The following is a 72089-nucleotide window of genomic DNA, read 5'->3' as shown; positions in this document are numbered from 1 at the left end:
GTCGATAGTAGACTTAGCTGCCTGTGTCCAGGAGGAAGGAGAATCGATGACTCATTGGGTGCGCCGGGTCTCACAAGTGTTGCATTCATCAGACCGCATCAACGCTGACACCGCGGTCTTAACCCTAGAAGGCAACAGCCAGTTTGGGCCCCTAAAGCTGAAGTTGGGACGGATGAAGCGCCATTGCACTGACATGGGGACCCTCATGGCTGCTTTGGTAAAGTATGCTGATTCTGATAGTACCAAGGATACCGACTCTGATGATGAAAAGGCAGGGAAGGGAAAGAGGAACAGCAACTCCAAAGGTCAGCAGCATCACTTGGCAGGCAACGGTGGTGGAGGCAAGCGTAAAGCGGATGGTAACATGGACTTTTTGGCTAATACCAACGCGCAGGACAAGGGCCAGCGACGCAAGGGTAAACCGCCAAACCGCAGTGGGGCACCCAACCCTAACCCGGACCGCCTAAATTATCTACTGAGCCAGCCCTGTCCAAGACATGGGACGAAGGAGGTGCCAGCAAACCACCTTTGGAAGGATTGCTTCATTATGCAGGAGTTCAAGAATTCTAATGCTTTCCAGTATGATCACGGCTCCGGCGGTGGCTCAGGATCCGGGCCGGGTTACGGTGGAGGAAATTCCGGTTCAGGATTTAATGGTAATCCGAGCGAACATAACAATCAAAATAATCAGAACAACCAGGGTGGTTACAACCAGCAGCAGCAACAATCTGGTTACCAGAGCAACCCAAAGCAGTTGAATAGTGGGCAGTACCATGTCTTCACCACTAGCTTGGACAAGCGAGACCGGAAGGTTCAGAGGCGGGCAGTCAACTCTGTTGAACCGGCCGTGCCCCGTTATCTACGCTGGTCTGAACAGCCAATCATATGGAGCAGAGAGGATCACCCCCCAGGTTGATAATCCGGGTCAGTTGGCTCTGGTGGTGGCGCCTCAGGTGGGAGGTTACAAGTTCACCAAAGTGCTCATGGATGGAGGGAGCAGCATTAATATCTTGTACTATGAGACCTTCCGTCGTATGGGACTAACAGATAAAAATCTCAAACCGTCTAATACGGTGTTCCACAGTGTGGTACCTGGCAAGTCAGCATATCCTATTAGTAAGATAGCTCTGGAAGTGGCCTTTGGAGATGATCATGATTTCAGGTCGGAAACACTGACGTTTGAAGTAGTGAAAATCCAAAGTCCATATCACGCCTGTTTGGGCGACCGGCCTACGCCAAGTTTACGGCATAGCCCTGTTATGTGTATTTGCAGCTCAAGATGACGGATCACAAGGGGACAATAACGGTTCACGGAAGCCGTAAAATCTCTTTGGATTGCGAGGAAGGAGATGCGGCCTACGCAGAGTCGGTTTGTGCCACCGAGGAGCTAAAGTATTATAAGGACAATGTTGATCCGGTGGACATGACTCCATTAAAGAAGCCAACTACGGAGCATGATCCGGCCCTGAAGTTCAAATCGGCAGCAGAAACTAAGCTTGTTGACTTCGTACCTGGCAATTCGTCCAAGCAGTTCAGCATCAGTGCCAACTTGGATCCGAAATAGGAAAGTGCGCTCATCGAGTTCATCCGTGAGAATCGGGACATTTTTGCATGGAAGCCCTCTGACATGCCAGGTGTACCGAGGCAACTCGCTGAGCACACCCTTAATGTGGATCCTAAATATAAACCGGTGAAACAGTTCCTCCGCCGGTTTAACAAAGAAAGACGCAAGGCGATTGGAGAAGAGGTAGCCAGGCTCTTAGCATCTGGCTTTATTGTTGAAGTTTTTCACCCTGAGTGGCTTGCCAATCCGGTGCTGGTCCTTAAGAAAAACAGCACCTGGCGCATGTGTGTGGAATATACAGATCTTAGTAAGGCTTGTCCAACAGATCCTTTTGCCCTCCCCCGTATTGATCAAATTATTGATGCTACGGCGGGTTGCGAGCGTTTAAGTTTTTTGGATGCATATTCTGGCTATCATCAGATCAAATAGGCAGTTAAGGACCAGGAGAAGACGACATTCATAACTCCCTTTAGAGCCTTCTGCTATGTGTCTATGCCCTTTGGGCTCAAGAGTGCCCAGGCAACTTATCAACGATGTGTACAAAATTGTCTTCACAAGCAAATTGGCCGTAATGTACATGCTTACGTGGATGATATTGTGGTTAAGTCCAGGGAGAAGGAGACTTTGGTTGACGACTTAAAGGAAACCTTTGATAACCTGAGGACGTACAAGATGATGCTTAATCCGGCCAAGTGTGTCTTTGGTGTACCGGCACGCAAGTTATTGGGTTTTCTAATGTCCAACAGGGGAATTGAGGCTAATCCGGAGAAGATCACAGCCATCACCTCACTGGCTAAACCGAAGTGTATTAATGATGTTCAACGCCTGGCAGGCCGGATTGCCGCAGTAAGCCGGTTTATCAGCCGCCTTGGTGAGAAGGCAATCCCTTTGTATCAGATGTTGAAGAAGACAGATCAATTCGTCCGGAGTTCCGCTGCTGATGAAGCATTTGAGGACTTAAAGCGACAATTGGTCAATCCGCCTGTGCTCGCCGCTCCCGCTGACAAGGAGCCGTTACTGCTATATGTTGCTGCTAATGCTCGTGCGGTCAGCGTGGCTATTGTGGTGGAGCGAAAGGAGGCAGGTAAGGAGCATCCGATTCAACGTCCGGTCTATTATATCAGCGAGGTACTCATTGAGTCCAAGCAAAGGTATCCGCATTGGCAGAAGCTGGTGTACGTAGTTTTTATGGCAAGCCAGAAGCTTAAGCAATACTTCCAAGGGCACCCAATTACGGTGGTCAGTTCTGCTCCTTTGGGGGATATCATCCAGAACTGGGAAGCGACTGCTGGATTGCCAAGTGGGCTATAGAGCTTGGGCCGCACGGATTGAAGTATGTGCCTCGGACCGCGGTTAAGTCTCAAGCACTTGTTGATTTCATCAATGATTGGACGGAACTGCAAGCACCTGAAGAAAAGTCGGATCACACATATTGGACCATCCATTTTGACGGATCCAGGCAATTGGAAGGCTCGGGGGCTGGAGTCGTATTAACTTCCCCACGAGGTGATAAGTTTTGTTACGTTCTCCGCTTAATGTTCCCTTGTACTAACAATGCAGCTGAGTATGAAGCCTTGCTCCATGGTCTCCGGATGGCTAAGGAGATGAATCTAAGTCGAGTTAAGTGCTTCGGTGACTCGGACCTCATGGCTCAACAAGTATCTGGCACTTGGGATTCCAAGGACCCACTCATGGCAGCGTATCATCGTGAGGTGGATATTGTTGCAGGTCACTTTAAAGACTATCAGGTGGACCACGTGGACCGACGGAAGAATGAAGCGGCGGACGCTTTAAGCCGACTGGGCTCTCAGCGCAAACCGGTCCCGCCCAATGTTTTTCTGGATGTGTTGCACAACCCGTCGGTCAAGCTCCCTGGTGAAGCGGATTTGGCTATTCCTGATCTGGAGGCTCAATTGGTGGCAACTCTTCATGTCATTCCGGATTGGACGCTTCCTTACCTGGCGTACATGAACCAGGGTGAGTTACCAGAGGATGAGACTCTGGCCCGACAGATAATCTGGCGGTCCAAGTCCATGACTATTGTCAATGGCGAGTTGCATCATTGCAGTGTATCAGGGGTGTTTCAACGCTGTGTGTCTCCTGAAGAAGGTTGTGAAATTTTGTGTGAGATCCACATAGGAGATTGTGGTCACCACGCCGGTTCAAAATCTTTGGTAGCTAAAGCGTTTCACCATGGCTTTTATTGGTTAACTGCTCATGTTGATGCGGAGGATCTGGTCAGACGATGTGACGGTTGCCAAAAGTTTTCAGGACGTGCTCATGTGCTGGCTCAAGAATTGAGAATGATTCCAATTACTTGGCCGTTTGCGACATGGGGGCTGGATATGGTTGGGCCTTTCAAAAGGTCCAAAGATAAGAAGACCCACCTCATGGTGGCCGTTGACAAGTCTACAAAGTGGGTGGAAGCAGAACCTGTTAGCAAGTGTGATGCGGCCACGGCAGTTCAGTTCATCAAAAAAGTGATTTTTCCGGTTTGGCTTTCCACACAGTATCATCACAGATAATGGTACCAATTTGTCCAAGGGTGCCATGAAGGAGTTCTACGAACGGGAGCACATCCGGCTTGACGTTTCATCAGTGGCACACCCACAGTCCAATGGTCAAGCAGAAAGGGCTAATCAAGAGATCTTGAGAGGCATCAAGCCCCGGCTTATGGTTCCTTTGCAGAGAACGCCGGGTTGTTGGGTAGAAGAGTTACTATCTGTGTTATGGAGCATCAATACTACACCCAACAGATCAACAAGATACACGCCGTTCTTCATGGTCTACGGAGCGGAGCCAGTTCTCCCAAGTGATATCCGTCATCACTCACCTCGTGTGGCGGCTTATGTTGAAGCGGAAAATGAGACAGCATGGCAAGACGCTTTGGACCTGTTGGATGAAGAACGTGACATAGTAGCCGCCCGCTCGACGATTTACCAACAGGATCTTCATCATTATCACAGTCGTTGAGTCAGAACCAGAGCCTTTCAGGAAGGAGATTTGGTCCTTTGGCTCATCCAAGACCATACTGATATGCATAAGCTATCCCCACCTTGGGAGGGACCTTTCGTGGTCAACAAGAATCTACACAATGGGTCATACTATCTGATCGATATTCGAGAGCATAAAGACTCACGTACATCAGAGGAAGAGACCAACAGGCCGTGGAACATAGCTCATCTCCGGCCTTACTATACCTGAGCCATTGGCTCTACTTATGTACATATTACGACGATGTATATAGTATGATTAAATACAGTAAACCGGAACCTCAGCTAAAGCGGGGTATCTGTACTTTTACATCATGTGTGGTTACACGGAGTTGTTCTAAAGCGGCCTCCGGTTTACCCCTTGAGTTAGCTTTTCAAAAGCATCATGTTATATCACTTGGGGGCTTGGCCGTGTCCGAACCAATGCAACACCTCTTGATAGGTGAGAGCCGCCAGATCACTTGGGGACTTGGTCACGTCTGAACCAGTCACGCCTCTTGATCGGCCTAAGGCCACAGAATCACTTGGGGGCTTGGTCGAACCCGAACCATTGCCACGCCTCTTGATCGGCATAAATGCCACGGTTTCATTTGGGGACCTGGCTGATTTGAACCATAGCTACACCTATCGGGAGCTTGGTCGTGTCCGACCATGGTAACGCCATCTGATCGGCTCAAATAAGCCTCTTTTTGCAAACGGTTTTATCATTGCCTTTGCTTCACGATTTTCTTTGATAGATTTTTCTTTCTTTTTGTTGCATTTTTTAAACCGACAAAATTTTAAACCGGCTCACACTGTCAATTGACGGAACACGGTCCATTTTTAGTCCGGAGACTATTTGCTCGGTTTGTTTTTTTGTTAACATCCTATTACGGAGTAACACGGTGTTTTATTAGAACCTGGCACGGTTTACATGGTAAACCGGCATTATATATATACAGGAGCTGCTATGTCCTCCAACAGTGTGGGTTTATGAAACCTCCGCTTCAAGATTGGCTAAGCCAACTTCATGCCCAACGATGGCAGGTATTATGTATCTCAAAGATTTGATCATATGCTTAAATTTCAGATATTTTGATTTTATATATGCAGACATCATACTCCGCCTGACGGTACAACCGCGGTGGCACTTTAAGATTTTTTATGTTGCAGAAAATACTTTGGAAAGTTCATCACCCAAAGGAAGCACAAGTTGCAGTGGTTATGCATGAAGGCATATTAAGATCAAGAGTATCAGCTAGCCTATTACAAGGCAACACGGTGCCCAAAACAAGATCATTGTTTTTTTTCAAAGGAGAAGCAGTTTAAACCGGCTTCCGGTTCAAGCTTGGTCATCAGCCTGGCCTGATGGTTGTGGGTCATCCCGTGCCACTTCAACTTTAGTTTCTCTACCCAGCGGCTGGAAATCAACAGTTGTCCAGTCGATTCCCATTAATGCTCGAAAGACAGCTTCATCATGGATCAGCAACGACGGTTCAATATCGGGAGCGTAAGTATGCTTACGGATTGGAGTGATAAGATTTTCCGCATCATGAATTGGTGCAGCTACTCGCTTGTTTTCATTGTCATATTGGGCTTGATAATGAGACAAGTCTGCTTCTTCAACCAATTGACAAGCTAGCGGACGCACCTCCCGGATTATTGCTCGCAGATCCGCTTCACTAAACTCTGACCCGTCTTCCTTCAAGCTGGGATAGCCTTGAGCCGCTTCAATAGGATCAAAATCCGGCACCCAAGCTTTTGCCCGGATTAAGGCATTGATCGCACCGATTCGAGTTGCAGATTTCTTCAGCTCTTCAACCCGGGCAGGAAGCACCGAAAGTTTCTTCAGAGTGTCTTGAATCAAAGTGGGCGCCGGATTGTTGTGGGATGCAGTACAGATGATCCGCTGTGCACCAGTGTACAGTTGTTCCATCAACGTGTAGGCGGCTTTCAATTTCTTCCGCACATCTGACCCCAAGTGACCAATGCGTGTCCCTGGAATATCAGAAAGGGTTAACAAACCGGCAGCTCTGTAAGACGGCAGAATCAATTCAAAAATCAAACCGGCTTACCAAAGATAGGAGCGGTCATGGCATGCACGTGCCGCTTTATGCTGGTCAGTTCGTCCACCACCGGTTTTAGTGCAGCCTCGGCGTCTTCTGCTCGTTTGGTTAAAGCAGATTTTTCAGTAGCCCAATCCGCCCGTTCCTTCTTGAAATCCTTCTTAAGCTGTTCCATGACGCTTAAGGCGCTGGTCAACTCCTCTTTTGCTTTTGAGGTTTCAGTCTGTTGGGACTTCAGATTTTCTTGGAGATCGGCGATTTGGGTCTCATTTGTCTTCAGCTCAGCCTGCATATAGACAGTTATATGATTCAGCAAGCAGTGCAAGAATTGAAGCACCAACCACATAACAAGTTATGCACTTGGCGCTTGGGGGCTAATGCCTATTTGATATTCATATTTCAGTTGATTATAAAGTCCCAAGATCAATACAAGTATTCAACTTGGCACTTGGGGGCTAATGGCTATTTGCTCGAATATATTCTGATGCGGCGATCTCAATTACTTAAAGTCCCGGTTTAACTACACTAAGTTGAACCGGCCCTTGGGGGCTACATCAGCGAGTTCCGAAGCATTGGGATTTATATTAGCAAGTCCCGGTTTGGATGCAGATTCTAAACCGGCCCTTGGGGGCTAGGAGAGTTAACAAGATGGAAAATATCCAAACAGGAAAAAGTACATGGAAGTTACCTCAAATTTCTCTTTCATCATATTAACCATACCAGCTTCATAGTCACGGCTGGTGTATAGCCGGTTCAGATAGCCGGAATGTAGATCTTGGGCATTCAAAGCGGCATAAGTTGTCAGATCGGCATTCCATTTTCCCTTGCCAATGGTAGCAAATTCTTCCTTGCCAGAGTGTCTGGATAAAGCAACGGGATTGCCTGGCTCTGTGTGACCAATGCCAGTAATGACAACCTCATCATCCTTGGCATCGCTGGTTTGCACTGGGGCTGTTGGCTTATCAGTAGGCTTTGTTGGATTGGTGGATTTCTCAATCTGGATGGGGCTTGTGGGCTGGTTGACAGGACTTGAGGTATCAATAGGCCTCTCTTCAGCAATAAGATCATCATCTCGCTGCGGTGGATCATTGGGTATATCTTCAGGAATAGCCGCTTCAAGATCTGGTGTTTTGCCCTGTTCAGGGATGGCATCCTCCTCGGCCGCTTTATCCAGGTGAGCCTTCTTGCGTGGCCTAGGCTTGGCCCTAAAAGGAATAACAAACTCAAATACAGCATATGTTCCAAGGTGATGTACCGGAAATATTATGATAAGTATAGCTTACCCAAGCACCGTTTTGAGCGGTGGCAGATGAGTAGCCGATGACTTGCCAGAGGATGAGTGGGAAGTAACCTGATAATCGGAGTCAGATGGATTAAGAGGTTGACGAAAACAGCCCGCTTTAGGACAAGCACTGACAAGCAAATTAGAGACCTCTGAACGGCGTTTCCGAACCGAACTGTTCGGTAAACCGGCGGAGGTAACTACCTGGCCGCTGTGTCGGGTTGTGCGGCGAGCTTCGTGCTGTTGGATCTTCATAAGAAATTTGGGATCCAAGTAAGCAAGAGGATGAGAAAATTTAACCTTCCGGTTTGCCCGACAGATTTTTAGTGAAGGCAAAGGGTCTGAATCGGAAGAGAGAATAATTACCTCTGCAGCATCAGCATGGCTGGCTTCGGCATCATCCTGACAAATATCATCATCAATAAGACGCATGAAAAATAAGCCAAGTGAGTCAAGCTCTACCTCGAGGTCCGGATTATCCACATCATCATCAGGGGCCGGATCAGAAGATGCAGTGGTTTTCTTCTTGTGAGCAGGCCGATTCACGAGTTTAGTCTTTGGCCGGGTTGGTCGTTTCGGTTTGTCTGGTTTTTCTGGCTTCTCTTGTGGAAGTTTCTTGCTCCAAAACGGATCATTACCCTGTTTAAACAGACATTGATATTAAACAATGACCAGATACATCAATAACAGGTTCAGTAAAAAGAAAAAAATCAAATTCTTACAGCTGGCGGTTTGTTGATGGCATAGAAGGGAAGCAGGCCGGTTCGAGCACAGACGTGTTCCGATTCATTCAACATTTTATTCACAACCTCTGTGACTTCTTCGTCGGTGAGCTAGATGTTAGCATGTCGCAGTGGGTCGTCAACACTGCCAGTATACTCGCACATTAAACCGGAGCGCTGACTAAGGGGCAGTATGCTCCACGATATCCAACAGCGAGCAAGATCAACTCCTGTTAAACCATTGGCCATGAAGGCTCTGAGCTTGGACAGTTGAGGAGCGTATTTGCTTCTCTCCTTGGCAGTCAACCTTTGCGGAAAGGGGTGTGTATTGCTAAGCCGCTCCGGACGAAAGCCAGGCAAAGGATTTTCACCAGCAGGGGAGGTGTCTTTGCAATAAAACCATGTTTGATTCCACTCTTTGGGGTGGCTGTGCAGTTTGGCGTGAGGGTATGTGACCTCTTTCCTTTTCTGAATCGCCACACCGCCCAATTCCGTATTGGAACCGTCAGAAAACTCAGTACGGCGGTTTAGATGGAAACAGTCTCTGAACACTTCCACTGTGGGCTCCTCTTGAAAGAACACCTCACAGAGCACTTGGAAGTGACACATGTTTGTAACAGAGTTGGGGCCAGTGTCTTGTGGATGGAGTTGAAAATCGGCTAAAACGTCCCGGTAAAATTTAGAACCGGGCGGCTTAAAGCCCCGGGCTAAGTGATCTACGAAAACGATGACCTCTCCTTCTTGAGGTGTGGGAGGACATTCTTTGCCAGGGGCTCTCCAATGGATGGTGTTTTTGCTGCCTAAAGCACCGATCAGGACTAAATTGTTCAGTTGAGTCTCTGTGACGCGAGAAGGAACCCAGTTGCACTCATATACTTGCTTGGCCATGATGAAATCTACAAGATAGGTGATTCCGGTTCAAGAATGAATTGATTAAAGTGCACTGGTATGTACAATGTTAAACCGGAGAAAGTTCTATCTAAACCGGAGTTTTATGAAGCAACAGCATCTGGCGGCTCAACAAGGGGACTAATGGTATATACCGGTTTGGCAATTTTTCTACAAAGTTAAACCGCCGGATCTAAGCATTGAAACAGTTGAGATTGCGGATGGATAAGTGTATAGAAATAGATTTCACAAGATTTCTCTACAGCGATGGATCTGAAGCAAGTTCAAAAAACAAGGAAAATATTCAAGGTTCAAAAAAGAACAGTACCGAATCAATGGGCAGAGATATAGGTAGATCTATGGTCTTGAAGCATATAAGTAAAGGCGGATGCTAAGTACTACCGCTACACAGAGCAAAGGTTCACAGGTTCATCTAAGATCTATCATATGAGTACGAAGCAAACGATGAACACAGAAGAACTTGGAAACCCTAGAACGGATCTACGGGGGAAAAGGTGAAGAACTCATCGGAGCCGAGGAAGAAACAGAAGGTCACCGCGATGCTCTGGTACAATCAGGGTGATGCAGTGGCCAAGGTTGGAGCAGAGGTCGTCGACGGTGGCGGAGCTCCGAAGCTGGACGACGCGGGGAAGACGAAGCAGAAGGGCACGAAGGGGAAAAAGAAATGACCCTTCAGTCCTATTTATAAGGCAAGGGACATGTGTCAGGTGCGAAAATCAAGGGACCGTGGGTTTCGAAACGAAGTTGTCGCCTTAATTGTCGCAGACCTATTAAACAAAAAAAGGGGGTATCATGGTTAAGCTTCTTTATAACAGGTGACGTCACGCCGGTTTACAACGACCAGAGAAGATGACATCACGGCGGTTCAACAAACTACAAGAAGATGGTGAAGATGAAGATTATTGCTAAGGATTGACATGAGCCTGTTCAAATCAATCTGGGGCCTAATATTGGGGATATCACTACTGGGCGTAAACCGGCCTATCTGGGCCGAGTTAACTTCGTCAGTAGTTAAGTATGTTAAAGCCCAAGAAGGCAGATGAGGGCTCAAGGCCCATAGTCGGTTCAAGGCCTGTAGCTGTAAACCGGCGTTGGTATTTAACTTGTATTGTAAGTTAGTAATAAGTAGAGACCAAACCGGACACATCTATGAGCCGGTATTGGGACTCTGTGAACCAATGGGCGTCACCCGTGTATATAAGGGGACGACCCGGCGGCGGTTCAAGGACAACAGACAACAACTCGAGACTTAGGCGAAGCTTGTTTGCTCCCTAGTCATCGAAACCCCATCAATTCCATCACAACTAGACGTAGGCTTTTACCTTCATCGAAGGGGCCGAACTAGTATAAACTCTCTTGCGTCCCTGTGTCCGCTTTAACCCCTTCAAGCTAACCCGTCACGATGGCTCCACGACTAAGTCCTTTCTCTAGGACATCTGCCGTGACAAAATCACGACAATCGGGGTAGTCTACCATGCAGTTGGGCATTCTACTATGAAGTAATTTAGTGCATGGTTGGTGGACCTTGATGATGGCTGTCCCACATGTCGGTGAAAGTGAGTAGCAAAGTTCCCGGCGACCGTCGAGGAGGATCCGCACGGTAGAGCGAGTCCACTGTTTTTTCTGAAGAAAAAAATGATTACAGTAAGCGTTTCCACTCTTACGACGGAGGAGTGTGAAACACGGTAGCCACTTGAACATACACAGTGCTCCTACTACTAGGCATGTGCAGTGGTTCATACGTCAGTACTACATAATCTTGTTGCTAGAGTAGTAAGATATGACGATAACAAATGATGTTGTGCGCATGTCAACTATATGAAGAGTAATGTAACATAGTACCACATTTTTGACTGTCCGGCCGAGAATGAATGGTGAGATCAATGTCAACAGAACTAGGTCTACAACGCATGGAGAGTACGGTGCTACAGTACTCCACGAAACATGAACCATATGAAGCACGACGACTCAGTGTTAGGCAGGGTGTATGAAGGGTGAACGGGATGGGAGCAAAAGTCCCCTTCTCGACCCACTTTTGGGTGTTTGGTAGAGTGCATGAAGGCTGCATGAGTCCACACTAGTAGGTTAACACAAATACACAAAGAGGGAACAACTATATTGAGATGAGAATGCAACCAAACAAACCCACACGCTTTGTGCTACAGTGACTGATCTGCACTGTCTGAGTTTGATCCAACGGTCATGTTGCGCCGAGACGTGGACATGCCCATGTAGAGGACGCCTAAACACCACCGAAGTCCCTCTTCTTCTCAAGGCCCACGACGTTGGTGATGCAGGGTGCAACGGCCCGCAGAGCCCGCTCCCGTTCGATGAGAGCCAGCTCGTCAAAGACGGTGTCCAATGGCATGAACGGATTCCGATGACGGAGCCCTGAGAGGATTCGCCCGGCAATGGCGACGGCAGCCCGCAACCCCTCCTTGTCCAGCACCGCCCCCACCATCGTGCGGAGACGGATCAACTCCTCAGAGATATAGGTGAAGAAGGAGACCAGGTCAGGAAGTTGCAGCTCATTGAAGTCGACGGGGTGGTCGAATGGGTTTAGCCCGACGGCCGGTATGGTCGCGCTGGCACGACGGTAGGCATCGCGCAGTCGCAACACGTGTGTGGCAACTTGATCCACCACGTGGCTGAGGCGATCCTGGACCTCGTCACGATCGGCCCGCTCGCGCTCCAGCCGGCTCCCCTGGCGACCTACCATATCTCCCGCTTTCTGCAGCAACGTTGCCGATGCCTCGAGCATCTTTGTGGTGGACGCCTGCTGCTTTTGAAGCTCCGTGAACTCCCGCACATAATAGAGGAGCACGGCACTCCTCTCCTCCTTGAGCTCACGGAGCTCCACGTCCTTGGCCATGAGCTCTGCATCCTTGGCCTCGAGCTCCTATGTTAGGCGCCTCACCTCAGACTCCATGATCTGCTACGCCGCCATGGCACCAGGTAGAAGCAATGGGGAGAGGAAGCAAAAAATTAAAAATCCTGATGCGCCTGCTCCCGTCAATCAAAAAATTAAAAATCCTGCCGCGCCTGCCGCACCCAAAGACTAGAGCAACGCTGCGGTGGACATTTCAATTTACCTGCCAGCAAGGAGATAAAAAAGGTGAAAAACAAATGTGGCGACGGCCTAGCTAATCGGTCGCACTAGCCCAACTAGCTAGCCACCGTGCTTCACTGATGTACTCGGCGGGAAAGGTGGTCTTTCGTGATTTGACGACTCATTTACTTGCTTCGGCGCTACGACCGAGAAGGACCTAGAAAACGCACGGTAGGGCGTCCCGCGTCTTGGCAAGGAAGAATATATGCGTGCACCACCTGGGAGGACCCCGAAACCACGCGGTAGGGTGTTCCACATCTCCGCATGGAGGAAAAATGTGTGTCTAAAAATATACTGTATCAGACGTAGAAGTACATATGGTTCGACCTCGGGACCCAGCCAGTCGGTCGAAAACACCACATAAGCCATACAGCTTCATCATGCTAACGTGGCACGGAGAATAGGTGTGGTTAGCTCCGTCTCGACCAGCCACAACGTCTCTTGTTCTAGGCGATTCTTCTATTTTTCAAGCTTTTTTAGTTATAATAACACCACGGCAAGCTAGCACTGCTCTTCGTGTGCGCCCGTGCGTCTAAAGGTTAGACGATGGAGAGGAGAGAGAGAGATCGCAGACCTGGGACCCACCAGTAAGTGAGTCAACGGTGATGCACGTGTTGTCGAGGCACTCCCTCTACTCTACTCAACGTAATACTATATAAAATCAAGTTATGAGACAAAGCCAACAACCGTTGTTGTTTCAGGCTATCGACTTACTCTTTGTAGTCCATGTTGCCAGTTCGAATCTCGTCTTTCAGATTCGTTAGTTTTAGGTCCAAATTTGATCAATGACAACTGGGACCCCCGTGTGTTGTTCCGATATTTCAGTGTAGGATGGTTTTTTTGAACAAACATTTTCCGTGGTTAGACAAGTAATGGCACGAGTTACACGTATTTTGCAAGTTTATGAACAAAAATGATAGCGGCATAGAATATCACATCCACCCCGCAGCTCAGATGCTATGGTGATACGAGTTTTTACTTTGTTGGAACTGAGATTCAATGGCTTGGGAGTAGTCTTTGTAATTATGCGCAATTTCCAAACTCTCCAAGGGTTTTTTGCAAATAAAACATTTAGGCCTCGTGTGTGCTGCTGCATCTTGGATCCAACGGCTACCCGTTGCTCATATTAGGTGCTCCCATAGCTTAATTAGCTGATACCGTGATACAAGCATCTAGGTTGTATGATCTGTGATCAGATGTGTCGGATCACGGGTTCCGACAAACCCTTGAGGTTCGAACACTGGGGTGCACGTGAAGGTTTTCTCCCTATCGATCCACGCCCTAGCTCTCTAAGATCTCGCAGATGAACTCAACGAACTCACATCACAGAAAGACACAAGATTTATACTGGTTCGGGCCACCGTTGTGGTGTAGTACCCTACTCTAGTGTGGTGGTAGATCGCCTCTTGGGCTGATGAAGAACAGTTACAAGGGGAAGAATAGCCTCCTAAGGTTGAGGTGTTCTTGTGCTTGGTGAACTTGTGTGGGTGAGATGATCTTGGATCTGCTTTCGACTTGTGATGAGGTCGGTCCTCTCTCCTCTCACCTCACCGTGGTGGCTATTTCTACTTATATAGGCCCTGGTCCTCTCCCCAAATATCGAGCAGGAATGGAGCCAACAACGGCCAATTCGAAAGGGGACAGCCAGTATAAGTTATCCTGACAAAAGGTGATCTTCGCCTACCAAAGGCTGTGGTGATGACGCCGTCTTGGGCTCCATGGTGACCTCCATCCTGCCATCCTTCTGTTCTTGGTCTCGTTGCACCAATACGGAAACATTTGCTTGATGCCTCGGTACTCCGCGCCTGCGCTTGCCCCCTTGGCACCAAAGGGGAAACAAGGACACTGCACGCTCGTGCCCGCCTGCCGCCCGCCTGGCCCCCGCCTGGTCTCGATTGTCATGGATCACGTCACGAGGACCTCACGAGGTTTGCCTTGCCTTGATCCCTCCGCCCCTCGTGAGCCTACCGGGCGAGGCCGCTCCTGAGGAGGTCTTGCGTCATTCGCCTTGCGAGGCTTGGCCCCTCGCGAGGGTCTTGAATGCCTTGTCGATGAAGATGGGTCGTACAGACATGCCAGCCAAGCCATGCCATGGGCCGCAGGCAGGAAAGTCTAGGGACCCCAGTTCCTAGGACACCGACAATAGCCCCGGGACCAAGGCACGCACGGGCTTGGCTTCGAGGCGAACCAAAGGGTCAAGCACGGAGCGCCGCGGGCCCCCAAATCCTACGGCCTCGGTTGACACGTGGTGGTTGATTGGACGTGGGCGCCTCCGCTTCCCCACACCGCCTCGGCAAATGCCCGACTTGACAAGTCCCTGCAACATGCAAGGAAAGCCATCATTACTTGTGATCGTGGGGGTGCTGGTTGGCCTTCTCCTGCTATAAATGGGGAGGGGGGCAGAGCCCCCGTCGCCCATCTCTTCCCATTACGCTCGCTTCTTCTTCCTCTGGTACACCAGCGACTCAAATGGCGCCGTCGAAGAGGTTCTCTTCCGCGGAGAAAGGAAATGCCCCTCGCGAAGGGCCCGACTCCCTGGCGCCTAAACGGGGACGTGGCCGCCCCCGCAAGCACTCCACAACTCTCGCTGTGGCCCCCTGCTCCCGGGGTGGCGCCGCTGCGCGCGGCGGGGGTCGATCTAGTCATGGTAGCCCCGTCAATGAGGGGAGACGTATCGTGGTTGCACGGCCTCCCCGGCCAGGCTTCCACTCGGCGGAGGTGCTGCCGGAGTTCGTTGTCTGGTCGGTGGATCCGGCCGGCAACTAGCTCTAGCTTCCGCGCTTCTTCGCCAACGAGTTGTCGGCCCCTGGTCCAGGCGGGCTCTGGCTTCAGGCGGACCGTTGCTACAGCAGGGCCTCCTAGGTCGCGGTTGAAGTCTCTATCGCGGGCAACATAGCTCTGGCTCACGGTTGGCGGATGTTCGCCCGCGCGCGCGGCCTGGGCAAGCAGTGCACCCTCCACTTCAAGTATGACGGTGATGCGACCCTCTACGTGAGGGTGTTTGGGGAAGATGGTCACCGCACCGGGTGCTGCCCCAAGACGCATGACGACGAGGAGGTGCTCGGTCTCGGCGATGGCCGCGACGAGGCTGAGCCCACCGGCCGCACCTCGTACAGCTACAGTGGCTCTTCTCTTGGCGAAAGCTCCAGCATTGGTGGCTACGACCAGCCGCCCCGCCGCCGCGCCCGCTTCGAAGGTGGTAGCGAGTCGTCTCGTCGCCGCGCTTTCATGAAGCGCGAGTGTCAGGGGTTGTGTGCGACATATGCCAAAGGATGGCTTATCATGGTGGGGGCGAGTAGAACGTCGCCGGTGCCTGGAAACGGGATAAGGTGAAGGCATGCACGCCGGTGAATCTTACCCAGCTTCGGAGCTCTCCGTGGAGATAACACCCCTACTGCTACTCTGTGGGGTCTCCGCATGATTACTATGGCAAAAGTGTGTACACGGATGCTCCTTGAGCTGTTTCCTAGAGGTAGGAGAAGGCTTGGCTAGCTCTCTCCTTCCTCTATGATTTGGTCTAGTGCTAATGGATTCCAACCCTTTGCATGGGTGCCCAAGGGGGTTTATATAGGCCTACCCCCCAGGGGTACAATGGTAATCCGGTTGGATGCGGGCTCAGCGCCAGTCTCTCTGGCCGCCGTCTTATCCGCCGACTCTTGGGGCCCGCCGACTGGCAGGCCCCGCCGACTGGCTTGGTATGGAGCCGACAGGCCGCGTCCGCCACGGGCGGGTCTTGCCAGCGGCGGATTACTATGGCCGTGCTTCTAATGACGCGAGCTCGGTCATGGGGCCGTGGCAACAGCTCCGGCGTCTGGCGGGCGATCACTGTTGCCACTCCCTGTCATGTCTCGTTAATGGCGCGTGGGGCCCATGGAAGGGGCCGGCCGACTCCTGGGGGCCGACTCCCAACTGGGCCGACTGGTGGCGCTCTCGCCGTCTTCCATACGCCCGTCGACTGGTGGGACCCGTCGTCCCTGGGCTGTTCCAGCAGGCCGTCATGGGCACAGGACTCCGCCCACTGGGGCTAACGTCAGGGCCGGCATGGCAACAGTGTTACGTCGGGCGGAGATCTCCGCGGGTACGGCGTACTGTGGCCACGCCTTCCCTTGGAAAAGGGTGGGACTGGACCTTACTATGGCCACTCCCCGTCCCGTCCCTCTTTATGAGGGCATGGGGGTTATTGGCGTCGCGGGCCGACTCCCCATGGTCGGCTTCTCTGGAAGTCGCTAGTAAGGAGTCGGCTCATCTTGAAGTCGTCCCTGGGACTCGGCCACGAGTGGGCAGTCAGCCGCCTCACCTCCGACTCTCAGAAGGCGGCTCTTCGTCCTGGAGTCTCGAGGGGCGCAGCCTGCCCTGATGTCTTGAAAGGTTCTGGACCTGGGTTAGCCTACCCATGGCCCATTACTCCGACAGTAGTCCCTGAAGCTGGTGAGGCACTGAGGGTGATATGTCGAGGAGCCTCAACAGTTTCTTCTTCCCGGCGGTTGGATCTGGGCCTCGCTAGCCGTCTTCTGTCAAGCCGACTAGTTGGAGTCGGACCTGCTTAAGGCCGACTTAGCCCTGAAAAAGTTTGAACGTCGCGGCGGAGTCCAGGCGGCGTGCCTGATAAGCCTCCAGGTTGCCACCCGTTGTGGACCCGTCGCGAGGTGCCAGGTGGCTGAGCCAGTCTGCCCACCCACGCGCGCGACGGGACATGCCTATAGGTGGGGCCCGCCACTACCGCACCTCGGCGTGTGAATGGATCCGTTGTGGCCGTGCGGACGGTTGGGGTTCCCGCGCAGTTACTGCACGCACTAACTTCACATGGTAAATCGTGGGGGTCGTTGGTTCCTGGGCACAGTTAATCCCATGACTGCCCCATCGGCTTCTCAGCCTACGAGCCTATAAGTAGGCGGGGGGAGGGGGCGGCGACGCACGCGCGCCCATCTTCCCTACTCCCTTTCGCTCCTTCTTGCTTCTTCTTCCTCTCACCGCTGCTGCTCTGAACCACGCCGCACCCGCAGCGATGAGCTCTTCCTCCACCGCCGCGCCTCATGATGTGCGCTCCAAAGTGTGGGACGGCTCCGAGGTCGATGACGACGACGTCGAGATCGTCCGCAAGACACGGCGGCTGCCCAGCAGGGGCTTAGTGCGGGTCTGCCTCGCGCCGGAGGGGGAAATATCGTCGGCGCCGGAGGAGGGCGAGCGGGTCATATTCCACTCGCACCTTATGCGCGGTCTGGGGCTGCCGGCGAGCGGCTTCTTCCGCTCCTTCTTGGAGTTCCACGGGCTCCAGCCGCACCACCTTACTCTGAACACAGTGGTGCTGCTGGCTGCCTTTGCCACCTTGTGCGAAGGTTTCCTCGGTGTTCTCCCCACCATCGAGCTCTGGGGTGAGTTCTTCCAGTCCAAGCTCGGCACACACGCCGCCGGCGTGCCGACCTATTGCGGTGCGTTTATCGCGATGCGGAGATCAGTGGCCGACAATCCGTTTCCCACCATCGCACTGATTATGTCGGTGAAGATGTGGCATCGGTCCTATTGTTATGTGAAGAACGTCGCCCTAGAAGGCGACTCGGTCAACCTGCTGGCTTACGAAGCCGGCGCGCCAGCTGGAAGGCTCCCCAGCTGGTCACACCAAGCCAGGACGTTGTCTCCTGCTGGTGCCACCGCCATCGCGCGACTCCAAGTGATGACGAAGTCGTAGGGCTTGACCGTGGCCGACTTGCTGGCCGCCTTCGTGGCGCGCCGAGTCCTCCCACTCCAAGGCCGACCTTACCTGATCTGCCAGATGAGCGGTCATCGGGACCCGAGTCGGATGTGCTCCAAGGACATGCCTCACGCGGAGGTGGCAGACACGGCGAACTACATCGCGAACTGTGGTCTCTCAGTGGATTGGCGGTTCGGCAAGGAGCCGTACTCACGCGCCAACACCCCGCCTATTGTAAGTCGTCTTCCTTCTTCTTTTGTTTCTTTCGTTGCCGAGTCCGACTTGTCCAGTCTAACCGTTTTTGTTTTGAATCAGAACCCTCTTGTCCCTCCTTCGGCCGGCACCACGGGGCCGGCTCGTCAGTTTGTCCCCGATTGGGCGGAGAGCGACGTCGACGATCCTGACTTGGGGGCGGCGGCCATGGAGGCCGACGCCAAGGGAGGAGGAGGAGAAGCAGGCGGCTCCAGGCCTACGACCAATTTCGCCGACTGGCCTGACAACGATGTCGAGGGAGAAGTCGCCCCGCGTCATCAGCCAAAGGTTGGCCAGCCAAGCGTGAGTTCCTCCGCCGCCATGGACGCTCAAGGTGGCGTGAAGAAGCGCCGGGCCAGGCCGAGTACACTTGGTGGACGGTCGAAGAAATTTAAGGGAGCGGCCGCCGCAACCAAGCGGGAAGAGGCGGCCGCGAAGGCCAACCACTTCCGCAAGGAAGTGAAGAAGTCGCCGCTGGTCTCAGCGTAAGCGCCTCTGTCCCTCATCTTTATTTTCTCTTTGTTGATCTTGTCTGAGTCTTTCATATGCTTCCCTCACTTCAGGGCTCCCCTCACTCTTGAGAGGGTTGCCGCCGCCTTCGTTATGGGGTCGGCGGGGACTTCAGTCTCCACTCGGCGGATTGACCCCGCCGCCGACCTCGGGGAGGCGACGGAGCGGAACACGCAGGAGAAGCGCGAGGAGGAAGAGGCCGCCTGCCTGGAGAAAGCGGAGGCTGATAAGGCGGAGACCTCCGCCCTGAAATAGTTGGAGGAGGCCGAGGCCGCCGTCACGGCAAGGCGGCAGGCTAAGGAGGTCGCGCACTGGCGATCGCCGGTGTTCGTCACCCCTCTGAACTCTGCGCCGCCGCCCCCGGAGTTCACGGGGCAGTCAGGGGAAGCCGGCGGCGAGTTCTCGATCATGGAGAGGGGCAGCGGCGACGCCTCCATGCCGGACGCGGTCATGCCGCCACCGCCTCCCCCGCCGCCGTCTAGGAGCGTGCAAGGCAAGGAGCCAGTGGACCCGCCCTTGCCACTGACTGAAGACGAGGCCGTGGAGAAGCTACTCCTTCAGGTCGGCTCGCCAATGCGCCGCTGTCTTGAGAAGGCGACTTCAGCGCCACGCCCCTTGGAGACTGGCACCGCCAGCTCGATGATCCCAGACGCCGAAGCGATGAGCGCCGCGCCCATTGGGTGGGTGCGAGGAGGCGGCACGGGTCCGCTGAACCAGGCACTTCTGGATGTCCAGACAAAGCTGCGAACTGAGGGCGACGCTATCCAAAACTGCACCAAGGCGTACCCGGCGTCGCGGGCAGCCATCCGGGTATGCTTTCTCCTTTGTCTTTGTTTCCTTGTTCCTCTCTATGGGGTCGCGCCAGCGCACCCACTGGGTGTAGTCCCTGAGTTTCGGGCCGGCTGCTGAGCAGGCGGCCCGGAACTCCAATTGGCGAGTTCCAGGTACTGACTTTTGTTTGAAATACTTGTCACAGGACTATCACAACCTCCGTGTCACCGCCTTCAACCGCAATGTTGAAGAGCTGGACAAGCGGACCGCCGACTTGTCGGAGAGCCGGAGTGAGTCCTTTTTCTTCTTTGCGGGGGCGCGCTGGCGCACCCGCAGGCTGTAGTCCCCGAGATTCGGGCCGACTGCAAAGCAGTCGGGCCGGATCTCCCCGGCGACCTTCTTTCTTGATGACTTAACGCCTTCCTTCTTCTTTCTCTTCAGAGGCCAACGCCACTCTTCAACAGCAGCGCAGCAAAGCCAACACCGCGTTGCGCGCCAAGGGGGAGGAGTGCAGCAAGCTCGCCGCAGAGCATGATCTGTTGGCCGCACAATTGGCAGAGCAGAAGGAGCTGCTTATGGAGACGCAGAAGGAGGCGGAAGAGGAGGAGGCCGCCCTCCTGGCCGAGTTCACGAGCGAGCGCTCCTCCTGGACTGACAAGGAGGAAATGCTGGCCTCCGGCTTCCACAAGATCGAGGACCTCGTCGACGGTGAGCTTCTTTGCTTTTCTTCTTCGAGCCACTGACTATAGGTCGAGCCGACTCCTATTTTTTTGACTTGTTCTTCATTCCTTCCGTCTTGGCAGACTTCTTCCCCGGCTACTCGCAGGCCGACATTCAAGCTATCGAGGCTGACCACGAGGAGCAGAGGGCAGATGGCGCGGAGATCGCCGCCGACGCCCCCTGGACCCTTGACGAGCATATTCTGAGCATTGGGGCTCGTCTGCGGCTGGCCCACTGGATGATGCGCCGTCTCCAACGTGTCGGCACCCAAGCGATTGCCGCCTTGTGGCCAGACGTGCTGGCTCCGCGCACCCCCATTCGGACTGCCGACTAGCTGGAGGTTGCGGCTGGCCGTCTTGAGGCCTTGAAGGGTTCCTCGGCCCGGGCTGGAGCGTGCCGAGCCTTGGAATTTGTCAAGGCGTGGTATCCGGGGCTGGACCTAGACCGGTTGGCCACACTCCGGTCAGAGGCCTAGCCGGAGCTGGCAGCCGCGGAAGACATCCTTGTCAAGCGCGTGGCAGCGATTGCTGAGTATACTGATACCAACATCTTTGTCCCCGAGCGGGCTGAAGACAGCGGGGAGGTACCGCCGGAGTGGTTTGGGATGAACCCAGACTACGGCGAGGACTCGGCGGAGGTGATCGGCTCCAGCGTCGAGGAGGAAGACGAGGCGGAGGATGGAAGCGAGACGGAGGCACCGGAAGATGGAGCGGACGGCCAGCCTCAGCTTGACCGCGCCTCCAGCAACAAGCCGTGCCCGCCCGAGCCGACTGCCGCCGGAGGTGATCAAGCCGAGACCGCCCAGCCGGCCGCCCCAACATCCGACATCGCCGTCACCTCCGATCCTCCAAACCCGTCTGCTGCCTCCTAGGCTGCCACCTTATCTTTGTTTTATCTGCTTTAATAGTCTTTGAAGAACTCATTAATTCGCACAATTCCACCCGTGGGGTGTATTTTGAAATTCTGCTCGAAGATTCGGCCAAGGGCCTTTGCTATGTAAATATTCATCCGACTTCTATCTTTTCTTGCTCATTGCTTCTTTGGATTTTTCCTTTGCCGCCTTCCCTCAGTTACCGTCTTTGTCAGTCGGACAGCCGCTCTATGGACTGCTGCTGGATCAAATTCTTGGTCACTTTGGGAAGGCAAGTACTTAGCCGTTTTTAGAGTTGTTTTAGCAAGTCGGATAGAAGGCGGCAAGCCGACTGCTCAAGAGTCGGTTTGCGAAAAAAGGCTGGAAGCCGGCTTTAAGCTATGTTTATGCTTTGAGTCCTTAGCCATTTTTCATGTGGACGCCCATTCTTCCTTACTCCTGCCCACCAGACAGTCGCTCTGCGAGCTGCGGCTTCTGACAGGAGACGGCTTAGGCGCCACACACTACTTGTCCGGCTGCAGGAAGCATTTCATAGCGCAAGGCGGAAAGTCCCTGGGCATGACTAAAAGTAACATACTCGTAGGCATAATCCTTATCATATAGATAAAAGAGGGCAGTCCCCGAGCTCTTCTCGGGGGGGGGGGCGAAGTCTTGGTACTTTCAATACAAAAGGTAGCATGGTACATACTGCATTTAACTGTAAAATTTTTGGAGGAGGTTTGCATTCCATGGCCGCTCTGTCTCTTTGCCGGAGTCGTCCCTCTTGCGTGCTCGTGGCTTCTGAGTGTCGATCAGGTAGTAGGAGTCGTTTCCCAGCACTTTGCTGATGATGAAGGGGCCTTCCCAAGGCGCCGACAGCTTGTGCTGGGCGGCTGGTCGCTGGATCAGTCGGAGCACAAGGTCGCCCTCTTGGAAAGATCTCGGCCTGACCTTCATGTTGTAGTATCTGTGCAGGCTCTGCTGGTAGATGCTGGACCGGCTGAGTGCCAACAGCCGGCCCTCTTCCAGCAAATCGACGCCGTCTTGACGTGCTTCTTCTGCTTCTTCCTCGGTGTTCATGGTGACTCGCGGGGAGTCGAACTCTACGTCTGTTAGGATGACGGCTTCAACACCGTAGACGAGGAAGAAAGGCGTGAAGCCAGTTGACTTGTTTGGAGTCGTGCGCAGACTCCAGAGGATGGCTGGCAACTCATCGAGCTAGCGGCCAGCCGAGCACTGCAGAGGCTCGACCAGTCGGGGCTTGATGCCGGACAGGATGAGGCCGTTTGCTCGCTCCACCTGGCCGTTTGACTGTGGATGGGCGATGGACGCTAGGTCTAGTCGGATGCCTTGTGTTGCGCAGAAACGGGCCAAGGCGCAAATTCTTGCCGTTGTCGGTGATGATGTTGTGTGGTACGCCGTACCGAATTGTGATGTTGGAGATGAAAGTCACGGCAGTCGGACCATTCAGCTTCTTGATTGGCTTCGCTTCTATCCACTTGGTGAACTTGTCCAACGCGACAAGTAAGTGAGTTAGGCCACCTCGTGCCGTCTTGAATGGTCCCACCATGTCTAGGCCCCAAAATGCAAAGGGCCAGGTAATGGGGATGGTCTTGAGTGCAGAAGCCGGCTGATGCGGCTTGGAGCAGAACTTCTGGCACCCTTTGCATTTTTTGACCAATTCCTTGGCCTCTTCTAAGGACGTTGGCCAGAAGAAACCATGTCGGAAGGCTTTGGCGACGAGTGCTCTTGAAGCCGCATGGTGGCCGCACTCGCCTTGATGGATGTCTTTGAGAATTGCCTGGCCTTGCTCTGGCTCTACGCAGCGCTGGTAGACACCAGTGATGCTGCGCCTGACCAGTTCTTTGTTGACTATGGTGTAGGCTGCCACTTGGTGTTGTACTTGCCGAGCTAAGGTCTCATCAGTCGGCAGCTCTTTGCTCACCAGGAATTTGAGGATGGGCTGGGCCCATGAGGGTGCTGCTATTTCTTCGACTGCCAGAACTGCGACTTGGACGAGGGCGACTGGGCTGGGAGGCGGCCGGCTGGAGTCAGCAACCGCTTGCTGGATTAATGAATTCCCCAGGCCGACTAGTGCAGCCCTCGGGCCGAATTCTGGAGTCTTTGGGCTGGCCGCCGTAGTCCTCGGGCCGGGTTCTGCAGTCCCTGGGCCGGCTTCGACTGTGGCGGCTTTGGAGCCATCTGCCAAAATTCTCGTACCGTCTGCCGGAGCTATGGAGTCGGATCTGACTTCTTCGGGAGGAGCCGGCACAAAGATGGAGTCTGATTCTGGTGAAGGCTTGACAGACGGCTTGAGGAGGCATTGAAGGGCGACGCCGGATGGTATTGCTTGGCGGGTGGAGCCGATTCGTGCCAGGGTATCTGCTTGGTCGTTGTCGTTTCTTGGCACATGGAGGAACTCACACCCCTCGAAATATCCACTGAGTTCCTGCACGAGGAAACGGTAACTCGCCATGTTTGCATCTTTGGCATCCCAGTCGCTAGTCGACTGCTGGACCACTAAGTCGGAGTCGCCATAACACAGGATCCGGCGAATGCCAAGTTCTTTGGCGAGCCGGAGCCCGTGAATGAGCGCCTCGTATTCGGCAACATTGTTGGAGGCAGCAAAGTGGATTGCAGTGCGTATTTGAGCTTGTCGCCCTTAGGAGAAGGGAGGACAACATCGGCTCCCAAGCCGGTGCGCATCTTGGAGCCGTCGAAATGCATCTACCAATGGGTGGAGTCGGGCGCTGGTGGTAGGTACTGGGTCTCGGCCCAAGTCGACGAGGAAGTCGGCCAGTGCTTGTGACTTGATGGCAGTGCGGGGCTGGTAGTAGATGGTGTAGGGAGCCAACTCTATGGCCCATTTGGCCACTCGGCCAGAAGCATCTCGGCTTCTGATGATGTCGGCAAGTGGGGCCGTGCAGACCACAGTGATTGGATGCTCTTGAAAGTAAGGCTTCAATTTCTTGGCAGCAAAGTGCACGCCATAGCACATCTTCTGGTAGTGGGGGTAGTTCTGCTTGGAGGTCGACAGCACTTCGCTCAGCTAATATACCAGTCTCTGGACAGGTAGTGCCTTGCCTTCCTCCTTGCGTTCCACTACAATGACTGTGCTGACTACCCGGCTGGTGGCGGCGATGTATAGGAGCATTGGCTCCTTAGGAGTCGGAGCCGCCAGAACGGGTGGAGTAGTCAACATCTTCTTCAACTGGACAAAAGCTTCGTCCGCCTTGTGGTTCCACTCGAAAAAAGTGGTCTTCTTCATGAGTTGGTATAAGGGGAGAGCTTTCTCGCCCAGCCGACTGATGAATCGGCTGATGACGCCAAGCAGCCAGTGAATTTTTGCACCTCCAGCAGTCAGCTGGGTACCTCCATCCTCTCAATGGCCTTGATCTTTACAGGGTTGCACTCTATGCCGCGTTCAGAGACCAGGAAGCCAAGGAGTTGGCCGGGTGGTACTCCGAAGACGCACTTCTCGAGGTTGAGCTTGATCTGGAATCGGCGCAGGTTCTCAAAGATCTCCTTGAGGTCTTCCAACAGTGTTCCATGCTTCTCCGTCTTCACCACCACATCGTCCACGTAAACATGGTCGTTTCTGTCAAGTTTCTTGAGGAGGCATTTCTCCATGCAATGCTGAAAGGTGGCGCCGGCATTCCTCAAGCCAAACGTCATGGTCAGGTAGCAGAAGGCTCCAAACGGTGTGATGAAGGCGGTCTTCAGTCTGTCAGCCGGGTTCATCTTGATCTGGTGATATCCTGAATATGCATCTAAGAAGCTCAATAGCTCGCATCCGGCTGTGGAGTCTATCACCTGATCAATTCTCGGCAAAGCAAACGGGTCCTTGGGGCAATCCTTGTTAAGGATTGTGTAGTCAATACACTTTCGCCACTGCTTGTTCTTCTTCAGTACCAGGACCGGGTTCACTAGCCACTCTGGAAAGAATACTTCCATAACGAAGCCGGCGGCTAGGAGTCGGGCTATCTCTTCTCCGACAACTCTTCTCTTTTCTTCTGATAGGCGGCGCAAGGGCTGCCTGACTGGCATTGCATCAGATCAGACATGTAACTTGTGCTCGGCGAATTCCGTCGGTACACCTGGCATGTCTTTCGGGGACCATGCGAAGATGTCCCAATTCTCACGGAGGAAATCGACGAGCTCGCCTTCCTATTTGCTGTCGAGGTTTGCGCCTATGACAGCGTACCTCTCTGGGTGCTCCAGGTCCAAGGGTATCTTCTTCATCTCTTTGGCCGGCTTGAACGAACCCTCAGCCTCTGACTCCTTGGGATTAGGCGGCATCTCTGGCCGCTTGCCGGCCATCGCCACAACTCGGTCAAGGAGCGGCTTCTCGGCCGCGATCATCAGGGACTCGACCAACCGACTACTTTCAGCCGCACAAGCAGACGACTTTCGGTAGTCGCCGGCTACGGTCAGAATCCCCTTGGAACTAGGCATTTTCATCTTGAGGTAGGCGTAGTGGGGGACCGCCAGGAACTTGGCCAGGGCGGGTCGGCCAAGTAATGCATGGTATGGGCTCTCGAGATCCACCACCTCAAACCAAACAGACTCTCGGCGGAAGTGATCTTTGTCTCCAAAGATGACGTCAATCAGGATCTTGTCGATTGGTGAGCAGGAAAGGCTAGGAACAATGTCGTGGAACACAGTCCGGCTGTTCTGAAGCTGTCTTTGCTTGATTCCCAACTTCTCCATGGTGTCCTTGTACAGGATGTTGATGTTGCTGCCCCCGTCTATCAGAACTCGCGAGAAACGAGCAGCTCGTCTATCCGTGGCAAAGGTGGCATCCAAGACCAAGGCATAAGAGCCCGGACTCGGCATCACCTCTAGGTGATTAGCTCTGCTCAAGCTGATAGGCTTCTTGGACCAGTGCATGAATTCTGGTGTCTCGGATGCTACTCGTTCACCTCTTGCTGCTGCAGCCGCCTGCTGCATCGATCATCAGCCATGCTGGTAAATACCACGTAGGCTCCGTGCTCTTCGGGGTACTCGTCTTGTACTGCGCCGACCGGCCTGACAGCCGGCTGCTGGGGCGGAGGCGGAGGCGGCTGCCCAGCAGGCGGGGAGGTAGGAGGCCGTCTCCTTTGGCGATCCTGATGAGCCAGTGGCACTTCCGGGTGGTGTGATTTGACGGCTTCGCGCCGCTGTGGAACTTGCAAGGACCATCCAGAGTCTGCTCGTATGAGAAAGCCGGCAACCAGTTGGGCTTGCCGCCTTTCTGTCGCTTCAATGGAGGCTGCCCATCCGGCTGCTGGTCTTCGACTATCGCCACCTGCCGGTTGCTGGAAGCCGGCTGCGGGGCCTTGCGCTTGTGGTCGCTTGGCTACTGTGGCCAACTGGCATCTCCGGCCGGAGTTCTAGGAGCCTGAGGGGCCACTTTGCCAGTCGCACTAACTTGAATCTCCGCCTTCATGGAGGAGTCGGCCGTGGCATACTTGTCTGCTATGATCAGTAGCTCGTCGAGGGTTTCTGGCTCGTCGCAGAGGAGCTTGTGCTTGAGGAGGGTGCCTTCTCTACACCCAGCGGTGAAGTACTCGATAGCCTGCACCACGTGCACGCCCTCGTAAGAGTTCTGGAGCTTGGCCCAACGCGTAAGGTAGTCGCAAGTCGACTCGTTGGGGCCTTGCATGCACAAGGAAAGCTGATGAGGTTTGGGAGGACGCTTGTACGTTCTTGTGAAGTTGCGGACGAATGCATCGGTGAAGTCGACCCAGCTGTTGATGTTGCGGGGCTTCAAGCTGTTCAGCCATGTCCGGGCCGTGCCCTGGAGCATGAGCGGAACGTATTTTACGGCAACGCGCTTGTTGCCGTTCGCTATGTTGACGGCCATGGAGTAGTCAACCAGCCAGTCCTCTGGCTTCACGGAGCCGGTGTACTTGGGCGTGTCTCTTGGGAGCGTGAACCCTTTGGGAAAGGGCTCGTCTCGAATGCGGGGCCTGAAACAAGGCGGACCTAACTCGTCTTCTTCTTCCAGCGCCAGGGATCGGTGAAGTCGGTCGATCCGGTGGCGGGCGTCGTTTTCTCCGACTCCCTCTCAGCGGCCAAGGCGGTCGCCGAGAGTCGGATGGTCAACAGGCGGCGGGGAGACTCGCCTTTCCTTGCGAGGAGGAGGCGGACAGTCGTCCCGTTGTTCCACTACTCTTGGGCGGCCATCTTGGTCGCGCTCTATGGTAAAGCGAGTCCGACTACGGCTGACAGCTGGATCCTTGTCTTTCCTTCCTCGGGCGCCGCCAGTCGGCGTCCGAGATGTCGCGCCTTGGTCTCGGCGTGGAGGTGGGTCGTCGTTTGGTCGCTGCGGTGCCTCTGTGCGGCAGCTGGCCTCGTTCTGCGTGGCAGCCGTGTCGAGGAGCCGCTGGACTCGCTCCGTCATCAGGCGGCGCTCTTCGCCCTCGAAGTTGTCCAGCTCGGCTGCCGCTGCCTGGGCGGCTCGAATGTTCTCCGCGGGCGTGGTGTATACAGGGCGATTTGCCCCGAATAGGTTGGCGATGGCCACGCCGCGCTGCTGGACCGTGCCTAAGCGGCTGGGCCTAGCTGGGGCTGGCGAGCCACCCACAGCACGATCCATCTCACGCTGGTAGGCTTCTGACAAGCGCCTCATGCTAGCCAGCATCTTCACGCCTTCGACGAGCTGGAGGCGACGCGCCTCCAGCGTCTCTGCATCAGCGTCTTCCGTAATGGGCGCGGTCAGGTCTTGCAATGCCGCGCCAAGTGGGTCATGCGCTCCTCCGCCGGGAGGCTCGTCATGACCGATGACGAGCACCTCTGTGACGGTGCTTCCGTCGCTCTCCGCGCGAGGGAGCGGCTCATCGTAGACCACCACGTTGGTGGGGAACGCGTCGAGCGACGCGGTGTGGGAGTCGACCAGCATTGGGTCGGTGGAGCCTACAGACGCCAAGTCCACGGCAGGCTCACCGGCGACGTGGACTTGGTCAAGGAGGCCCGTGAGGAGGCTCTCGGGGCCGCCCGTGCCTGCGTCGGATGCAGGCTCGTCGGAGAGGCGAACCTCGCCGACACGATCGGCGAGGCAGCTGGCTGCGCATGCGATCTCAGCACCGTGTAGCGCGTCGGTGCAAACTCCGTCTGGCGTGCCGGGCTGGCTGCGCTCGCCAGGGAGGAAAAGGGTTCCCATCCAGAGCAGGTCTCTGGACGACGGTGCACCAGGCCCCACGGTGGGCGCAAAATGTCGAGGGTTGGGTGCGACATATGCCAAAGGATGGCTTATCATGGTGGGGGCGAGTAGAACGTCGCCGGTGCCTGGAAACGGGATAAGGCGAAGGCATGCACGCCGGTGAATCTTACCCAGCTTCGGAGCTCTCTGTGGAGATAACACCCCTACTGCTGCTCTGCGGGGTCTCCGCATGATTACTATGGCAAAAGTGTGTACACAGATGCTCCTTGAGCTGTTTCCTAGAGGTAGGAGAAGGCTTGGCTAGCTCTCTCCTTCCTCTATGATTTGGTCTAGTGCTAATGGATTCCAACCCTTTGCATGAGTGCCCAGGGGGTTTATATAGGCCTACCCCCCAGGGGTACAATGGTAATCCAGCTAGATGCGGGCCCAGCCGTCAGTCTCTCTGGCCGTCGTCTTATCCGCCGACTCCTGGGGCCCACCGACTAGCGGGCCCCGCCGACTGGCTTGGTATGGAGCCAACAGGCCGCGTCCGCCGCGGGCGGGTCTTGCCGGCGGCGGATTACTGTGGCCGTGCTTCTAATGACGCGAGCTCGGTCATGGGGCCGTGGCAACAGCTCCGGCGTCTGGCGGGCGATCACTGTTGCCACTCCCTGTCGTTTCTGGTTAATGGCGCGTGGGGCCCGTGGGAGGGGCCGGCCGACTCCTGGGGGCCGACTCCCAACTGGGCCGACTGGTGGCGCTCTCGCCGTCTTCCGTACGCCCGTTAACTAGTGGGACCCGTCGTCCCTGGGCCATACCGGCAGGCCGTTGTGGGCAGAGGACTCCGCCCACTGGGGCTGACGTCAGGGCCGGCATGGCAACAGTGTTGCGTCGGGCGGAGATCACCGCGGGGTACGGTGTACTATGGCCACGCCTGCCCTTGGAAAGGGTGGGAGTGGACCTTATTAGGCCACTCCCCGTCCCATCCCTCATTATGAGGTCATGGGGTTATTGGCGTCGCGGGCCGACTCCACATGGCCGGCTTCTCTGGAAGTCGCCAGTCAGGAGTCGGCTCATCCTGAAGTCATCCGTGGGACTCAGCCGCGAGTGGGAAGTCGGCCGCCTCGCCGCCGACTCTCAGAAGGCGGCTCTTCGTCCTGGGGTCTCGAGGGGCGCAGCCTGCCCCGATGTCTTGAAAGGTTCTGGGCCTGGGTTAGCCTACCCGTGGCCCATTACTCCGACAGTGAGGAGGGGTCTGGCTAAGCTCGGGACGTGGCTGGAGGCCTGCCCCCGTGGTTCTTTGCAACGCCGCTTTTGTTTTGTTCCTCTTTTCTTTCCTGCATCAAAATGAAACCAGTATGGGCCCGGAGGGGCGTGTATCGAACTATGATTCCTTAGTCATTATGCTATGCTTGTTATTTCTATGTTGTGTCGTTATTTTAGGCAGAGATATCTTAGCTTGGCGCGTTTGGGGCAGCCTCTTCTTCACGAGGCACTTGTCTCCTCGTGCCCGTCCTGGCTTAGTGGTTGCTTAGGAACTGCAAAAAACTTGTCAGGAAGCTCACTAGGAGACTTATCATTCACCCAAGCCTTGACCCAGCGCTTCATATTGCGGTACCCAAGGGGCACGGATTAGGAGAGATGTGCTGGTGGCGGGCTCGAACAAGGGTACCTCGTGAGAAGGCAGACCGAAGGCAGAGAGAAGGACCAACGCAAGAAGAAGAAACCCTCACGAAGGCACCGTCCTAGCCCCTTCGCGAGGTATGCGAGAGAGAGAGAGAGAGAGAGAGAGAGAGAGAGAGAACAAGCGAACTAGATTCAGAAAAGGCGGCAAAAGGGCAACGAAACCAAATTAGCAAGGGTCACCAGAAGCAAACTCCGATTAAGAGAAGGCGAGCCAACTACGGAAAGCAAATGAAAAGCCGCGTCCGGCACCTAGTCTAGTCTTCGACATCTTCTCACCAGCGCAGAGCTAAGTGCTGCCACTATGCGTGGGAGGGAGCTCCCGAGGCCCGAGGGCGACTCTCCGGAGACTCCGGGGCGTGTACAACCCCACTATTATGTGAGAGTGTCACGGGCGGCGATTCTTCAAGGCACTGGGCCTTTCTTCACATGCACCGGGCCTTATTCACAGGCACTGCGCCTTTCTTCACAGGCACCGGGCCTTCTTCACAAGCACTGGGCCTTTCTTCACAGGCACCAGGCCTTGCTTCACAGGCACGGGGCCTTGCTTCACGGGTAGAACTTTCGGAGGTGCTGGATGATCCAGGCGTTCTGGACGGGCACCCCGTCCTGCGTCTCCAGGCGCGCGGCGCCAGGCCTGGAGATATGGACGACCCTGAATGGGCCCTCCGACATGGGTGAGAGCTTGTGCAGCCCCTCCCTGGAGAGGACCCGCCTTAGGACAAGGTCGCCTACCTCAAGTGTCCTAGAGCGGATGTTGCGGCAGTGGTACCTCTGCAGCGCCTGCTAGTACCTTGCCGCCCTAAGTGCAGCTTCGCGGCGTCATTCCTCCCCTAGTACGAGGTCCATCCCCCGCGTGGCGTCCTGCTACTTTTCATCAAACGCCAGGACCCGTGCGGAGCGATGCTTGACCTCGTGAGGGAGGACCACTTCGGCTCCGTAGACAAGGAAGAATGGGGTCTTGCCCGTCGGCTTCGTGGCGGTGGTGCGGATGGACCACAGCATAGACTAGAGCTCATCGTGCCAGCCCCTCCCGCACACCTCGAGCTTCTTCTTGAAGGTCCTGGTCTTGAGGCCTCTGATACGTCTCCAACGTATCTATAATTTTTGATTGCTCCATGCTATATTATCTACTGTTTTGGACATTATTGGGCTTTATTATCCACTTTTATATTATTTTTGGGACTAACCTATTAACCGAAGGCCCAGCCCAGAATTGCTGTTTTTTGCCTCTTTTAGGGTTTCGCAGAAAAGGAATATCAAACGGAGTCCAAACAGAATGAAACCTTCGGGAACGTGATTTTCTCATCGAATACAACTCAGGAGACTTGGACCCTACGTCAAGACACGTAACAGGAGGCCACAAGGTAGGGGGCACGCCTACCCCCCCCCCCAGGCGCGCCCTCCACCCTTGTGGGCCCCTTGTTGCTCCACCGACGTACTTCTTCCTCCTATATACATCCACGTACCCCCAAATGATAAGATACGGCGCCAAAACCCTAATTCCACCGTCGCAACTTTCTGTATCCACGAGATCCCATCTAGGGGCCTATTCCGGAGCTTCGCCGGAGGGGGCATCGATCACGGAGGGCTTCTTCATCAACACCATAGCCCCTCCGATGAAGTGTGAGTAGTTTACCTCAGACCTACGGGTCCATAGTTAGTAGCTAGATGGCTTCTTCTCTCTTTTTGGATCTCAATACAATATTCTCCCCCTCTCTTGTGGAGATCTATTCGATGTAATCTTCTTTTTGCGGTGTGTTTGTTGAGACCGATGAATTGTGGGTTTATGATCAAGTCTATCTATGAATAATATTTGAATATTCTCTGAATTCTTTTATGTATGATTGGTAATCTTTGCAAGTCTCTTCGAATTATCAGTTTGGTTTGGCCTACTAGATTGATCTTTCTTGCAATGGGAGAAGTGCTTAGCTTTGGCTTCAATCTTGCGGTGTCCTTTCCCGGTGACAGTAAGGGAAGCAAGGCACGTATTGTATTGTTGCAATCGAGGATAAAAAGATGGCGTTTTCTTCATATTGCATGAGTCTATCGCTCTACGTCATGTCATCTTGCTTAAGGCGTTACTCTGTTTTTAACTTAATACTCTAGATGCATCCTGGATAGCGGTCGATGAGTGGAGTAATAGTAGTCGATGCAGGCAGGAGTCGGTCTACATGTCTCAGACGTGATGCCTATAAACATGATCATACCTAGATATTCTCATAACTATGCTCAATTCTGTCATTTGCTCAACAGTAATTTGTTCACCCACCATAGAATACTTACGCTCTCGAGAGAAGCCACTAGTGAAACCTATGGCCCCCGGGTCTATCTTTATCATATCAATCTCCTACTACTTAGTTATTTACTTTGCCTTTATTTTACTTTGCATCTTTATCATAAAAATACCAATAATATTATCTTTATCATATCTCACTCTCATAAGTGGCCCTATAGGGATTGACAACCCCTATTTGCGTTGGTTGCGAGGATTTATTTGTTTTGTGCAGGTGCGAGGGACTCGCGCGTAGCCTCCTTCTAGATTGATACCTTGGTTCTCAAAAACTGAGGGAAATACTTACGCTACTTTGCTGCATCATCCCTTCCTCTTCGGGGAAAACCAATGCAGTGCTAAAAGAGGTAGCAAGAAGGATTTCTGGCGCCGTTGCCGAGGAGGTCTACGCAAAAGTCAACATACCAAGTACCCATCACATACCCTTATCTCCCGCATTACATTATTTGCTATTTGCCTCTCATTTTCCTCTCCCCCACTTCACCCTTGCCATTTTATTTGCCCTCTCTCTCTATCCTCCCTCTCTTTCTCTATTTGCCTCTTTTTGTCCGCTTGCTTTTTGTTTGCTTGTGTGTTAGTTTGCTTGCTTGTCACGATGGCTCAAGATAATACTAAATTGTGTGACTTCACCAATACCAACAACAGTGATTTTATTAGCACACCGATTGCTCCTCTTACCGATGTTGAATCTTGTGAAATTAATGCTGCTTTGCTGAATCTTGTTATGAATGATCCGTTCTCCGGCCTTCCTAGTGAAGATGCCGCTACCCATCTAAATAGCTTCGTTGGTTTGTGTGACATGCAAAAGAGGAAAGATGTGGATAACGATATTGTTAAATTGAAGCTATTTCCTTTTTCGATTAGAGATCATGCTAAAGCTTGGTTTTCGTCTTTGCCTAAAAATAATATTGATTCATGGAACAAGTGCAAAGATGCTTTTATATCTAAGTATTTTCCTCCTGCTAAGATCATCTCTCTTAGAAACGATATTATGAATTTTAAGAAACTTGATCATGAACATGTTGCAGAAGCTTGGGAGGGAATGAAATTAATGATACGAATATGCCCTACTCATGGTTTAAATTTATGGATGATTATACAAAAAATTTATGCCAGATTGAATTTTGCTTCTAGAAATCTTTTAGATTCGGCCGCGGGAGGCACTTTTATGGAAATCACTTTAGGAGAAGCTACTAAACTCCTAGATAATATTATGGTTAATTATTCTCAATGGCATACTGAAAGGTCTACTAATAAAAAGGTGCATGCGATAGAAGAAATTAATGTTTTGAGTGGAAAGATGGATGAACTTATGAAACTATTTGCTAATAAGAGTGTTTCTTCTAATCCTAATGATATGCCCTTGTCTACTTTGATTGAGAATAAGAATGAATCTATGGATGTGAATTTTGTTGGTAGGAACAATTTTGGTAACAACGCGTATAGAGGAAATTTCAATCCTAGGCCTTATCCTAGTAATCCCTCTAATAATTATGGTAATTCCTACAACAATTCTTATAGAAATTATAATAAGGATGCCCTCTGATTTTGATTCTAATATTAAAGAATTTATTACTTCACAAAAGAATTTTAATGCTATGATTGAAGAGAAATTGCTTAAGATTGATGATTTGGCTAGGAACGTTGATAGAATTGCTCTTGATGTTGATTCTTTGAAACTTAGATCTATTCCACCTAACCATTATATCAATGAGTCTCTCAAAGCCATGAGAATTTCCATTGATCAGTGCAAAGGAAGAACCGCTAGGATGCGTGCTAAGAAAGATGCCTTTATAAAAGCGTGTTCTTCTAGTTCCTATGAAAATAATGATGAAGATCTAAAAGTTATTGATGTGTCCCCTATTAAATCTTTGTTTTGAAATATGAATCTTGATAATGATGGGACTGAATATGATCCACCTTTACCTAGAAGGCGTTCCATGAATTCTGAATATTTTGATCTTCATGCTAAATTTGATAAAAGTGGGATTGAAGAAATTAAAACCCTAGATGTTGCTAAACCCACTATTATGGATTTAAAGGAATTTAACTATGAAAATTGCTCTTTGATTGATTGTATTTCCTTGTTGCAATCCGTGCTAAATTCTCCTCATGCTTATAGTCAAAATAAAGCGTTTACTAAACATATCGTTGATGCCTTGATGCAATCTTATGAAGAAAACTTGAATTGGAAGTTTCTATCCCTAGAAAACTTTATGATGAGTGGGAACCAACTATTAAAATTAAAATTAAATATCATGAATGCTATGCTTTATGTGATTTGGGTGCTAGTGTTTCCATGATTCCAAAGACTTTGTGTGATTTGTTAGGTTTCCGTGATTTTGATGATTGCTCTCTAAACTTGCACCTTGCGGATTCCACTATTAAGAAACCTATGGGAAGAATTAATGATGTTCTTATTGGTTCAAATAGGAATTATGTGCCCGTAGATTTTATTATTCTTGACATAGATTGCAATCCTTCATGTCCTATTATTCTTGGTAGACCTTTCCTTAGAACGATTGGTGCAATTATTGATATGAAGGAAGGAAATATTAGATTCCAATTTCCATTAAGGAAAGGCATGGAACACTTTTCTAGAAAGAAAATTAAACTACCTTATGAATCTATTATGAGAGCCACTTATGGATTGCCTACCAAAGATGGCAATACCTAGATCTATTCTTGCTTGTTATGCCTAGCTAGGGGCGTTAAACGATAGCGCTTGTTGGGAGGCAACCCAATTTTATTTTTATTCCTTGTTTTTTCTCCTGTTTAGTAATAAATAAATTATCTAGCCTCTGTGTTGGTTGTGTTTTTTTGTGTTTAATTAGTGTTTGTGCCAAGTAGAACCGTTGGGAAGACTAGGGGGAAGTCTTGTTGAACTTCCTGTAAAAAACAGAAACTTTAGCGCTCACGAGAAATGCTGTCATTTTTATTTGGAAAGTGATATTTAGTTAATTATTTTTGCAGATGATTAATAGACAAAGTCCTCACGTCCAGCAATTTATTTTAGAATTTTGGGGGTTCCAGATCTTGCGCTAGCTACAGATTACTACAGACTGTTCTGTTTTTGACAGATTCTGTTTTTCGTGTGTTGTTTGCTTATTTTGATGAATCTATGGCTAGTAAAATAGTTTATGAACCATAGAGAAGTCGGAATACAGTAGGTATAACACCCATATAAATAAATAATGAGTTCATTACAGTATCTTGAAGTGGTCTTTTGTTTTCTTTCGCTAACGGAGCTCACGAGATTTTCTACTTTAAGTTTTGTGTTGTGAAGTTTTCAAGTTTTGGGTAAAGATTTGATGGATTATGGAATAAGGAGTGGCAAGAGCCTAAGCTTGGGGATGCCCATGGCACCCCCAAGATAATCCAAGGACACCTAAAAGCCAAAGCTTGGGGATGCCCCGGAAGGCATCCCCTCTTTCGTCTACTTCTATCGGTAACTTTACATGGAGCTATATTTTTATTTACCACATGATATGTGTTTTGCTTGGAGCGTCTTGTTTGAATTGATTCTTTGGTTGTTAGCTTACCACAATCATCCTTTCTGTACACACCTTTTGAGAGAGCCATACATAATTTGGAATTTGTTAGAATACTCTATGTGCTTCGCTTATATCTTTTGAGTTATATAATTTTGCTCTAGTACTTCACTTATATCTTTTAGAGCACAGTGGTGGATTTGTTTTCACTACTAGGAAAATGCTTATAGACAGAAGTTAACTAGTAGCGCATGTTTATGATCCTACGCTACTAGTATATAGTAGTAGCGCTGGGCAGGAAACACGCTACTACTAATATATAACAGCAGTGTTTGTTTGCTTGGGCCGCGCTACTGTTAGATGGGCCGCAGGGCAAAAATAGTAGCCCACTTAGCTGTAGCGTTTGTTTAGAACGGGCGCTACAGCTGGTGGGCTTAGCAGTAGCGCCGGCCTCTAAACATCGCTACTACTAGAGCAAAAGAAAACCGGCCCGAGCGCCCCCTCACAATCGATCCCCTCCGCCCGACGACGCCGCCGCGGTTAGGGTTCGTCCCCGGCCGCCTCACCCCCGTCGACGGTGTCGTGCGCCGCCACCACGCGCGGTCACCTCTCGCCTACTCCGACGCTCCAGCCCTGTAAGTCCCCCTCGATCTCCTCCTCCCTGCGCGTGCCACACTAGCTAGGCCCTAGTCGATTTCCCCCGACGGCTCGCCATGTTTTTGGATTTAGGGATTGCACGGTGGCTCCACGCTTCGATGCTACATGCTCCTCATGTGATTGGGGAGAGAGTAGAGAGAGGGGTTAGGTGAGAGAAGTAGAGGCTTTTTGTTGCTCACTGAAACTTAATAGAGAGTAGAGAGAAGTAGCTAGAGAAGTAGAGGCTTTTAGCACATATAATTGAAACTTGGGTTTCAATTCTTGGCTGTTGCCCCTGGAGGAGTGGTGGCGGCGGCGGTGCCTAGTGTTCTAGGGTTCAGAGAGGGGGCGTCCATGTCGTGACTATTGTTTCCGACATTTAGGATCATTGATGTAGTACTTGTAACTACTTGTCATTCCTTCGCTGGAACAACCATAGTGCTCGACCGTAGAATCGTGAGCATTTTTTTAGCTCTAATATGACAGCAACGGTTGAGGGTTTCAATTCTTGGCTACTGCCACTAGCTTCTTTGTTGATGCACATAAAGATATGACCAAGAAGCCCCCACTGTTATGTGGTTTCATGGAAAAATCAATGCTTGATTCGATACTCTCTTTCAGGTTGAAGAGAGTATCTGTATGTGGTGATGCTCAAATTGCTAAGTTCTTATGATGCTGTTAGTGAGCCCATTTTTGGTAAATTTCAGAAAAAGAAAAGACAGATAGACAGAGAGTTGTATCTGATCGAAAAGGGGGGTGTTTGCCTTTTATAGTTTTAATTATTGTGCATCTGATGCCAAAGGTGGAATGGATGTTTACTTATTGTGTTCTGGAAGATTCTAAGCTGGTTCAACTTTTGGATGTGGGAATAGATAAAGTGTTCCCCTGGACTGAACTTTATGTTTACTTTTTAGTTGTTATTTTGCTTGCCATGTGAACTCTAGCTATGAAAACTTTATGTTTACTTTTTTGATCGTTAATCCTTTAATCATATTGCTTTAGGGAAATGGCGATACCACCACCACCACCATGTCGGCGGTGCAAGTCAAGGTGCGCCAGCAGCCTTGCAACTGGCACGCTATTTGGCATCTACTTCGAGTCTAGTTTTCTTCATGCGGCGGTAATAAATTATATGAAACTAGTAACTACTATTTTTTTAGTGTTATTGGCATTAATGAATCGTGTATATATCATTTTTCTTTTTGTACATAGATCATCCCATGCAATGTGAGGTCAGAATTCAACAATCTGACTCGAGACTTTGTGACCTTTGAGGCTCCTGGATGCCCCTACACTATGGAGATTGAGAAAGGACAAAAGATGACGTGGGTGGGAGGAGATTGATGGGTCCGTTTCATCGACCACATGCGTATCACCGGTGGTGAGTTGATCAGCTTCTCCTTCAGAGTTGAAAGACCCAAGCTGTCCGTGATTTATGTCAACAAAGCAGAAGATTATGAGGATGATGAGGATGATGAAGACCCACTCGGTGATGCCATCGTAGCTCAAAGAAAGTTCAGCGAGGAGGAGGTGTGCAACCAATGGGACATCATTCCGCCATGTGCTGACTTTGTCGGGGTGCCATTCGTGACCCGCCTGACAAGTACCATGGTTGATCGGCATATCATGGTATGTTGCATTTACTGTAGTAATTTGTTGATATGGTTTATTGTTATACTTAGTGTAGAGTCCGATGATATATATTCTTAGTGAATCTTATATACTCAGTAAATCCGATGATCTATATGCTTAGTGAATCCGATGATATATATGCTTAGTGAATCTTATATGCTTAGTGAATCCAATGATATATATGCTTTATTGTTATACTTAGTGTAGAATCCGATGATATATATGCTTAGTGAATCTTATATGCTTAGTGAATCCAATGATATATATGCTTTATTGTTATACTTAGTGTAGAAATGTAGTATTGTCTTTTGATAGTGTAGAATGTGTGAGGCTACTTATTAATTGATATGTTTTTCTTATTCAGAAATTGCCAAAGAGCCTATCTGAGAGTTTTGGTATCAAGCCTGATGAAGAAGGCTCTGCTGGAATACGCCTTACCGCGAGGGGCTCCATCACCACTTGTGCATACGGCGTGGACATGAACGGTCGCACACACTTTAGCTCGGTTGGGTGGAAGAGCTTCCTCGTCGACAAGAATCTTCATGTTGGACAGGAAATCCTAATTACTATCAGGAACACCCACCGCCCAGGCTTGAGGATGATGGTCGTCATCGATATCATCTAGAACTACAGATGCTTGTGAGATCTATCCATGCATGCGTGTGGATGCTGAACCATATATATGCTAGTATGACTACCTAGTAGACTTATCAACTATGATCTATCCATGCATTGTTGACTACTATATATGAGTTTGTGAGATTGTGTGGTTATATTAAATGTGGTATTTGTCATTAATGCTTGTGAGATGGTTCTGTGAACTTAGTTTATTTGCACTGGACCTGTCTTGATTTAAATGAATATTACCTCTGACTCTTTTTTTATTTTTTATTTCTATTTACCTAGTTGTAGCACGGGGAGAAAATAGGGCGCTACTACTATGTGATCATAGTAGTAGCGTTGGTAGAGAAAGAGGCGCTACTACTAAGTATTTTAGCTACAACGCTTGTTTAGAAACGCGCTACTGCTAAATAATAGCTGTAGCACCCTAGCAGTAGCGTTGGTGCCCGCGCTACTGGTAGCTCAAAAAGCAGCGCTACTGGTAAGCATTTTCCTAGTAGTGTTTATAGAAACTATTGATCTCTCATGCTTCACTTAGATTATTTTGAGAGTCTTAATAGCATGGTAATTTGCTTAAAATCCTAATATGCTTGGTATGCAAGATTAATAATAAAACTCTCTTATGAGTGTGTTGAATACTATGAAAAGTTTGATACTTGATAATTGTTTTGAGATATGAAGATGGTGATACTAAAGTCATGCTAGTTGAGTAGTTGTGAATTTGAGAAATACTTGTGTTGAAGCTTGTGATTCCCGTAGCATGCACGTATGGTGAACCATTATGTGATGAAGTCGAAGCATGATTTATTTATTGATTGTCTTCCTTATGAGTGGCGGTCGGGGACGAGCGATGGTATTTACCTACCAATCTATCCCCCTAGGAGCATGCGTGTAATACTTTGCTTTGATAACTTGTAGATTTTTTCAATAAGTATATGAGTTCTTTATGACTAATGTTGAGTCCATGGATTATACGCACTCTCACCCTTCCACCTTTGCTAGCCTCCCTAATACCGCGCACCTTTCGCCGGTATCATACACCCACCATATACCTTCCTCAAAACAGCCACCATACCTACCTATTATGGCATTTCCATAGCCATTCCAAGATATATTGCCATGCAACTTTCCACCATTCCGTTTATTATGGCACACTCCATCATTGTCATATTGCGTAGCATGATCGTGTAGTTGACATTGTATTTGTGGCAAAGCCACCGTTCATAATTCTTTCATACATGTCACTCATGCATCATTGCATATCCCGGTACACCGCTAGAGGCATTCACATAGAGTCATATTTTGTTATAAGTATCGAGTTGTAATTGTTGAGTTGTAAGAAAAATAAAAGTGTGATGATCATCATTATTAGAGCATTGTCCCAGTGAGGAAAGGATGATGGAGACTATGATTCCCCACAAGTCGGGATGAGACTCGGACGAAAAATAAAAAAAGAGAAAGAAAATGAGCCATAAAAAAAGAAGAGAAAAGGCCCAAATAAAAAAAGAAAAAAATGAGAGAAAAAGAGAGAAGGGACAATGCTACTATCCTTTTACCACACTTGTGCTTCAAAGTAGCACCATGATCTTCATAGTAGAGAGTCTCTCATGTTATCACTTTCATACACTAGTGGGAATTTTTCATTATAGAACTTAGCTTGTACATTCCAATGATGGGCTTCCTCAAATTGCCCTAGGTCTTCATGAGCAGTCATGTTGGATGCACACCCACTTAGTTTCTTTTTGAGCTTTCATATACTTATAGCTCTAGTGCATCCGTTGCATGGCAATCCCTACTCACTCACATTGATATCTATTGATGGGAATCTCCATAGCCCGTTGATACGCCTAGTTGATGTGAGACTATCTTCTCGCTTTTTGTCTTCTCCACAACCACCACTCTATTCCACCTATAGTGCTATATCCATGGCTCACGCTCATGTATTGCGTGAAGATTGAAAAAGTTTTGAGAATGTCAAAAGTATGAAACAATTGCTTGGCTTGTCATCGGGGTTGTGCATTACTTAAATATTTTGTGTGGTGAAGATGGAGCATAGCCAGACTGTATGACTTTGTAGGGATAACTTTCTTTAGCCATGTTATTTTGAAAATACATAATTGCTTAGTTAGTATGCTTGAAGTGTTGTTATTTTTATGTCAATATGAACTTTTGTCTTGAATCTTTCGGATCTGAATATTCATACCACAATTAAGAAGAATTACATTAAAATTATGCCAAGTAGCACTCCGCATCAAAAAGTATGTTTTTATCATTCACCTACTCGAGGACGAGCTGGAATTAAGCTTGGGGTGCTTGATATGTCTCCAACGTATCTATAATTTTTGATTGCTCCATGCTATATTATCTACTGTTTTGGACATTATTGGGCTTTCTTATCCACTTTTATATTATTTTTGGGACTAACCTATTAACCGGAGGCCCAACCCAGAATTCCTGTATTTTGCCTGTTTTAGGGTTTCGAAGAAAAGGAATATCAAACGGAGTCCAAACAGAATGAAACCTTTGGGAACGTAATTTTCTCATCGAATACAACTCAGGAGACTTGGACTCTACGTCAAGACACGTAACAGGAGGCCACAAGGTAGGGGGCGCCTACCCCCAGGCGCGCCCTCCACCCTCGTGGGCCCCCTGTTGCTCCACCGACGTACTTCTTCCTCCTATATATATCCACGTACCCCCAAACGATCAGATATGAAGCCAAAACCCTAATTCCACTGTCATAACTTCCTGTATCCACGAGATCCCATCTTAGGGCCTGTTCCGGAGCTCCGCCGGAGGGGGAGTCGATCACGGAGGGCTTCTTCATCAACACCATAGCCCCTCCGATGAAGTGTGAGTAGTTTACCTCAGACCTGCGGGTCCATAGTTATTAGCTAGATGGCTTCTTTTCTCTTTTTGGATCTCAATACAATGTTCTCCCCTCTCTTCTGGAGATCTATTCGATGTAATCTTCTTTTTGTGGTGTGTTTGTTGAGATCAATGAATTGTGGGTTTATGATTAAGTCTATCTATGAATAATATTTGAATCTTCTCTGAATTCTTTTATGTATGATTGGTTATCTTTGCAAGTCTCTTCGAATTATCAGTTTGGTTTGGCTACTAGATTGATCTTTCTTGCAATGGGAGAAGTGCCTAGCTTTGGGTTCAATCTTGCGGTGTCCTTTCCCGGTGACAGTAAGGGCAGGAAGGCACATGTTGTATTGTTGCCATCAAGGATAACAAGATGGGGTTTTCTTCATATTGCATGAGTATATCCCTCTACATCATGTCATCTTGCTTAAGGCGTTACTCTGTTTTTAACTTAATACTCTAGATGCATGCTGGATAGCAGTCGATGAGTGGAGTAATAGTAGTAGATGCAGGCAGGAGTCGGTCTACTTGTCTCGGACGTGATGCCTATATACATGATCATACCTAGATATTCTCATAACTATGCTCAATTATGCCAATTTCTCAACAGTAATTTGTTCACCCACCGTAGAATACTTATGCTCTCGAGAGAAGTCACTAGTGAAACCTATGGCCCCCGGGTCTATCTTTATCATATCAATCTCCTACTACTTAGTTATTTACTTTGCCTTTATTTTACTTTGCATCTTTATCATAAAAATACCAAAAATATTATCTTTATCATATCTATCAGATCTCACTCTCGTAAGTGGCCCTATAGGGATCGACAACCCCTATTTGCGTTGGTTGCAAGGATTTATTTGTTTTGTCCAGGTGCGAGGGACTCGCGCGTAGCCTCCTACTAGATTGATACCTTGGTTCTCAAAAACTGAGGGAAATACTTACGCTACTTTGCTGCATCATCCCTTCCTCTTCGGGGAAAACCAACGCAGTGCTAAAAGACGTAGCAGCCTCTCAGGACCTCCGCGTTGGCGCGTTCAGCTTGTCCATTGCTCCTGGGGTGCGCCACCGAAGCGTAGCAGATATACGTTCCAAGGTTAGCATAGTATGTTTTGAAGAGGTTACTGGTGAACTGCGAGCCATTGTCGGTGATGATGCGGTTGGGGACCCCGAAACGGCTCACGAGGCCCTTGATAAACTTAACCGTGGAACCGGCTGGGATGGTGCGGACGGCTTCCACTTCCGCCCACTTGGTGAACTTGTTAATGGCGACGTAGAGGTAGTGGTAGCCCCCTGGCACTCGAGGGAATGGGCCCAAGATATCCAGCCCCCAGACCACGAACGGCCACGTGAGCGGTATAGTCTGGAGGCCCTGAGCGGGCTGATGGATCTGCCTGGCGTGGAACTAGCAAGCTTCGCAGGACTTCACCAGCTCAGCTGCGTCGTTGAGTGTCGTGGGCCAGTAGAATCCACTACGGAACACCTTGCCGATGAGAGTCCGTGATGACGAGTGGTGTCCGCAGTCCTCGCCGTGTATGTCAATCAACAACTCCTTCCCCTGGTCCCTGGAAATGAAACGAAACATCATTTGGTCGCTTCCTGTACAACTCACCGTCCTAGATGCAGTACGCCATGGGTTGCCGAGCTACACAGTCTGTGTCCTCCTCCCTCTTTGGTAGCGCACCTTGCATTAGATATTCCTTGAATTCCTTGGTCCAACATCCCTCTTGAGGCTCGAGCGCCAAGAGCAAGCCAGCCCCTGAGGTTGGGCCACAAGCTGGGGCTCCCGTGGCTGGCAGTTGTGGGAGCTCCTCCCGAGGCCGTGTCGTGCTTGGAAGTGGTGGCGTCGCTAACGGCTTGAAGAGCCGCTCCTCGAAGACAACAGGCTCTTGGGGCTACCGCTAGGATGCCCTCCTGGCGATGTCGTCGGCTTCCTTGTGGGTGCATGTTGCACCTCCATGCCTAGGAACTGCTTTTCCATCTTACGTACTTCCGCGAGGTATGCCTCCATGTGCTCGTCCTTTGGCTTGTACACTTTGTTGGAGAAGTTGACGAGGAGCAGTGAGTCACCCCTAATAGTGAGGCGCTTCACCCCTAGAGTTGTCGCGGCCTTCAGGACAGCTATGAGGCCTTCGTATTCTGCGATGTTGCTGGAGACCTTCTCGTCCTGCTGAAAGCAGAGCTGCACGGTGTAATAAAGCTTGTCCTGCATGGGTGAGCACTGCTCCAGCCCCCGCGCCCTGCTGCACGAAGGCACCATCAAAATACATAACCCATCCGTATGGCGCCTAAGTTCCTGGCGAGGTGGACCAGTCCTCGCGTGCTTCTAGTGCCGGGGCATCCGTTCATTCCGCCACAAAGTCAGCGAGTGCGACTCCCTTGATGATCCTGGTGGTATTGAACTCCAACTGGAATGCATGTAGCTCGATGTTCCACTCGGCGACCCTTCCAACAAAGTTGGGGCTCCTGAGCACCCTCTCCAACGGGTAGGCCGAGACGACCTTCATGGGGTGGCCCTGGAAGTAGTGTTGTAACTTATGCGAGGCCACCAGGAGCGCGAGCAGGAGCTTCTGAGGCATGGGATAACGTGCCCTTGCGTCCCGTAGCACCGTGCAGACGAAGTACACTGGGTGCTTGACGAGGACCGGCGTGTTGGTGAGGCTTGCATCATGCGCAAGCTGGGGTGCCTCCTGAGGTGGTGGGACCTCTGGCGCCTGGTTTCTTGCGGGGATCTCTATGGTGTCATCCTGTCGAGCTTGGTCTTCTGTTGCTGCCGCTATGGCTCTTGTTGTGCCTTCCTGATCTTGCGTCATCTTAGATGGAGACGTAGCCTGGCACGGCGCACTCTTGGCCTGGTGCTCCTCTTGAACCGCCACTAGCGCAGCGCTGGTGGAGTATGGGGTGGCGGCAAGATAGAGTACCAAGGGCTCAAGAGGCCGTGGCGCCACCAATACCGGTGGGCTGGTCAGGTATCTCTTGAGGTCTTGGAAGGCTCGGTCGTCCTCCGGAGTCCACTTGAACGGGCCCTTCTTCTTCATCAGCTTGAAAAAGGGTAAGGCGCGCTCTACCAGCTTGGAGATGAAGCGCCCCAATGTAGTCACCCGACCAGCCAGCTTCTGCATTTCCTTGAAGGTCTGCGGCAGACTCATGCCTTCAATGGCCTTGATCTTCTCCGGGTTCGCCTTGATCCCTCTGTGCGACACGAGGAATCCCAGCAGCTTGCCGGAAGGAACACCGAACACACACTTTTTTGGGTTAAGCCGCAGGTTTGATACGTCTCCAACGTATCTATAATTTTTGATTGCTCCATGCTATATTATCTACTATTTTGGACTATATTGGGCTTTATTTTCCACTTTTATATTATTTTTGGGACTAACCTATTAAACGAAGGCCCAGCCCAGAATTGTTGTTTTTTGCCTATTTCAGTGTTTCAAAGAAACGGAATATCAAACGGAGTCCAACCGGAATAAAATCTTCGGGAACGTGATTTTCTCACCGAACGTGATCTAGGAGACTTGGACCCTGCTCCAAGGAACAAAAGAGGCGGTGACGAGGGTGCCCCCCTAGGGCACGCCCCCTGCCTCGTGGGCCCCTCGTTGCTCCTCTTGCGTACTTCTTCCTCCTATATATACACACGTACCCCTAAACGATCAGAACAGGAGCCAAAAACCTAGTTCCACCGTTGCAACTTTCTGTATCCACGAGATCCCATCTTGGGGCCTGTTCCAGAGCTTCGCCGGAAGAGGGTCGTCATCACAGAGGGCTTCTACATCATCCTAGCCCCTCCGATGAAGTGTGAGTAGTTTACCTCAGACCTTCGGGTCCATAGTTAGTAGCTAGATGGCTTCTTCTCTCTCTTTGAATCTCAATACAAAGTTCTCCCCCTCTCTTGTGGAGATCTATTCAATGTAATCTTCTTTTTGCGGTGTGTTTGTTGAGACCGATGAATTGTGGGTTTATGATCAAGTCTATCTATGAATAATATTTGAATCTTCTCTGAATTCTTTTATGTATGATTGGTTATCTTTGCAAATCTCTTCGAATTATCCGTTTGGTTTGGCCAACTAGATTTGTAGTTCTTGCCATGGGAGAAGTGCTTAGCTTTGGGTTTGATCTTGCGGTGTCCATACCCAGTGACAGAAGGGGCAGCAAGGCACGTATGGCATCGTTGCCATTGAGGATAACAAGATGGGGTTTATTTCATATTGCATGAATTTATCTCTCTACATCATGTCATCTTGCTTAAGGCGTTACTTTGTTTTTCACTTAATACTCTAGATGCATGCTGGATAGCGGTCGATGAGTGGAGTAATAGTAGTAGATGCAGAATCGTTTCGATCTACTTGTCACGGACGTGATGCCTATATACATGATCATGCCTAGATATTCTCATAACTATGCTCAATTATGTCAATTGCTCAACAGTAATTTCTTCACCCACCATAGAATACTTATGCTCTTGAGAGAAGCCACTAGTGAAACCTATGGCCCCCGGGTCTATTCTCATCATATCAATCTCCATTACTTTAATCTTGCTTTGCTTTTTATTTTGCTTTTACTTTTTACTTTGCATCTTTATACCAAAAATACCAAAAATATTATATCTATCAGATCTCACTCTCGTAAGTGACCGTGAAGGGATTGACAACCCCTAATCGCGTTGGTTGCGAGTAGCTATCGCTTTGTGTAGGTACGATGGACTTGAGCGTGGCCTCCTACTGGATTGATACCTTGGTTCTCAAAAACTGAGGGAAATACTTACGCTACTCTGCTGCGTCATCCCTTCCTCTTCGGGGAAAACCATAGCAAGCTCAAGACGTAGCAAGAAGGATTTCTGGCGCCGTTGCCGGGGAGTCTACGCAAAAAGTCAATATACCAAGTACCCATCACAATCCCTATCTCTCGCATTAGAGTAGTTACCATTTGCCTCTCGTTTTCCTCTCCCCCACTTCAACCTTGCCGTTTTATTCGCCCTCTCTCTCTATCCTCCCTCTCTATTTTCCTCTTTTTGCCCGTTTCTTGTTTGCTCGTATGGTTGGAATAGTTGTTTATTTATTACTAAACAGAGAACCTAAGATCTATGGATCCTCATCCGCTTGCTAATATTTTTAAGAGATCCAATTATGATGAACCAATTGCTAGTGAGTTTTGTGCACTAGATTATCTTTATGAAGTTTTGCTTGAAATTCGTGATCCTAAAAATTGCGATGAAGTAATTCACAATAGATCTTTGAATAAAAAGCATGATTGCAATGATGCTATTATAAAATCTATTAATGTCAATTGTGCCAATAATATGCAAAACCCTAAGCTTGGGGATGCTAGTTTTGCTATGTCCTCTACTTGTTGCAATGATCATGATTGGGGTAATTCTTCTTTTGATCTTAAAAATTTATTTAAACCCCATGATGAATATGAGATTGATTATAATGTTTGCAATAATATTAAAAGTGGGTTTGGAAAGGTCATGACTTTAGTTAATATTGATCCCACTATTTCGGAAGAGTGTCAACTTTGCATGCATGTGGATCATGTTGAGAATATTTTATGTGATAGCTATATTGTTGAATTCGCTTATGATCCTACATGTAATTATTATGAGATAGGAAAATATGGTGGTAGAAATTTTCATGTTACTAAATTACTCTCGTTATGTTGAGATTGCTATTGTTTCTTTCCGCTTCCTTGCATATGCTAGTTTTTGCTTGCCTTGATAATTTGTTTGCCTATAAGATGCCTATGCATTGGAAGTATGTTAGACTTAGATGTGTTTGTCACATGCTTTATGATGCTCCTTTTGAGCTTCAATTCTTGTCTTTCATGTGAACATCATTAAAATTATCAATGCCTAGCTATAAGGCTTTAAAGAAAAGCGCTTGTTGGGAGACAACCCAATATTATTCCTTGCTGTTATTTAATAAATAATTTATTTAGCCTCTGTTTTGGTTGTGTTTTTTGTGATTAATTAGTGTTTGTGTCAAGTAGAACCGTTGGGAAGACTTGGGGGAAGTCTTGTTGAACTAGCTGTAAAAAACAGAAACTTTAGCGCTCACGAGAACTGCTGTAATTTTTATTTGGAGAGTGATATTTAGTTAATACTTTTTGAAGATGATTAATAGATAAATTCCTCACGTCCAGCAATTTATTTTAGAATTTTTGGGGTTCCACATATTGCGCTAGCTACAGATTACTACAGACTGTTCTGTTTTTGACAGATTCTGTTTTTCGTGTGTTGTTTGCTTATTTTGATGAATCTATGGTTAGTAAAATAGTTTATAATCCATAGAGAAGTTGGAATAAAGTAGGTTTAACACAAATATAAATAAAGAATGATTTCATTACAGTACCTTGAAGTGGTTTTTTGTTTTCTTTCGCTAACGGAGCTCATGAGTTTTCTACTTTAAGTTTTGTGTTATGAAGTTTTCAAGTTTTGGGTGAATTCTTGTGATGGATTATGGAACAAGGAGTGGCAAGAGCCTAATCTTGGGTATGCCCATGGCACCCCCAAGATAATCCAAGGACACCAAGAAGTCAAAGCTTGGGGATGCCCCGGAAGGCATCCCCTCTTTCGTCCACTTCCATCGGTAATTTACTTGGAGCTATATTTTTATTCACCAACATGATATGTGTTTTGCTTGGAGCGTCTTGTATTATTTGTGTCTTTGCGTCTTAGTATGCCACAATCATCCTTTCTGTACACACCTTTTGAGAGAGCCATACATGAATTAAAATTTGATAGAATACTCTATGTGCTTCACTTATATCTTTTGAGCTAAGTAGTTTTGCTCTATGTGCTTCACTTATATCTTTTTGAGCTAGATAATTTCGCTCTATGTGCTTCACTTATATCTTTTGAGTGTTATAATTTTGCTCTATGTGCTTCACTTAGATCTTTTAGAGCACGGTGGTGGATTTGTTTTAAAGAAACTATTGATCTCTCATGCTTCACTTAAATTATTTTGAGAGTCTCTTAATAGCATGGTAATTTGCTTAATAATAATATGCTTGGTATTCAAGACTTGTGAAACTTTCTTTTGAGTGTGTTGAATACTAAGAAAAGATTGAAGCATGATAATTGTTTTGAGATATGGAGGTGATAATATTAAAGTCATGCTAGTTGAGTAGTTGTGAATTTAAAGAATACTTGTGTTAAAGTTTGTGATTCCCGTAGCATGCACGTATGGTGAACCGTTATGTGACGAAGTCGGAGCATGATTTATTTATTGATTGTCTTCCTTATGAGTGGCGGTCGGGGACGAGCGATGGTCTTTTCCTACCAATCTATCCCCCAAGGAGCATGCGCGTAATACTTTGCTTTGATAAATTCTAGATTTTTGCAATAAGTATATGAGTTCTTTATGACTAATGTTGAGTCCATGGATTATACGCACTCTCACCCTTCCACCTTTGCTAGCCTCTCTAATATCGCGCACCTTTCGCCGGTATCATACACCTACCATATACCTTCCTCAAAACAGCCACCATACCTACCTATTATGGCATTTCCATAGCCATTCCGAGATATATTGCCATGCAACTTTCCACCATCTAGTTCAACATGACACATTCATCATTGTCATATTGCTTAGCATGATCATGTAGTTGACATAGTATTTCTGGAAAAGCCACCAATCATAATTTCTTCATACTTGTCACTCTTGATTCATTGCATATCCCGGTACACCGTCGGAGGCATCCATATAGAGTCATACTTTGTTTTACAATCGAGTTGTAATCATTGAGTTGTAAATAAATAAAACTATGATGATCATCATTCAATAGAGCATTGTCCCAATAAAAAAGGCCAAAGAAAAAAAAGAAGGCCCAAAAAAGAAAATAAATAAAAAGGGGCAATGCTACTATCCTTTTTCCCACACTTGTGCTTCAAAGTAGCACCATGAAATAGCGAGTCTCATATATTGTGCTTCAAAGTAGCACCATGTTCTTCATATAAAGAGTCTCATATGTTCTCACTTGCATATACTAGTGGGAATTTTACATTATAGAACTTGGCTTGTATATTCCAATGATGGGCTTCCTCAAATTTGCCCTAGGTCTTCGTGAGCAAGCAAGTTGGATGCACACCCACTAGTTTCTTTTGTTGAGCTTTCATACATTTATAGCTCTAGTGCATCCGTTGCATGGCAATCCCTACTCACTCACATTGATATCTATTTATGGGCATCTCCATAGCCCGTAGATACGCCTACTTGATGTGAGACTATCTTCTCCTTTTGTCTTCTCCACAACCACCATTCTATTCCACCTATAGTGCTATATCCATGGCTCACGCTCATGTATTGCGTGAAGATTGAAAAAGTTAGAGTATGAAACAATTGCTTGGCTTGTCATCAGGGTTGTGCATGATCTAAATACTTTGTGTGGTGAAGATGGAGCATAGCTACACTATATGATTTTGTAGGGATAACTTTCTTTGGCCATGTTATTTTGAGAAGATATAATTGCTTTGTTAGTATGCTTGAAGTATTATTATTTTTTATGTCAATATAAACTTTTGTCTTGAATCTTTCTAATTTGAATTCATACCACAATTAAGAAGATTTGCATTGAAATTATGCCAAGTAGAACTCCGCATCAAAAATTCTCTTTTTATCATTTACCTACTCGAGGACGAGCAGGAATTAAGCTTGGGATGCCTGATACGTCTGCAATGTATCTATAATTTTTGATTCCTCCATGCTATATTATCTACTGTTTTGGACTATATTGGGATTTATTTTCCACTTTTATATTATTTTTGGGACTAACCTATTAACCGGAGGCCCAACCCAGAATTGCTGTTTTTTGCCTATTTCAGTGTTTCGAAGAAACGGAATATCAAACGGAGTCCAAACGGAATAAAATCTTCGGGAACGTGATTTTCTCACCGAACATGATCCAGGAGACTTGGACCCTACTCCAAGGAACAAAAGAGGCGGTCACGAGGGTGGGGGGTGCCCCCCCTAGGGCGCGCCCCTGCCTCGTGGGCCCCTCGTTGCTCCTCCGGCGTACTTCTTCCTCCTATATATACACACGTACCCCCAAACGATCAGAACAGGAGCCAAAACCTAATTCCACCGCCGCAACTTTCTGTATCCACGAGATCCCATCTTGGGGCCTATTCCGAAGCTCTGCCGGAAGAGGGCCGTCATCACGGAGGGCTTCTATATCATCCTAGCCCCTCCGATGAAGTGTGAGTAGTTTACCTCAGACCTTCGGGTGCATAGTTAGTAGCTAGATGGCTTCTTCTCTCTCTTTGAATCTCAATACAAAGTTCTCCCCCTCTCTTGTGGAGATCTATTTGATGTAATCTTCTTTTCGCGGTGTGTTTGTTGAGACTGATGAATTGTGGGTTTATGGTCAAGTCTATCTATGAATAATATTTGAATCTTCTTTGAATTCTTTTATGTATGATTGGTTATCTTTGCACGTCTCTTCGAATTATCCGTTTGGTTTGGCCAACTAGATTGGTAGTTCTTGCTATGGGAGAAGTGCTTAGCTTTGGGTTCGATCTTGCGGTGTCCTTACCCAGTGACACAAGGGGCAGCAAGGCACGTATTGCATCGTTGCCATCGAGGATAACAAGATGGGGTTTATTTCATATTGCATGAATTTATCTCTCTACATCATGTCATCTTGCTTAAGGCGTTACTCTGTTTTTAACTTAATACTCTAGATGCATGCTGGATAGCGGTCGATGAGTGGAGTAATAGTAGTAGATGCAGAATCGTTTCGATCTACTTGTCACGGACGTGATGCCTATATACATGATCATGCCTAGATATTCTCATAACTATGCTCAGTTTTGTCAATTGCTCAATAGTAATTTGTTCACCCACCGTAGAATACTTATGCTCTTGAGAGAAGCCACTAGTCAAACCTATGGCCCCCGGGTCTATTCTCGTCATATCAATCTCCATTACTTTAATCTTGCTTTGCTTTTTATTTTGCTTTTACTTTTTTACTTTGCATCTTTATACCGAAAATACCAAAAATATTATATCTATCAGATCTCACTCTCGTAAGTGACCGTGAAGGGATTGACAACCCCTAATCGCGTTGGTTGCGAGTAGCTATTGCTTTGTGCAGGTACGAGGGACTTGAGCATGGCCTCCTACTGGATTGATACCTTGGTTCTCAATAACTAAGGGAAATACTTACGCTACTCTGCTGCATCATCCCTTCCTCTTCGGGGAAAACCAAGGCAAGCTCAAGACGTAGCAAGGTTCACCTGGCGCAGGCTTTCGAAGGTCTCCTCCAGGTCTTGGATCAAGGTTCTCACCTCCCGAGATTTCACTACAATGTCGTCGATGTGGGCCTCCGTGTTCCTCCCTAAAGTGATGTGCATCAGCCGCTGAAAGGTCACACCCGCATTGCATAGTCCAAAGGGCATACAGGTGTAGCAGTACACCCCACATGGGGTCAGGAAAGCTGTCTTCTCTACATCTTCCACCGCCATCTTGATTTGTTGATACCCCGAGAACGCATCCAGGAAGCACAGTAGGTCGCACTCAGCAGTGGAGTCAACGATCTGGTCGATGCCCGGGAGAGGGAACGGATCTTGAGGGCACGCCTTGTTGAGGTTAGTGATGTCGACACACATTCGCTCCTTCCCGCCTCTCTTAGGCACTACGCCTGGGTTCGCCAGCCATTCGGGGTACCTGACCTCACGAACGGCACCCGCCGCCTCCAACTTGCGGGTATCTTGAATGATGAAGGCCTGCTTCTTCGTGGACTGCAGCCTTGCTCGCTACTTCACAGGGCGCACATTGGGGCACACCCTCAAGTGGTGATGAATCACCTCTCTCGGGAACCCACCAGCTGGTTGGGCTCCCATGCGAATATGCCCTTGTTCGCACGCAAGAAAACTTCACCAATGCTTCCTCCTGGCTGGGGTTAAGGCCGACACCTATGGTGAAGGTGGCTCCTGAGGAGCCGTCCTCGTCGACCGGCACCTGCTTCGTCTCTGCCTTGTCTTGGGTGAACAACTGCTTCTTCTTGGTCGGCGCGGCCTCCTTGGCCTCGGGGGCACTAGCGCCGACGGGCTGCGCTACCGCAGCGGTCCTGAAGGCAAGTTTGTGTGCCGCCACGGCCTCCTTGGTGTCCCCCCTGATGGTGAGGACACCCTTGCTTCCTGGCACTTTCATGAGATTGTAGGTTGGATGAGTCGCCACCATGAACTGGGCCAGGGCCGGGTACCCGAGGATGGCGTTGTACGGGAGGCCGATACGGGCGATGTCGAAGTCGACCAGCTCGGTGCGGTAATTGTCGCGCGTGCCAAAGGTGATGGGAAGGCGGATCTGCCCCAAGGAGTGGGCAATGCCACCACCAACTCCTGAGAAAGGCTTGCTGAGGCTGAGTCGTTCGAGCGGCATGTGAAGCAGGTTGAAGGCCTCCATGGAGAGCAAGTTGAGGCATGCGCCGCCATCGATGAGGGTCTTGGTGACGGCCACATTGCAGATGGTGGGCGTGCAGAGCATCGGAAGCATGCCCGAGCCGGTGGTGGTGACGGGGTGGTCTTCTGAGCTAAAGGTGAGGTTAGCCTCGGGCGCGGCCCAGCCCGGCGGAGCCCCCGAGCGCGTGGAAGCGGCGCCGATCTGGCAGAGGAATGGCTTGATGTGGCGCTCTTAAGGCGGCGCCTGTGAGCCGCCTAGTAGGGCCGCGACCGCGTGGTGCGCCGGCGCAACGTAGCGCAGTGAAGAGGTCGCGGAGCTCCTCCCAAGATGCCACCGTGGATCCGGGAAGGTTGAGAAGCCAGCCGCGCGGCTCGCTGGCGAGGGCCATGGGAAGCCTGTTGGCCATGACCTTGTCGTCTCCCCTAGCTTCGAGGACGGCCTCCTCGTACGCCAGCAAGAAAGCTGACGGGTCCGCTGCGCCGTCATAGGGCGGCGGCGTCTCTGGCTTGAACTTGGGCGGCCACTGCACCCACCGCAGGGCGGGGGCCAGGGCTCGGAGCCCCCTAGCCCCGTCCTCACCGCTGGCCGTCGGAGTCGACGACAGGGCGCCTGCCATGTGGGCGGAGCGTGGTGTCGATGGAGCGCAGATCGACGAAAGAGAAGCTACGGCGCACCCCTACCTGGCGCGCCAAATGTCGGATCACGGGTTCCGGCAAACACTTGAGGTTTGAACACTGGGGTGCGCATGAAGGTTTTCTCCCTATCGATCCACGCCCTAACTCTCTAAGATCTCACAGATGAACTCAATGAACTCACACCACCGAAAGACACAAGATTTATACTGGTTTGGGCCACCGTTGTGGTGTAATACCCTACTCCGGTGTGGTGGTAGATTGCCTCTTGGGCTGATGAAGAACAGTTACAAGGGGAAGAATAGCCCCTTGAGGTTGAGGTGTTCTTGTTCTTGGTGAACTTGTGTGGGTGAGATGATCTTGGATCTGCTTTCGACTTGTGATGAGGTCGATCCTCTCTCCTCTCACCTCACTATGGTGGCTATTTCTACTTATATAGGCCATGGTCCTCTCCCCAAATATCGAGCGCGAAGGGAGCCAACAACGGCCAATTCGAAAGGGGACAACATGTACAAGTTATCCTAACAAAAGGTGGTCTTCGCCTACCAAAGGCTCTGGTGATGACGCTGTCTTGGGCTCCATGGTGACCTCCGTCCTGCCGTCCTTCTGGTCTTGGTCTCGTTGCACCAATATGGAAACCTTTGCTTGATGCCTCGGTACTCCGCGCCTGCGCTTGCCCGCTTGGCACCAAAGGGGAAACAAGGACACCGCATGCGCTAGCGCCCACCTGGCGCCCGCCTGGTCTCAATCGTCATGGCTCACATCACGAGGACCTCACGAGGTTTGCCTTGCCTTGATCTCTCTGCCCCTCGTGAGCCTGCCGGGCGAGGACGCTCCTGAGGAGGTCGTGTGTCATTCGCCTCGCGAGGCTTGGCCCCTCATGAGGGTCTTGAATGCCTTGTCGATGAAGATGGGCTGTCAAGACAAGCCGGCCCAGCCACGTCGTGGGCCACAGGCAGGCAAGTCTAGGGACCACCGTTCCCAAGACGCCAACAAGATGCCACATGCGTAGTACTTGTACTTTCTATGCAATTCCCAAACTCTCTCAGCCGTATATTGCAAAAACATTCAAACCTCCTACTGTGAGCCGTTAGATCTCCGTGAACTCGTATAACCATAGAATCTATGGTGCGGGGGCACCTCATATTGTCCCGTGCGAGAAAACATCAAGTGCTCTCGTAGCTTGGACGCTATGGTGATACTAGCTTCGAGGTCGTTTCATCTGAGATCCAATGGCATCTGAGCAGTCTTTGTGCTTGTAAGCAGTGGCCGAACTCTTTGGCGGCTTTTCTGCAAAAAAACATTCAAACCACCGAGGAGTTGTTGGGTCACAAATCCAATGTCTCCGAAGAGCTTGTATCACCAAAGCATCTAAGGTGTGGTAGCACAAGATATTCTTACATACAGGAGAATATGATGTCCTCCTTCATCTTAGATGCTATGGTGACCCGAGCTTCGAGGTTGTTGGATATGGGATCCAAGGGCATCTGAGTAGTTTTTGTACAAATTGTGTGCAATTCTCAAACTCAACAAGGTTTCTCGTAAAAATATTAAGACATCATGTGAGCTCCTATATCTCAGATCTACAAGCTCCAAGGAACTCGTATCAGTATATAGCATCTAAGGTGTGGGGGCACATGATATTCTCCCAGGGAGTGACACGTCCATTTTGCATCATGATTTTATATCGATATTTATTGCATTCTAGGTTGTTATGACACATTATGTCACAATACTTATGCCTATTCTATCTTATTTTACAAGGTTTACATGAAGATGGAGAATGCCGGCAGCTGGAATTCTGGGCTGGAAAAGGAGCAAATATTAGAGACCTATTCTGCACAACTCCAAAAGTTTTGAAACTCCATGAAAGTCAGTTTTGGAATATATTAAAAATATTGGGCGAAGAAAGCACCAGAGGGGAGCCATCCACCGTCCACGAGGGTGGGAGGAGCGCCTTACCCCCCTGGACGCGCCCCCTGCCTCGTGGGCCACCTGGCAGGCCCCCTATGCCCATCTTCTGGTCTAGGTTAGAGAATGTTCTTGATGACCCACTACCTATTGATGATAGCTTTCCTGATGAACAATTAGCCATCATAAATGCTTCTCATACTTCTCTATTGTATGCTGATTATGCTAATTATATTGTTGCTAAATTTGTACCACCTAGTTTCACATACCAGCAAAAGGAAAAGTTTTTATATGATTTAAGACATTACTTCTGGGATGACCCACACCTTTATAAGGAAGGAGTAGATAGTGTTATTAGATGTTGTGTACCTGAGCATGAACAGGAATAGATCCTACGCAAGTGTCACTCTGAGGCTTATGGAGGACACCATGCTGGAGATAGAACTGCACATAAGGTATTGCAATCCGGTTTTTATTGGCCAACTCTCTTCAAGGATGCTCGAAAGTTTGTCTTGTCTTGTGATGAATGTCAAAGAATTGGTAAGATTAGTAGACGTCAAGAAATGCTTATGAATTATTCACTTGTTATTGAACCATTTGATGTTTGGGGCTTTGATTATATGGGACTGTTTCCTTCCTCTAATGGGTATACACATATTTTAATTGTTGTTGATTACGTTACTAAGTGGGTAGAAATTATTCCAACTAGTAGTGCTAATCATAACACCTCTATTAATATGCTTAAATAAGTTATTTTCTGAGGTTTGGAGTCCCTAGATACTTAATGACTGATGGTGGTTCACACTGTATTCATGGTGCCTTTCGTAAAATGCTTGCTAAGTATGATGTTAATCATAGAATTGCATCCCCATATCACCCGCAGTCTAGTGGTCAAGTAGAACTGAGCAATAGAGAGCTTAAATTAATTTTGCAAAAGACTGTTAATCGATCTAGAAAGAATTGGTCCAAGAAACTTGATGATGCATTATGGGCCTATAGAACTGCATATAAAAATCCTATGGGTATGTCTCCATATAAAATGGTTTATGGAAAAGCATGTCACTTACCTCTCGAACTAGAACATAAGGCATATTGGGCCATTAAAGAGCTCAACTATGACTTCAAACTTGCTGGTGAGAAGAGACTATTTGACATTACCTCACTTGATGAGTGGAGAACCCAGGCTTATGAGAATGCGAAACTGTTTAAAGAAAAATTTAAAAGATGGCATGACAAAAGGATACAAAAACGTGAGTTTAATGTAGGTCATTATGTATTGTTATACAACTCTCATTTAAGATTTTTTGCAGGAAAACTCCTCTCTAAATGGGAAGGTCCTTACGTTATCGAGGAGGTCTATCGTTCTGGTGCCATAAAGATCAACAACTTCGAAGGCATAAATCCGAGGGTGGTGAAAGGTCAAAGAATCAAACATTGTATCTCAGGTAATCCTATAAATGTTGAAACTAATGTTATTGAAACTGTAACCCCGGAGGAGTATATAAGGGACACCATCCCGAACGTTCCAGCCTCCGAAAAGGAAGAGGTATGTGGTACGGTAAGTAAACCGAGTCCAAAACAGTTCTAATAGCATTTTTTCTCTGTTTTGGAATATTTAAGAAAATAGGAAAATAAGAAGCAGTCCAGAAAGGACACGAGACGCCCCCTTCCTCGTGGGCACCTCATGTGCCCTCCGGACTCCGTTTTCTTGCATGATACTTCTTTTGGTCGGTAAAAATTCATTATTTAATCTCCCAAAGGTTTTAACCACCATACCATGCAATTATCCTCTGTTTTTGTTTTGAGCTGTTTTCTGACATAGTTGTCAAGGCCGGGCATCATGTCCTACCCTTCCTCCAACATTGAGGGCGACGGTGCTTGGCTAATGAAGATAGAGCGGAAGAGAGAAGAACCCGGGGAGATCAACAAGGATGATGGGATCAAGAAGACCATGGAGGATCTAGCTCCGGCAGCAGAAGAAGAAGACATCCTTCAACCTCATTACAATCTTCTTACTCCTACTGGAATTGAAGCTTTCAAGATGATTGAATTAGTTCGGGTGCAAAACAAGTATCTAACTAGTGAAAATATTCTGTTGCAAGAGCATATCACCGCACTCAAGGGCATTATTCATAAGTTGGAGCACCTCCTACGCTCGATGTTGGACGACAAGCCTACATCATCAACAACTCCATCATCACTACCACCAAAGGAGAATTGAGTATTGGGTGTGGGAACTCTCCTTAGCAACTGCGAAGCTTGGGGGAGTGCCCCGGTATCGTATCACCATCACACTTTTATCTTTACCATTTTTCTTAGTTCGGTCCTTTTGGTAATATCTTGATCTAGTAGAATAAAGTTTTAGTATGATTTAGTTTTGAGTTTTCCTTTATGATCCTTCTATGTAATGGAGTCCGTGAGCTTTATATAATAAAGATTAGTTTTAAGTCAAGGGCTTGGTTATCTTGCTATGATCTCAAGGGAATAAAAGTAAGAATAAAAAGAAATAAAGAGATCATGTTGATCTTATGGAGAGTAATGACTTCACATATAAAGAGTGTGATGAATAAAAGTGGTTGAGAGTTGACAAACATAGTTTTGGTCATCATTGCAATGAATAGGAAGTAATAAAGAAAGCGAGGTTTTCACATATAAATATACTATCTTGGACAACTTTTATGATTGTGAGCACTCATTAAAATATGACATGCTAAAAGGTTGATGTTGGACAAGGAAGACAACGTAATGGATTATGTTTTCTTACATCCAAAATAAATTATATTGTCATGGATCATCCAACATGTTGAGCTTGCCTTTCCCCCTCATGCTAGCCAAATTCTTTGCATCAAGTAGAGATACTACTTGTGCTTCCAAATATCCTCAAACCCAGTTTTTCCATGAGAGTCCACCATATCTACCTATGGATTGAGTAAGATCCTTCAAGTAAGTTCTCATTGTTGCAAGCAATAAAAATTGCTTTCTAAATATGTATGATTTATTAGTGTGGAGAAAATAAGATTTATATAATCTTGTGATGTGGAAGAAATCAAAGCGACGGACTGCATAATAAAGGTCCATATCACAAGTGGCAATATAAAGTGATGTTCTTTTGCATTAAGATTTTGTGCATCCAACCATAAAAGCACATGACAACCTCTGCTTCCCTCTGCGAAGGGACTATCTTTTATTTTTGTCCTATACTTCATACAAGATTCATGGTGATCTTCACCTTTCCTTTTTACATTTTATCCTTTGGCAAGCATTGTGTGCTGGAAAGATCCTGATATATATATAACTAATTGGAAGTGGGTTTTCATAAACTATTATCGTTTACATTACCCTTGAGGTAAAAGGTTGGGAGGCAAGACTATAAGCCCCTATCTATCTCTGTGTCCGATTAAAACTTCATACCCATAAGTATTGTGTGAATGTTAGCAATTGTGAAAGACTAAATGATAGTTGAGTATGTGGACTTGCTGAAAAGCTCTTATATTGACTCTTTCCGATGTTATGATAAATTGCAATTGCTTCAATGATTGAGATTATAGTTTCTTAGTTTAAATGAAGTTTCTGATTCATACTTGAAATTGTGAATGAATTGTTACTTTAGCATAAGAAATCATATGACAATATATATATATATATATATATATATATATATATATATGTTGCTGTTCTAAGAATGATCATGCTGCCCTCATGTCCGTATTTTATTTTATCGACACCTCTATCTCTAAACATGTGGACATATTTTTTGAAATCGGCTTCCGCTTGAGGACAAGCAAGGTCTAAGCTTAGGGGAGTTGATACGTCCATTTTGCATCATGCTTTTATATCGATATTTATTGCATTATGGGCTATTATTACAAATTATGTCACAATATGTATGCCTATTCTCTCTTAATTTACAAGGTTTACACGAAGAGGGAGAATGACGGCAGCTCGAATTCTGGGCTGGAAAAGGAGAAAATATTATAGACCTATTCTGCACAACTCCAAAAGTCCTGAAACTCCATGGAAGTCGGTTTTAGAATATATAAAAAATATTGGGCAAATAAAGCACAAGAGGGGGGCCACCCACCATCCACGAGGGTGGGGGCGCGCCCTACCCCCTAGGCGCGCCCCCTGTCTCGTGGGCCCCCTGGCAGGCCTCCGGTGCCCATCTTTGGCTATATGAAGTCTTTCGCCCTAGAAAAAATCATAACCAAGCTTTCGGGACAAAACACCGCCGCCACGAGGCGGAACCTTGGCGGAACCAATCTAGGGCCCCGGTGGAGCTGTTCTGCCGGGGAAGCATCCCTCCGGGAGGGGGAAATCATCACCATCGTCATCACCATCAATCCTCTCATCGGGAGGGGGTCAATCTCCATCAACATCTTCACCAGCACTATCTCATCTCAAACCCTAGTTCATCTCTTGTATCCAATCTTTGTCTCAAAACCTGAGATTGGTACATGTGGGTTGCTAGTAGTGTTGATTACTGATACGTCTCCAATGTATCTATAATTTTTGATTGCTCCATGCTATATTATCTACTGTTTTGGACTATATTGGGCTTTATTTTCCACTTTTATATTATTTTTGGGACTAACCTATTAACCGGAGGCCCAGCCCTGAATTGCTGTTTTTGCCTATTTCAGTGTTTCGAAGAAACGGAATATCAAACGGAGTCCAAACAGAATAAAATCTTCGGGAACGTGATTTTCTCACCGAACGTGATCCAGGAGACTTGGACCCTGCTCCAAGGAACAAAAGAGGCGGTCACGAGGGTGGGGGCGCGCCCCCTTCCTCGTGGGCCCTCGTTGCTCCTTCGGCGTACTTCTTCCTCCTATATATACACACGTACCCCCAAACAATCAGAACAGGAGCCAAAAACCTAATTCCACCGCTGCAACTTTCTGTATCCACGAGATCCCATCTTGGGGCCTGTTCCGGAGCTCCGCCGGAAGAGGGCCGTCATCACGGAGGGCTTCTACATCATCATCCAAGCCCCTCCGATGAAGTGTGAGTAGTTTACTTCAGACCTACGGGTCCATAGTTAGTAGCTAGATGGCTTCTTCTCTCTCTTTGAATCTCAATACAAAGTTCTCCCCCTCTCTTGTGGAGATCTATTCGATGTAATCTTCTTTTTGCGGTGTGTTTGTTGAGACCGATGAATTGTGGGTTTATGATCAAGTCTATCTATGAATAATATTTGAATCTTCTCTGAACTCTTTTATGTATGACTGGTTATCTTTGCAAGTCTCTTTGAATTATCCGTTTGGTTTGGCCAACTAGATTGGTAGTTCTTGCCATGGGAGAAGTGCTTAGCTTTGGGTTCGATCTTGCGGTGTCCTTACCTAGTGACAGAAGGGGCAGCAAGGCACATATTGTATCGTTGCCATCGAAGATAACAAGATGGGGTTTATTTCATATTGCATGAATTTATCTCTCTACATCATGTCATCTTGCTTAAGGCGTTACTCTGTTTTTAACTTAATACTTTAGATGCATGCTGGATAGCGGTCGATGAGTGGAGTAATAGTAGTAGATGCAGAATCATTTCGATCTACTTGTCACGGACGTGATGCCTATATACATGATCATGCCTAGATATTCTAATAACTATGCTCAATTCTGTCAATTGCTCAACAGTAATTTGTTCACCCACCGTAGAATACTTATGCTCTTGAGAGAAGCCACTAGTGAAACCTATGGCCCCCGGGTCTATTCTCATCATATCAATCTCCATCACTTTAATCTTTCTTTGCTTTTTACTTTGCTTTTACTTTTTACTTTGCATCTTTATACCAAAAATACCAAAAATATTATATCTATCAGATCTCACTCTCGTAAGTGACCGTGAAGGGATTGACAACCCCTAATCGCGTTGGTTGCGAGTAGCTATCACTTTGTGCAGGTACGAGGGACTTGAGCGTAGCCTCCTACTGGATTGATACCTTGGTTCTCAAAAACTAAGGGAAATACTTACGCTACTCTGCTGCATCATCCCTTCCTCTTCCAGGAAAACCAACCCAAGCTCAAGACGTAGCAAGAAGGATTTCTGGCGCCGTTGCCGGGGAGTCTACGCAAAAAGTCAACATGCCAAGTACCCATCACAATTCCTATCTCTCGCATTACATTATTTGTCATTTGCCTCTCATTTTCCTCTCCCCCCAATTCACCCTTGCCATTTTATTTGCCCTCTCTCTCTATCCTCCTTCTCTTTTTGCCTCTTGTTTGCTCGCGAGCTAGTTTGTTTACTTGTCGTCATGGCTAGTCCTCTTTCTGCTCCGAAGTCTCCCGAGTTTGAAGTCCTTCACTTCAACAAAAGCAAGGAGAAAACTTAAAGGATGCTTGGTTTAGAATAATGGAATCTTATCGTAAATGCACCCTAGAAGTAAATTTCAGAATTTTGCTTCGCAATTTTTATGTTGGGCTTAATATGTCTCATAGACAACTTTTGGATTGTGTTGCCAAAGGCAATTTTATTGAAATTGATCCCAGTATCGCACATGAAATTATGGAAGGTATAGTAGGAACTTTACCTCAACAAAAGTGGCCCCATCATACCCAAGAGGAAACGCAAGTTTTTGAGAAAATTTGCGAAGTAACTAAGATTTTACAAAAATCTCTTGAACCTCTTAAGAGCGTTAGCGGAAATCTTCACCGCATGAATATGTTAATTACTCTTTGCAATAAGCAGTTGGATTCTTTAGATCTAAAGATCTCTGAATATGAAGGGAAACATAAGGAACCTCCTGGATTCGAGCATAACATCATTAAAAGAATTAAGAATCAAGATGGCAATACCTAGATCTATCCTCGCTTTTATGCCAAGCTAGGGGCGTTAAACGATAGCGCTTGTTGGGAGGCAACCCAATTTTATTTTTATTCCTTGCTTTTTGCTCCTGCTTAGTAGTAAATAAATTATTTAGCCTCTGTTTTGGTTGTGTTTTTTGTGTTTAATTAGTGTTTGTGCCAAGTAGAACCGTTGGGAAGACTTGGGGAAAGTCTTGTTGAACTTGCTGTAAAAAACAGAAACTTTAGCTCTCATGAGAACTGCTGTCATTTTTATTTGAAGAGTGATATTTAGTTAATTATTTTTGCAGATGATTAATAGATAAATTCCTCACGTCCAGAAATTTATTTTAGAATTTTTGGGGTTCAAGATCTTGCGCTAGCTACAGATTACTACAGACTGTTCTGTTTTTGACAGATTCTGTTTTTCGTGTGTTGTTTGCTTATTTTGATGAATCTATGGCTAGTAAAATAGTTTATAATCCATAGAGAAGTTGGAATACAGTAGGTTTAACACCAATATAAATAAAGAATGTGTTCATTACAGTACCTTAAAGTGGTGTTTTGTTTTCTTTCGCTAACGGAGCTCACGAGTTTTCTATTTTGAGTTTTGTGTTGTGAAGTTTTCAAGTTTTGGGTGAATTCTTTTGATGGATCATGGAACAAGGAGTGACAAGAGCCTAAGCTTGGGGATGCCCATGGCACCCCCAAGATAATCCAAGGACACCAAGAAGTCAAAGCTTGGGGATGCCCCGGAAGGCATCCCCTCTTTCGTCCACTTCCATCGGTAATTTACTTGGAGCTATATTTTTATTCACCAACATGATATGTGTTTTGCCTGGAGCGTCTTGTATTATTTGTGTCTTAGTATGCCACAATCATCCTTGCTGTACACACCTTTTGAGAGAGCCATACATGAATTAAAATTTGATAGAATACTCTATGTGCTTCACTTATATCTTTTGAGCTAAGTAGTTTTGCTCTATGTGCTTCGCTTACATCTTTTGAGCTAAGTAGTTTTGCTCTATGTGCTTCACTTATATCTTTTGAGCTAAGTAGTTTTGCTCTATGTGCTTCACTTATATCTTTTGAGCGTTATAATTTTGCTCTATGTTCTTCACTTAGATCTTTTAGAGCACGGTGGTGGATTTGTTTTAAAGAAACTATTGATCTCTCATGCTTCACTTAAACTATTTTGAGAGTCTCTTAATAGCATGGTAATTTGCTTAATAATAATATGCTTGGTATTCAAGATTTGTGAAACTTTCTTTTGAGTGTGTTGAATACTAAGAAAATATTGAAGCATGATAATTATTTTGAGATATGGAGGTGATAATATTAAAGTCATTCTAGTTGAGTAGTTGTGAATTTAAAGAATACTTGTGTTAAAGTTTGTGATTCCCGTAGCATGCACATATGGTGAACTGTTATGTGACGAAGTCGGAGCATGATTTATTTATTGATTGTCTTCCTTATGAGTGGCGGTCGGGGACGAGCGATGGTTTTTTCCTACCAATCTATACCCCAAGGAGCATGCGCGTAATACTTTGCTTTGAAAACTTCTAGATTTTTGCAATAAGTATATGAGTTCCTTATGACTAATGTTGAGTCCATGGATTATACGCACTCTCACCCTTCCACCTTTGCTAGCCTCTCTAATACCGTGCACCTTTCACCGTTATTATACACCTACCAGATACCTTCCTCAAAACAGCCACCATACCTACCTATTATGGCATTTCCATAGCCATTCCGAGATATATTTCCATGCAACTTTCCACCATCTAGTTCATCATGACACATTCATCATTGTCATATTGCTTAGCATGATCATGTAGTTGACATAGTATCTGTGGCAAAGCCACCATTCATAATTTCTTCATACTTGTCACTCTTGATTTATTGCATATCCCGGTACACCGCTGGAGGCATCCATATAGAGTCATACTTTGTTTTAGAATCGAGTTGTAATCATTAAGTTGTAAATAAATAAAAGTGTGATGATCATCATTCAATAGACCATTGCCCCAATAAAAAAAGAGAAAGGCCAAAGAAAAAAAGGGCCCAAAAAAAGAAAATAAATAAAAAGGGGCAATGCTACTATCCTTTTTTCCACACTTGTGCTTCAAAGTAGCACCATGAAATAGCAAGTCTCATATATTGTGCTTCAAAGTAGCACCATGTTCTTCATATAGAGAGTCTCATATGTTGTCACTTTCATATACTAGTGGGAATTTTACATTATAGAACTTGGCTTGTATATTCCAATGATGGGCTTCCTCAAATTGCCCTAGGTCTTCGTGAGCAAGCAAGTTGGATGCACACCCACTAGTTTCTTTTGTTAAGCTTTCATACATTTATAGCTCTAGTGCATACGTTGGATGGCAATCCCTACTCACTCACATTGATATCTATTGATGGCCATCTCCATGGCCCGTTGATACGCCTAGTTGATGTGAGACTATCTTCCCCTCCTTTTTGTCTTCTCCACAACCACCATTCTATTCCACCTATAGTGCTATATCCATGGCTCACGCTCATGTATTGCATGAAGATTGAAAAAGTTTTGAAAAAGTTGGAGTATGAAACAATTGCTTGGCTTGTCATCGGGGTTGTGCATGATTTAAATCCTTTGTGTGGTGAAGATGGAGCATAGCCAGACTATATGATTTTGTAGGGATAAGTTTCTTTGGCCATGTTATCTTGAGAAGACATAATTGCTTTGTTAGTATGCTTGAAGTATTATTATTTTTTATGTCAATATAAACTTTTGTCTTAAATCTTTCTAATCTGAATATTCATACCACAACTAAGAAGGTTTGCATTGAAATTATGCCAAGTAGCACTCCGCATCAAAAATTCTCTTTTTATCATTTACCTACTCGAGGACGAGCAGGAATTAAGCTTGGGGATGTCTGATACGTCTCCAACGTATCTATAATTTTTTATTGCTCCATGCTATATTATCTACTGTTTTTGACTATATTGGGCTTTATTTTCCACTTTTATATTATTTTTGGGACTAACCTATTAACCGGAGGCCCAGCCCAGAATTGTTGTTTTTTGCCTATTTCAGTGTTTCGAAGAAACGGAATATCAAACGGAGTCCAAACGGAATAAAATCTTCGGGAACGTGATTTTCTCACCGAACGTGATCCAGGAGACTTGGACCCTGCTCCAAGGAACAAAAGAGGCGGTCACAAGGGTGGGGGCGCGCCCCTTGCCTCATGGGCCCCTCGTTGCTCCTTCGGCGTACTTCTTCCTCCTATATATACACATGTACCCCCAAACGATCAGAACAGGAGCCAAAAACCTAATTCCACCGCCGCAACTTTCTGTATCCACGAGATCCCATCTTGGGGCCTGTTCCGGAGCTCCGCCGGAAGAGGGCCGTCATCACGGAGGGCTTCTACATCATCATACAAGCCCCTCCAATGAAGTGTGAGTATTTTACTTCAGACCTACGGGTCCATAGTTAGTAGCTAGATGGCTTCTTCTCTCTCTTTGAATCTCAATACAAAGTTCTCCCCCTCTCTTGTGGAGATCTATTCGATGTAATCTTCTTTTTGCGCTGTGTTTGTTGAGACCGATGAATTGTGGGTTTATGATCAAGTCTATCTATGAATAATATTTGAATCTTCTCTGAACTCTTTTATGTATGATTGGTTATCTTTGCAAGTCTCTTCGAATTATCCGTTTGGTTTGGCCAACTAGATTGGTAGTTCTTGCCATGGGAGAAGTGCTTAGCTTTGGGTTCGATCTTGCAGTGTCCTTACCTAGTGACAGAAGGGGCAGCAAGGCACATATTGTATTGTTTCCATCGAGGATAACAAGATGGGGTTTATTTCATATTGCATGAATTTATCTCTACATCATGTCATCTTGCTTAAGGCGTTACTCTGTTTTTAACTTAATACTCTAGATGCATGCTGGATAGCGATCGATGAGTGGAGTAATAGTAGTAGATGCAGACTCGTTTCGATCTACTTGTCACGGACGTGATGCCTATATACATGATCATGCCTAGATATTCTCATAACTATGCTCAATTATGTCAATTGCTCAACAGTAATTTCTTCACCCACCGTAGAATACTTATGCTCTTGTGAGAAGCCACTACTGAAACCTATGGCCCCCGGGTCTATTCTCATCATATCAATCTCCATTACTTTAATCTTGCTTTGCTTTTTATTTTGCTTTTACTTTTTACTTTGCATCTTTATACCAAAAATACCAAAAATATTATATCTATCAGATCTCACTCTCGTAAGTGACTGTGAAGGGATTGACAACCCCTAATCGCGTTGGTTGCGAGTAGCTATCGCTTTGTGCAGGTACGATGGACTTGAGCGTAGCCTCCTACTGGATTGATACCTTGGTTCTCAAAAACTAAGGGAAATACTTACGCTACTCTACTGCATCATCCCTTCCTCTTCGGGGAAAACCAACGCAAGCTCAAGACGTAGCAATTACTCCTTGTAGTTGATGCTAGTTGGTTTATTTGGTGGAAGATCATTTGTTCAGATCCTTTATGCATATTAATACCCCTCTGACTATGAACATGAATATGATTTGTGAGTAGTTACGTTTGTTCCTGAGGACGTGGGAGAAGTCTTGTTATAAGTAGTCATGTGAATTTGGTATTCGTTCGATATTTTGATGACATCTATGTTGTATCTCCTCTAGTGGTGTCATGTGAACATCGACTACATGACACTTCACCATTGGGAAGTAATAAGTAGATGATGTGTTGCTAGAGTGACAAAAGCTTAGACCCTAGTTTATGTGTTGCTTCGTAAGGCGCTGATTTGGATCCACATGTTTCATGTTATGGCTAGGTTTACCTTAATACTTCTTTCGTAGTTGCGGATGCTTGCAAGAGGGGTTAATCATAAGTGGGATGCTTGTCCAAGGAAAGGTAGTACCCAAGCACCGATCCACCCACATATCAAATTATCAAAGTACCGAACGTGAATCATATGAGCGTGATGAAAACTAGCTTGACGATAATTCCCATGTGTCCTCGGGAGCGCTTTCCTTTATATAAGAGTTTGTCCAGGCTTGTCCTTTTCTACAAAAAGGATTGGGCCATCTTATTGCACCTTATTTAGTTTGTTAGTTGTTACCCGGTACAAATTACCTTATCACAAAACTATCTGTTACCGATAATTTCAGTGCTTGCAGAGAATACCTTACTGAAAACCGCTTGTCATTTCCTTCTGCTCCTCGTTGGGTTCGACACTCTTACTTATCGAAAGGACTACGATAGATCCCCCATACTTGTGGGTCATCAAGACTCTTTTCTGGCCCCGTTGCCGGGGAGTGAAGCACCTTTGGTAACTGGAATTTGGTAAAGAAAAATTTATATAGTGTGCTGAAATTTACTGTCACTTGTTACTATGGAAAGTAATCCTTTGAGGGGCTTGTTCGGGGTATCTTCACCCTGACCAGTAGAACAAAGAGTTGCTCCTCAACCTATTAAACCTATTGAAAATGTTTACTTTGAAATTCCTTCGGGTATCATAGAGAAACTGCTAGCTAATCCTTTTACAGGAGATGGAACATTGCATCCCGATTTGCACTTAATCTATGTGGATGAAGTTTGTGGATTATTTAAGCTTACAGGTATGCCTGAGGATGTTATCAAGAAGAAGGTCTTCCCTTTATCTTTGAAGGGAAAGGCATTGAAACGGTATAGGCTATGTGATGATATTGGGTCATGGAACTACAACCGATTGAAATTGGAATCTCATTAGAAGTTTTATCCTATACACTATTACCTCTTGAGCACTCCGTTGGTTTTCCCTTGAAGAGGAAAAGGTGATGCAGCAAAGTAGCATAAGTATTTCCCTCAGTTTTTGAGAACCAAGGTATCAATCCAGTAGGAGGCCACACGCAAGTCCCTCGTACCTACACAAACAAATAAGAACCTCGCAACCAACGCGATAAAGGGGTTGTCAATCCCTTCACGGTCACTTACGAGAGTGAGATCTGATAGAGATAATAATGATAAGATAAATATTTTTGGTATTTTTATGATATATATTTAAAGTAAAGATTGCAAAGTAAAAATAGATTGGAAACTTATATGATGGAAAATAGACCCGGGGGCCATATGTTTCACTAGTGGCTTCTCTCAAGATAGCATAAGTATTACGGTGGGTGGACGAATTACTGTCGAGAAACTGATAGAAAAGCGAATAATTATCAGAATATCTAGGCATGATCATGTATATAGGCATCACGTCCGCGACAAGTAGACCAACTCCTGCCTACATCTACTACTATCACTCCACACATCGACCGCTATCCAGCATGCATCTAGAGTATTAAGTTCATAAGAACAGAGTAACGCCTTAGGTAAGATGACATGATGTAGAGGGATAAACTCAAGCAATGTGATATAAACCCCATATGTTTATCCTCAATGGAAACAATACAATACGTGTTGTTTCTCTTTCTGTCACTTGGATCGAGCACCGCAAGATTGAACCCAAAGCTAAGCACTTCTCCCATTGCAAGAAAGATCAATCTAGTAGGCCAAACCAAACTGATAATTCGAAGAGACTTTCAAAGATAACCAATCATGCATAAAAGATTTCAGACAAGAATCAAATATTGTTCATAGATAGACTTGATCATAAACCCACAATTCATCGGATCTCGACAAACACACCGCAAAAAGAGTTACATCGAATAGATCTCCAAGAAGATCGAGGAGAACTTTGTATTGAGATTCAAAGAGAGAGAAGAATCCATCTAGCTAATAACTACGGACCCGAAGGTCTAAATTAAACTACTCACACATCATCGGAGGGGCCATGGAGTTGATGTAGAGGCCCTTCGTGATCAATGCCCCCTTTGGCGGAGCTCCGAAAAAGGCCCCAAGATGGGATCTCTTGGGTACAGAAGGTTGCGGCGGTGGAAATAGGGTTTCGTGGTGCTCCTGGATGTTTTCGGGGTAGGTGAACATATATAGGAGGAAGAAGTAGGTCGGTTGAGCCACGAGGGGGAGGGTGCGCCTAGGGGGTAGGCACGCCCCCTGCCTCGTGGACACCTCGTTCGTTTCTTGACGTCCACTCCAAGTCCTCTGGATCACGTTTGTTCCAAAAATCACGCTCCTGAAGGTTTCATTCCGTTTGGACTCCGTTTGATATTCCTTTTTTGTGAAACACTAAAATAGGAAAAAAAACAGCAATTTGCACTGTGCCTTGGGTTAATAGGTTAGTCCCAAAAATAATATAAAACTGTAAAATAAAGCCCATTAACATCCAAAACAGATAATATAATAGCATGGAACAATCAAAATTATAGATACGTTGGAGACGTATCAAGCATCCCCAAGCTTAATTCCGGCTCGTCCTCGAGTAGGTAAATGATAAAAACAGAATTTTTGATGTGGAATGCTTTCTAGCATGTTCTTCAATGTATTTTTCTCTATTGTGGCATGAATGTTCACATCCGAAAGATTCAAGATAAAAGTTTATTGTTGACATAAAAATAGTAATACTCCAACTTTGCTAATCAACCAATTATGTCTTATCAAAATAACATAGCCAAAGAAAACTTATCCCTAGAAAATCATATAGTTTGGCCATGCTTCATTTTCGTCACACAAAATGCTCCCATCATGCACAACCCCGATGACAAGCCAAGCAATTGTTTCATACTTAGCCTTCTCAAATTATTTCAACTTTTACGCAATATATGAGCGCGAGCCATGGACATAGCACTATGGGTGGAATAGAATATGATGATTGAGGTTGTGTGAGAAGACAAAAAGGGATAAAGTCTCACATTGATGCAGCTAATCAATGGCTATGGAGATGCCCACCGATTGATGTCAATGCAAGGAGTAGGGATTGCCATGCAATAGATGCACTAGAGCTATAAATATATTAAAGCTCATCAAAGAAACTAAGTGGGTGTGCATCCAGCTCGCTTGCTCACGAAGACCTAGGGCATTTGAGGAAGCCCATCATTGGAATATACAAGCCAAGTTCTATAATGAAAAATTCCCACTAGTATATGAAAGTGACAAAATAAGAGACTCTCTATCATGAAGAACATGGTGCTACTTTGAAGCACAAGTGTGGAAAAAGGATAGTAACATTGTCCCTTCCTCTTTTTCTCTCTTTTTTTATTTGGGCCTTCTTTTGTCCTTTTTTATGGCCCCCCTTTTAGTATTTTATTATTTTATTTTTCGTCCGGAGTCTCATCCAGACTTGTGGGGGAATCATAGTCTCCATCATCCTTTCCTCACATGGGACAATGCTTTAATGATGATCATCACACTTTTATTTACTTAAAACTCAAGAATTACAACTCGACACTTAGAACAAAATATAACTCTATGTGAATACCTCCGACAGTGTACCGGGATTGCGATGAATCAAGACTGACATGTATGAAAAATTGAGCATGGTGGATTTGCCACAAATATGATGTCAACTACATGATCATGCAAAGCAATATGACAATGATGATGTGTGTCATAATAAATGGAACAGTGGAAAGTTGCATGGCAATATATCTCGGAATGGCTCTGGAAATGCCATAATAGGTAGGTATGGTGGCTGTTTTGAGGAAGATATAAGGAGCCTTATGTGTGATAGAGCGTATCATATCACGGGGCTTGGATGCACTGGCGAAGTTTGCACCAACTCTCAAGGTGAGAAAGGGCAATGCATGGTACCAAAGAGGCTAGCAATGATGGAAGGGTGAAAGTGCGTATAATCCATGGACTCAGCATTAGTCATAAAGAACTCACATACTTATTGCAAAAATCTACAAGTCATCAAAACCAAGCACTATGCGCATGCTCCTAGGCGGATAGATTGGTAGGAAAAGACCATCGCTCGTCCCCGACCGCCACTCATAAGGAACACAATCAAAGAACACCCCATGCTTCAAATTTGTCACACAACGTTTAACATACGTGCATGCTACGGGACTTGCCAACTTCAACACAAGTATTCATCAATTTCACAATTACTCAACTAGCACACCTCTAATATTACCACCTTTATATCTCAAAACAACTATCAAGCATCCAACTTCTCTTAGCATTTAAAATTTATAACCAAAGTGAATTACCATGCTTTTCTAAAAGACTCTCAAAATGATATAATTGAAGCATGAGAGATCAATTATTTCTATAAAATAGAACCACCACCATGCTCTAAAAGATATAAGCGAAGCACTAGAGCAAAAATTATCCAACTCAAAAGATATAAGTGAAGCACATAGAGTATTCTAATAAATTCCAATTCATATGTGTGTCTCCCAAAAGGTGTGTACAGCAAGGATGAATGTGGTAAACTAAAAAGCAAAGACTCAAATCATACAAGATGCTCCAAGCAAAAGACATATCATGTGGCGAATAAAAATATAGCTCCAAGTAAAGTTACCGATGGACGAAGACGAAAGAGGGGATGCCTTCCGGGGCATCCCCAAGCTTAGGCTTTTGGTTGTCCTTGGATTTTACCTTGGGGTGCCATGGGCATCCCCAATCTTAGGCTCTTGCCACTCCTTGTTCCATAATCCATCAAATCTTTACCCAAAACTTGAAAACTTCACAACACAAAACTTAAAAGAAAAT

Source organism: Triticum aestivum, chromosome 3A, assembly GCF_018294505.1.
Source record: "Triticum aestivum cultivar Chinese Spring chromosome 3A, IWGSC CS RefSeq v2.1, whole genome shotgun sequence".
Classification (NCBI taxonomy): domain Eukaryota; kingdom Viridiplantae; phylum Streptophyta; class Magnoliopsida; order Poales; family Poaceae; genus Triticum; species Triticum aestivum.
This window is presented reverse-complemented; position numbering follows the sequence as displayed.